The following is a 72,089-nucleotide window of genomic DNA, read 5'->3' on the forward strand; positions in this document are numbered from 1 at the left end:
TGATATCCCCGGATAATTTTTTTAATTTTTTTCGATAAATACCTTTGATGACGTCATATCCGGCTTTTTGTAAAAGTTGAGGCGGCACTGTCACACCCTCATTTTTCAATCAAATTGATTGAAATTTTGGCCAAGCAATCTTCGACGAAGGCCGGACTTCGGTATGGCATTTCAGCTTGGTGGCTTAAAATTTAATTAATGACTTTGGTCATTAAAAATCTGAAAATTGTAAATAAAATAATTTGTTTTTAAAACGATCCAAATTTACGTTTATCTTATTTTTCATCATTTTCTGATTCCAAAAACATATAAATATGTTATATTCGGATTAAAAACAAGCTCTGAAAATTAAAAATATAAAAATTATTATTAAAATAAAATTTCCAAAATCGATTTAAAAACAATTTCATCTTATTTCTTGTGGGTTCCTGATTCCAAAAACATATAGATGTCATATATTTGGACTAAAAACACGCTCAGAAAGTTAAAAAGAATAGAGATAAAGAAAAGCGTGCTATCCTTCTCAGCGCAACTACTACCCCGCTCTTCTTGTCAATTTCACTGCCTTTGCATCGAGTGGTGGACTGACGATGCTACGAGTATACGCTCATGCTGTAAAAATGCAGTGAGTTCAGTTTCATTCTGTGAGTTCGACAGCTTGACTAAATGTTGTAATTTCGCCTTACGTTACTTGTTAATTTTTAGTGTGCAGTTAAACCGAGAGATTTGTACAAGTTATGATCAAAACAAAATGATCAAAACGCTATCATAAATGTTTCAGGTAACTGATCATCAAAAGTAATATATCATTTGAAAGGCCAAACATTTAACTGGTTTTCCTCTCAGATATGACGCCATTAGGTTGCTACGTCATAAATGACGAGGCATCAACATCCGTCACTTTGGGGTTATGCTTCAAAACGGAATCTTTTGTCAAGCACCATGAACAACTCCTCTTCTGTGAAAGAGTGTAGCTAGGTAATGACACAAAGGAAATTTCTACAAAGGTTAAGACAGTTACGACATGAATCAAAGCTGCTTCATAATTTACAATCTGACAAAAGAAAAGGGAAATCAAAACTTGGGGAAAAAAGGGAACAACTCTGAATCGCAAACAAGACGTCCGAACAGCTCTGCAAACGAGACCAATGTAGCTGCTGTATCAAAACTTAACAACTAAGATTTAAAAGTCTACATTCGAGTATATAGTGCAAGACTTAAACTTTCATATAGAACAGTCCATAGAATTCTACACAATGACCTTCAGCTTAAAAAGCTAGCCGCAAAATGGATGCCTCATAAGCTGACAGGGAAACAGAAGAAGAAACAGGTTCCTGTTGCACGCGATCTGCTCAACCGTTTTGAACCAAGTAGACCCAAACGTGTAATCTTCTTCTTCTTCTTCTTCGTTCGTGGGCTGAAACTCCCACGTACACTCGTGGTTTTTGCACGAGTAGAATTTTACGTGTATGACCGTTTTTTACCCCGCCATTTAGGCAGCCATACGCCGTTTTCGGAGGAAGCATGCTGGGTATTTTCGTGTTTCTATAACCCACCGAACTCTGACATGGATTACAGGATCTTTTTCGTGCGCACTTGGTCTAGTGTGCTTGCGTGTACACACGGGGGTGTTCGGACACCGAGGAGAGTCTGCACACAAAGTTGAATCTGAGAAATAAATCTCTCGCCGAACGTGGGGACGAACTCACGCTGACAGCGGCCAACTGGATACAAATCCAGCGCGCTACCGACTGAGCTACGTCCCCGCCCCAAACGTGTGATGAATGTAGTCACTGATAATAAGACTTTGATATCGTTCTATATTATTGTCAGAAAACACAAAACAAAGCGCGTTTTGGACCACGATAACAAGACGCACTACATTTGTAAGCAAGGGTTTTCAAAGCAGAAACAGTGCTATTCGTCCGTCGCGATATAACCTTCGTGGTTGAAAACGACGTTAAACACCAAATAAAGAAAGAAAGTGCTATTCGCTGTATTTTGCGACCACAAAGATCCCGTTGCTGTCTATATTCTTTCTGCTAACAGAACTCTTACTGTCACATACTATGCAGAAACCTTATTATCCAAACGTAACCACGAGTTAAGCAGTCAACGACCAAACTGCGAAACCCAGACCTCCCATCTTCTCCATGTAATGATAATGCCAGCCTCCACAAAATAAAGACCGTGACTCCATTCCTTAAAGTCTAAATGATCCCATTTTTGCCTCGCACATTCTTCGAACCTGATTTTACTTCTTGCGATATCTGGTTATTCCCTCTATGAAAACTAAAATAACTGAAGGAAAAAAAAGAAGAAAATAACGAAAGATCCCGACCGCCGAAAAAACAATAGTGTAGAGCGAAGTGGAGTGCACAGAAAAGTACATCTGCAAATGTTCGCAGTGCTGAAAGAAAATGTCATTTACACAAGAAAAAGCTGCTTCAGCACTACTAACTCCATCGTTCGGTTCATCGCAATCTTTTGGCTACATAAGCGATGAAGAAAATGAGTCCTTTCCTTTAGGTTCGCGGAGAAAGATGTGAACAATGTTTGAGTTTGGTTATGTTATGTTATATGAAGTCTTATATCGCGCGCGTATCTCCAGACTCGGACTCAAGGCGCAGGGATCTATTTATGCCGTGTGAGATGGAATTTTTTACACAATACATCACGCATTCACATCGACCAGCAGATGGTTATATGTACATATTTACAATTAACGTGTTATTCCGCCCTGTACTTCTCGACTTACACCAACAAAAATAAAGTGGAATAGTGTGGTTCACATTTAGGATCTTGTCAAATGTACATACTCATTTGTTTGACGCGAGTGTATAACAGTAGTTATATATATAAAACTGCCAGGAGGGAAAACAGCGGAGAACGTCAAAATAATGACAGCTCGAAACAAAATCGTGTGAATGACGTTTTCGAGCCAGAATCAGGAGCCATTTATCTTTCTGAGGGTGTGTACTTGATTTCCCACCACGTTTGAATGCAATATTTTTCGAAAAATCAAGGCGTTGTTTGAATTGTACAAGAAGAAAAAAGTGACCTTTACCGGTGACCTTGAGTAGTGACCTTGACCCGGAATGCTTTAAATAAGAGGTGTATATGTGTATCAATACATGTACAAAGTGTGCAATTGAAAGAATTATTTTACAAGTTATTTAGATAGGCAATGGTGTCGAAGGACCAACGGGCGGACCGACGGGCGGACCAACGGACAGACGGAGAGAGGGACAAAGAGCCGTATAGTGGTCCAACAATAGCTGAGAAGATCAATAATCAGTTTAAAATCGGCCGTGTTAAAATATGTTAACAACAAAAAAGTATTACTATTGAACATTGAATTCACACGTGCCACGTCAGTGGCGCTAGTCGGAAGGATACATTTGATATTTGCAATTTCTTTCATATTTCAGAAAGTACGATATGTCTTGACTGTGATCTAACAAAATCACATGATTTAGTTGGCTAAACTCATAGAATTTTATAATTTCGCTTTGTGAGTGAAATGCAGGTGAGCATTGTTGCCACGTCAGTGACATTTTTTCAAACTCAAGTTAAGTACCCTTAGCTTTTTTTACCTCAACATTTTTAACCTTGGGTAGGAAGGTTGTCATGTTTGGGGAAATCTCTGCACAAATTTGAGTTAATAAAAGCATCATGACTATTATTTTTATGGCGAATGCCACGTTAGTGACGCTGGAATTGCCCTCTTTGCTTTCTGTGGAGAGCGAGAATCATTGACGTTACTGACACTATTGGGAATCTGAAAATAACTTTACCAAAACAAATTCCACTCTGTATGGGATTAAGCCCGGTTGTTAATTTTTGGTATGTTTCCCAGTGGAGGGATCCTCGTATCCAGTGTAAAAGCCTGAACGGATCTCTGGGGCTGTACATAATCGTTTACATGGGAAAGAAGTTACCTTTAAATGACTTTAAGTGTCAGTGCTTTAAATGGGGAAACTCAACTTTTAAAACTCAATGAGCCATTCCAAAAGTCTGCGAGGGCGCTACCAGGCTATCAATTAAAGTTGACTGTGACCGAGACAGCAGACGAGTCTGGAACAAATTAGCGCCAAGTACGATGCGTTGAAAGTTGGGGAAATTGATGAGGTAACTTTATCAAAGGTAGCCTGTGACCCCATTCCAGGGGAAAAAAAGAAGGAACAGTTCCACTGTTAGAAAATGAGAAGCAGGTTGGGGTGAAAGTATGACGGCACTATTGTGCTAAAACTCATCGCTGCAAAGAAAACGACGTTGGTCGCTGTTGTGATAACAGACGAAAGTGTCATTTACCTAGTTACCTATTGAAATTATCACTTACCTGGTTATATTGGGTTGGTTAAATGAAGTTAAGACTTTGGGTGGATCTTAGAACCAGAGGTGGCATGCAACTGCAATGGCCACGGTGCTTTTCAAGGGGATTTCTTCGTTCACTTATAATGATAGTAAACCCTTTTGAATTGCCGATAGCACTATCTTTAAATTCTGCTTCTACTGTAGCTTTGTCTTAGCTGTCATATATATATATAGCCATGTTTGTGTGATAACAGCTTTGGCTGTGACAGAAACTAGTCCGTTCTTTGCGTCAAATTTAGAGTGATAAAAGTGAAAACAAAAATATTTTTAAAAAACCTAACCTAAATAAAGAGAATTATTATTATTATTATTTTGTGGTTTGTGTTTCTGCAACTGTTTTGACACTGATGTGCAAGTTATCCAGAGAGTGTAAATACAGCGACTGAAATTGCTTTGAGCGCTCTAGCACCGTTAGTTTGTCAGAAGAGGAGGTGGTCCATATTAGGAGCCGGTCAATATTAGGCAACCTTCCCCAAAGTCAAAACTGTGAACGGCAAGATTTCGGTAATTAGCATTTCGCAAGCAGTATCCGAAATCATGTATTAATAATTAGTACTGTAAAGCAAGCTTATTTCTTTGGGTGACATTTGGAACACACTGGCACACACATCTTTCACTGCTGTTACGTAGGTAAAATATCACTGTCGGTGCATTACGCCACCATACTTTTGTTACGCTACATCGCTGCAGGAGGTATGTTTACGTCAGCCACAAATAACCTCGGGCATGGCAGAAAATTATGTGAGAGGTTTTGTTTTATTTCCTCTTTTTTCCTTCCCGAGGTTGAAGAGTTATTAAAGCGAGGAGGGTGTTTTCTGTCAAATGGGCTTGCGCGCTGTGGCGCCTGAAGGGCAACAGTTTAATTAAACAAAGAAGCAGAGAGAGAATGAAAAACAATTAAGATCGTTCAAAATACAAAAGTAAATGAAAGCGTCTTGATGAGTTACCCACACGGGGAAAAAACTAACAAGAAAAAAGTAAGCCATATTATATGTAAGAAGTGCAGCTTGTTATTCACGGGGGGAGGGGGGTATCATAGGGGTGGTAGAAGCAATAATAGAGTGCCGTCTGTTTCGTAACGTGTGTCGTCAACAAAGTCAGAACATAACATGTGGGCTCATTAACATCTGCTTTACGTCATTGATGACGATATTACCGTAATGTTTGTGCAGAAATAGGCCTGCTGCTTGGCCAGTAAAGATTCAGTTCTCAGTGACGTCACTGTAGTCACATGTAAATGACTTCTACCTTCTGTCGAATATTAAATTGCGTATGACGGCAAACGAGTGTCTCAATTCTTTCTGAAACGTCTTTTAGTCTTGCTTCACTCAAGTGGACATCTGTTTTAGTCCCCGGCTCAAAAATCCACGTTTCTCAATAACCTTCTGCTAACATTTCTATAAGCTGCAGAGCGTTTAATAACATGCGATCACTTGTTTTGGGAAACGCCGGATATGTTACATCCTCATTGTTCAAGGTTCCAATTCCCTGCTTGAGCTTCTAAATCCAAGTTTCTTAATAACCGCCTGCTAACGTTTCTGTAAGCTGCAGAGCGTTGACAAGCATGCGATCACTTCAGTTTGGAAAACGCCGGATGTGTGACGTCATCATTTTGAAGGCTTGAGCTTCAAAATCCAAGTTTCTCAATAACCGCCAGCTAACGTTTTTGAAAGCTGCAAGGCGTTACAAATTTGATCACTTGTTTGGGAAACGCCGGGTGTGTGACGTCATTCTTCACTGAAAGTTTAAATTTTCTGCTTGAACTTCAAAATCCAAGTTTCTCAAGAACCGCCTACTAACGTTTCTGTATAGCTGCAGAGCGTTAAAAATGTGATCACTTGTTTGGGAAATGCCGTATATCGTGGAAGGGTTTAATGGGCAGGGGAAAATGCGCAGTGCAGCGTGTTGGTGAAGGATGTTTTCGGTAAAGCCCCAGTCGGCGTGTGTCGGCCCCCGTCTGGAGCCCAGTGTCTCCCCTCCTTCCTACAACAGGTGCGTCAGCTTGCAGTGTCTCTTCTTATCCCTGTCTCTCTCCTCCTCCCTACAACAGGTGCGTCAGCTTGCAGTGTCTCTTCTTATCCCTATGTCTCTCCTCCTCCCTACAACAGGTGCGTCAGCTTGCAGTGTCTCTTCTTATCCCTGTCTCTCTCCTCCCTACAACAGGTGCATCAGCCTGCAGTGTCTCTTCTTATCCCTGTGTCTCTCCTCCTCCCTACAACAGGTGCGTCAGCTTGCAGTGTCTCTTCTTATCCCTGTCTCTCTCCTCCTCCCTACAACAGGTGCGTCAGCTTGCAGTGTCTCTTCTTATCCCTGTCTCTCTCCTCCTCCCTACAACAGGTGCGTCAGCTTGCAGTGTCTCTTCTTATCCCTGTGTCTCTCCTCCTCCCTACAACAGGTGCGTCAGCTTGCAGTGTCTCTTCTTATCCCTGTCTCTCTCCTCCTCCCTACAACAGGTGCGTCAGCTTGCAGTGTCTCTTCTTATCCCTGTGTCTCTCCTCCTCCCTACAACAGGTGCGTCAGCTTGCAGTGTCTCTTCTTATCCCTGTCTCTCTCCTCCTCCCTACAACAGGTGCATCAGCTTGCAGTGTCTCTTCTTATCCCTGTCTCCCCTCCTCCCTACAACAGGTGCGTCAGCTTGCAGTGTCTCTTCTTATCCCTGTGTCTCTCCTCCTCCCTACAACAGGTGCGTCAGCTTGCAGTGTCTCTTCTTATCCCTGTGTCTCTCCTCCTCCCTACAACAGGTGCGTCAGCTTGCAGTGTCTCTTCTTATCCCTGTCTCTCTCCTCCTCCATACAACAGGTGCATCAGCTTGCAGTGTCTCTTCTTATCCCTGTGTCTCTCCTCCTCCCTACAACAGGTGCGTCAGCTTGCAGTGTCTCTTCTTATCCCTGTGTCTCTCCTCCTCCCTACAACAGGTGCGTCAGCTTGCAGTGTCTCTTCTTATCCCTGTCTCTCTTCTCCTCCCTACAACAGGTGCGTCAGCTTGCAGTGTCTCTTCTTATCCCTGTCTCCCCTCCTCCCTACAACAGGTGCGTCAGCTTGCAGTGTCTCTTCTTATCCCTGTCTCTCCTCCTCCCTACAACAGGTGCGTCAGCTTGCAGTGTCTCTTCTTATCCCTGTCTCTCTCCTCCTCCCTACAACAGGTGCGTCAGCTTGCAGTGTCTCTTCTTATCCCTGTCTCTCTCCTCCTCCCTACAACAGGTGCGTCAGCTTGCAGTGTCTCTTCTTATCCCTGTGTCTCTCCTCCTCCCTACAACAGGTGCGTCAGCTTGCAGTGTCTCTTCTTATCCCTGTCTCTCTCCTCTTCCCTACAACAGGTGCATCAGCTTGCAGTGTCTCTTCTTATCCCTGTCTCTCTCCTCCTCCCTACAACAGGTGCGTCAGCTTGCAGTGTCTCTTCTTATCCCTGTCTCTCTCCTCCTCCCTACAACAGGTGCGTCAGCTTGCAGTGTCTCTTCTTATCCCTGTCTCTCTCCTCCTCCCTACAACAGGTGCGTCAGCTTGCAGTGTCTCTTCTTATCCCTGTGTCTCTCCTCCTCCCTACAACAGGTGCGTCAGCTTGCAGTGTCTCTTCTTATCCCTGTGTCTCTCCTCCTCCCTACAACAGGTGCGTCAGCTTGCAGTGTCTCTTCTTATCCCTGTGTCTCTCCTCCTCCCTACAACAGGTGCGTCAGCCTGCAGTGTCTCTTCTTATCCCTGTCTCTCTCCTCCCTACAACAGGTGCGTCAGCTTGCAGTGTCTCTTCTTATCCCTGTCTCTCTCCTCCCTACAACAGGTGCGTCAGCTTGCAGTGTCTCTTCTTATCCCTGTGTCTCTCCTCCTCCCTACAACAGGTGCGTCAGCTTGCAGTGTCTCTTCTTATCCCTGTCTCTCTCCTCCTCCCTACAACAGGTGCGTCAGCTTGCAGTGTCTCTTCTTATCCCTGTCTCTCTCCTCCCTACAACAGGTGCGTCAGCGTGCAGTGTCTCTTCTTATCCCTGTGTCTCTCCTCCTCCCTACAACAGGTGCGTCAGCTTGCAGTGTCTCTTCTTATCCCTGTCTCTCTCCTCCTCCCTACAACAGGTGCGTCAGCTTGCAGTGTCTCTTCTTATCCCTGTCTCTCTCCTCCTCCCTACAACAGGTGCGTCAGCTTGCAGTGTCTCTTCTTATCCCTGTCTCTCTCCTCCTCCCTACAAGAGGTGCATAGAAGGAAACATGTTCACGATTAGCTTGCAGTGTCTCTACTTAGGCCGTGGCCATGGAAGTAAATAAATAAACAATTCTTACTTTCTGAAAATTGACATGTAAGCTTTCTATGGCAAACATTGTGTATCTGCATACGTACAGGCCACTGTTACCGGTAACAGTACCAGGGGTGGTGTTTGGCGGCGTCTGTCGTCAAGACATCAAAACTCGTTCTTTCAAATCAGCTGAAATGAAATTCACCGTTATTTTGGCAGAATTGCCGAACTTGTTTTACTCTTGGCAACAGATGACGCCCAGGACTGTGGAGAACCCGGGAAACTGCCCACACTCTTATAAGGGCCATTTGCCGAATAGGTTAGATCCTAGCACTGAACTCATCCCTATTACATCTTGTAAATTAACTTGACAGGAAATAATTGTTGAAAGGTCGTTCGGATCCATGGTAATATGTATACTGTGGAATTGGTAACCGGATGAATATCATAACGCCTGAGAAGCAACACATTTCTTGAGAGAAAAATTGAAAGCCATCTGACCCGCTCTCAGATCCCGTCAGAGTATCCTTGACTGGCTCAACACAGGCTGGTGCTGCCATCCATCACATCGTTCTCTGGGAGTAAGGCGATGTGGTTTAGCACCGAGACTGAGAGAAAAAGAAGTGAACTAAGAATACAGTTATACTTCTAAACCCAGCGCTCCTTGGGGAAAAAAAGCTAAACATAAGGCAAGGTTTTAATATGCCTAGCTATCTGCATAAAGCCCGCTATTTTTTGTTTTCTCAGCGACACCGTTAAGGAGTATGAAGTGGAATACCACGGCAATCTGGCCATTGGGAAGAAAAGACTGGGTCCTTGCCATAAAACCACGGGGTCTGATACCTGCTTTGCTCTCCGCAAGACTCTGGCACGGCTCTCCTGGCACCGCTGCCCTCGTTTTCGCCTTCCATCTATACCTTGCTCCCACCCCCCTCCCCCCCCCGATCCCCCCTCCCCATTTAGAGGTTTTAAACAGACGCTGGCTTATCTCATTCTGTTCTAAATCGAGAAGATTGAAAAGCTTGTGCGGGTAAAATGACATTATTTTTCACCGATGTTTTGTAAACACGCACTGTTGAAATATGCGCGCGGCGCGTGTAGGTTCTTTTTTTCTGAGGTCCGATGAGAATGGGCGGTTCTGGGCCCGTATACATGAACTAGAAGTAAGAAACACTGGGAGTAGAGGCCTCTTTCTGAAGTGATTTTTCCCTCTGATCAGAAGATATTCCCCACTTGTTTCTCTGAGCAGAAGATTTTGTAGCTTCATTCTTTCCTCTTTTCTGTTGACCTGCACGCCTTTTTGCAAGTGAAATCTCCAGCTTTTGCTTGTGAGGAGAAGATTGGTTTTTTCGTAATGATCTCTTCGACGAGCTTGTGGTTGTGCGTTGCAGGACATCAGCAGCAGGTAAGCTTACATTTGCTGCTGACACCAAGCAATCATAATGACCAGAATCTCCATGTACAGTGTAAAAAACAACGATGGGGGTGACGTTGGCAAATTTATTTCAGCTTCAAGAATGCTATTGATTAGTTCTTGTTCAATCTCTGGTGTTAATGTAGAAGGTCTTCCTGTGAACTTTACTTCTTCTTTTGCAAATTTGTTTGTTTCCTTCTAAATGACTTTTAAGAGTTGTGACAGTAACGCCATATGCTCTTGTGCGCAACGCAAACCCATATCTCCTTTTTTCACTGCCGACAAAGCGCAGCCCATTTCTTCTGGTAACCACCGCCGTTCGGGTCTCATAATACTGTCAAACAAATCAATCAATCATTCAATAAAACTTATAGAAAGGAAAAACACAACAAAACCGAAAAGAGAATTGAATACGTGAATAAAACAGCAGTGTTCTGTTTATTGTTTGATGAGGGTAAGATGGAACAGAATGCGGCAAAGCTGGAACACTGTTCCATGTTTGCCTATCTTATGTGTTCCATCATTGCCGCATGGCACCTGCATGGATTTCGCGTTTTTCTCTTGGATACACGTGACGTTTCAAATCTTTTTTTCCGTTCAAGTTATTGCAAATCTATGGAGGTTTATCACAGCAATCAACATTTTACGTGAACGTATATAGATAAAGAGTAATAATACGAATTGTAGACGGTAGAAATAAGAAGAAGAAGGAAGAAAAGTTTAAAAAAACGTACCATTTTTTTTGTTTTGCCGCGGTAGTCTTTTTTTTTTGCTGGAATAATATCAAGGAATGTCACTAGACATTTCTGCAAAACAATTGTTCATGAATTGTTCCCCGTTGATCGCATATTGAGGTGTTCCAAGTTGGCCGACTGTTCCGGGATTGGCGACTTTCCCTTACACACACAAAAAAGGAGACATGATGACGGAAGGAACAATAAGAAAGTGAATGAGCCAAGTAAACATTTATATCAATAACTGAGAGAGAGAGAGAAAGAAATGAAGAAATAGCATGGAAAAAGTGTGTGTGTGTGAGTGTATAGGCCGGATGCGATGTTGTTAGGCCCTATTTTGTACCCAGAGGGCAAAAGCGGCGGTGTGAATGTATGCTGGCTAAAATTGTATTATATAAAAGAATCAGAAGCGTACTAAAAACAGATTAGTTTAGTTATGGTTGTGAATGTTTTCTGCACTTAGCAGTCGCAGTTTTTGTTTGAATTTTAGGCGTTTTGTTTAAGTACAATCACTCAAGAAAACTTGATTTCAACGAAAATGTGACTACGTTGGAGAGAAAAAATGGTAAAAACACTAAAGATACGCAGTCCATTGGTATGCTATCCACAAAAACTGATTTTTTAGACTCTCTTTAACTTTAGGGAAAACGTGCATAATGATTAGATGTATCGCAAAGAAGTACGAGAACAAAATAAAAGGGTACCCTTGTACTCAGTGTTTACGCGCCCCAGACTTATCCATTTCTGACAGTCACGGGCCCCAGTCTTCCCTTGTTATGTGCCCCAGGCATTGAAACTTTTCTCTAACCTCCATTTTCATGTATTTTTTACTTAGTTTTACGTGACAGTAGTTGGAGGTTTTTGCATTTCAGTCAAGTAACGCAGGCTTGTTCTTTCTTCAAGTTGTTACAGTTAAACACATAAATTTCAGATGCACACTACGGTCACTCTGATCATGAGCTCTTTGACGATGTTATTAACCACGCTGTTAATGCCCATAGTGACAACGAACTTACAATACGGGTTCTCACACTAACTTCACAGACTGGGAAAAGATCGTACGTACAGAAAGATTTTAAAGTGTTCCCATCAATTCTTCAAAAGCATGTTAAAACTTTGATTGCGAAAGAAACCACACACAAAATTTGAAATCGTGTATGATGCTGCAAACAACATAAAATTTCCAGCAATTTCAACAACAACAACAAAACACAAGAGAAAAATATTTTTTTTAAATATATATATAAGGTGTAGTAAAAAGAAGTTAAGTTCAGTGACTTTCATATTAATTGGGAAAATGTGTGTCCGAAATTTTACAAAAGATAAATTGTTGTACTTGGGTATTTGTAAATTATGTTTGTCCTCGTTAATTGTGAACAGGATGTATGTTTATATAAAGTTGAAAGTCAAGATTGGATTTGTTTAGCCTACGCGCGTGTGTGCATGTGTGTTAGACATAGCATAGACATAGAACACTGTATTCTCTCAATTATGACAAACTCGGGTGTGGTGAATCATAATAAACAACATAAAACGTAAGAACATAAATAAATTATCGAGGCACAAATACTCAGCTCATATTAGTGTGTGGTAGGGGGGATGGGGGTGCACACACACACACACACACACACACACACACACACACACACACACACATGTGCGCGCGTGCACGCAATTAAACGAATGAATAAACAGACGCACAACTACACACGCACGCACGCACGCACGCACGCACACACACACGCACACACACACACACACACACACTCTCTCTCTCACACACACACACATACATACACACTCACACACACACACACGCACACACACACACACACACACACACACACATACACACGCACACTCTCACACGCACACTCTCACACTCACACATGCACACAACGACGCCCATTTACATAGAAACACCCCCTCGTATAAGCGGGGATGAAAGAGTGGTGGCCAGTGACCCAGAACGAACAAAAGTCAAAGCTGGCTGGTTTGTATTCAGGGAAATTTGCACGAAATGCACGCACGAGATACGACTTTTCCTTCTATTTTCTCCTTTTGGGACTTTCATTTGCGTTAGCTCGGTTTGATATGAAAACCCGAAGAAAAGCCCTGCCATTTTGCACTGAGAAACTTTGGAAGTAGCGTTTGTACTACTGGGTCTCGCTGTAGTACAATTACCCTCACTTACTTCCTAGTTTGCTTCCAAAGTAAGCTCTTTTTTCGTCCCATGCATGCGAAAGTGAGGATGTACTTCCGATGTCGCTCAAAACTTTGGAAGTAGTCGCAAACTACCCTCAGTTACTTCCTCGCTTTGCTTCGAAGTAAGCCCTTCTTCCGGCCCATGCATACGAAAGTGAGCCAAGTACTTCCGATGTCACTCAAAACTTCGGGAGTTGTCGCGTACTTCCCCCATAAGCATACGGGTCCCGGTGAGGTTATGCCCCCTCTTTCTTTCGGCTGGTAACTGGTGCCACCTCGCGGCAAGATCACACGAGAAAGGAAAAAAAACTTGCATTGGTCCCAAATAGCGTATCGGTTTGGTAACAGTTCGTGTGTAAGTCGTGCATTTTATACGGTAAACAGACAATGGTCGGTTCTGGTGAGGTTATGCCCCTTCTTTCTTTCGGCTGGTAACTGGCGCCACCTCAGTCGCGGCAAGATCAGAGGAATGTTCTCGCGTTATCACCCCAGAAGCGCTCATTTTTGGCAAAGGTCGATGTTCTCTTTTTGGGGGCTTTATATTTATTTATTTTAACGTCTCCGTTTTCGAAAAATGTGGAGTCCTGCCTTGTTCTCTTGCTTTCGTCTTTATAAAACCGTGTTTTAACAGTTAAAATTCTTACACTAGCCTTTCTACATATTTCTCTACATTCTTGCAGATGTGGTATTTGTGGAACGGGTGTGGGAATGAGAGTGGAGGCAGGGAGGAAAGACGGAACATGAATGTAAATAAGGGCTACTAGTGGTTAGAAATGGAAAGAAAATGTGGACTGAATATTTGTTGAAATAATCCAAAGACAAAGAGACTGCCAACGTTCCAAAATTCAGAATCAAAAACAAAACGTTCCAACAGCCTACCTTTCTTGTTTTTTGATTCTGAATATTTGTTGGTTTTTCTAGCTGGATGCTCATTCCGTCTTTCCGAAATACACATTTCATCCTCTTCAATCTTTTAAAGAAGGAGTTTGCATTTTTCTTAGTGTTGGTCTGCTTAAACAAGGGGAAGAGTTTCCCCGTCTCAACTGTATCTGCACATGGGTTAAAGAGTGGCATACCTTTTGCATTTCATTCCACCGTTGACATAAATTCGCCACTCGGCTGTTGTCAATTGAGTTTCTGGCGTGCAGGTCTGATTCCTTGATGTTCATTCCTTTCCTCACTTCCACACACAAGCAGAGGTCCTTGTCTACGTTTTTATACCGAAATCGCCATTTGACCATTAAAATGCAGAGTCTATTATCTACAATTATCAACAATACACCCCCTTTCGATCAGGAAAGACGAAGCCAGTGTAGCCGTTTGAAAATTCATTGTAGTATTCCAGCGTAGTACTCATAGTAGGATATCCTTATTTGGAAAATGCCAAGCGCAAAACTTCTCTCAAATCCCGTGCATTTCGTGCGTTTAAAAAAAAGCGTGGACAGCGCTCCAGTGTCAAACTGTTGCTGCACTTGTTTGGGCGTGGCTATAAGCATAGTGACTTGAATTTGATTGGTCAGTATTTTTAGTCAAAGCACATGTTCTCAGCAAACAGAAAACAAAATATTGGAAGCGTGAGTCACGCCACCCAAAAATAAAATCTTTTTTTACATATATTTTTTTTTCTATAACTTTTTTCCCCATGGTTCATTCATCATCTGACATAACTTTTTAGCGAAATCTAACCATACGATTATTGAAAAAAAAGCAAAAATGTTGACGACCACCTTTAAACAAACAGATTGACAAGCTTGCAGGAAACAGAAATTAACACGAAAAGCAATCGCCAGTTGGCAGCACTTCTATTTTTGTAATAGAAGGTGATGTATAGTACCTCCAGGTACAAAAGTCTCACTCTCTTTCTCTCACTCTCTCTTAATCTCTCTCTCTCTCTCTCTCTCTCTCTCTCTCTCTCTCTCTCTCTCTCTCTCTCTCTCTCTCTCTCTCTCTCTCTCTCTCTCTTTCAATCTATCTCTGTGTGTCTAGTTCTGTTTGTTTGTCTTGTTTCATTTTGTTGTCTCAGTCTCCCAGTGTTAACCTCTTGCTCAAAACCACAACGAAATTGGGCTGATTTGGTGTGATACAAGACAAACCGTATTCCTGTAACATTCATTTATACATTTTAATTATAGATTTAATAATCGATAAAATAAGGGGAACAGTACAATCTGCATCCCCATGAAAAGACAAAAAACTGAATCTTTTTTTTACGAGAATGATAACCATTAGAAGCTGCACATTAGTTAGCTTTTGCCTTGCTTGCCAATGCTTCCGAGGTGCCAGCGAGAAAGTTTTACTCGGTCAGTGCTGGGACGGCGGGCTGAAATGCGGGAAGGTCTGGCATCACTTTTAGGCCGAAGTGAACCCTCTTTTCGTAGGGATACACTCTTTGGTCCTACTAACCCAGTTATATTACCTCCCTTACTTTCTTTGATCTCTCCACTTGGGATGTTCCCCTTTACTTTTACTCTCCCACCATCTTCTTCTTCTCTAACTCGGATGACTTTTGGACCCATCCGTTTCCTACTGAGCTTTAACTTGTTTCATCTTCATCTCCATCATGTCGTTTGCTTTTTAAGCCCTTTTTCCTAGTATCTGAGAATTATCCTTTGAAGACTTTTTCCCTCCCCCGTTTTCTCTTCACGTCTTTTTTCCGTGTTTGTCTGAGAGTAATCTTCTCACAAGTTCGCAAGCGAGTTTTCGTTCCTCTCTGTTGTTTCCTGTCATGGCTCTTCAGGGGCGGACGAGGGGGGGTTTCTGGGGTTTCCGGACCCCCCCCCCCCCCCCCAGCCAAAAAATAAAAATATTATTGTGTGTTTTTTTGGGTTGAGTTTCAATTTTTGGGGTATTAATCAGTGACAAAATCTGCTGCCTGAAACTGGTAATGATCCTCCTCAGAATGCACCAGATTGCACCATTTTGCATCCTTTTTTTCAAAATTTTCCGGGGGGGCATGCCCCCGGACCCCCCTAGCAAACTAGGCGCTTCGCGCCGTCGGCTCGGCGCTTCGCGCTTTCACACCCATATCTTCACAATATACTTTTGGAAACCCCCCCTCCCCATAAAACGAACTGATCCGCCCCTGCTCTTGTATAATGCCGGCCATGCAAATGGGCCAAGCTTCTTTGTGACATCGTAGGTCAAACTAGTTGTCTAACAACGGACGAAAGAAGAACAGAAGAAGAACAAGATGCCATATAGCATAACAGCCATCGGGATTTATCACACCGCATTTATGCTGAGGTAGCGGTTACACTGAACAAGACACATTTACAAATACAGAATTATTGTCTCTGCGTCTCACAAGCCTTCGAGCTTCTTAACATTGTGTTTGCCAAACTTGTGTGCTAAGATCCTTGACATTGTGAGCCGAATGTGTTGTACAACAGCAATCTAAACTAGACTACATTCTGATGCAGCGGTTGCTAACTTTGTCTGACAAATTGTCAAATTCCTAAAGCACGGAGAGCATAGACTACTGTGGTTCGCGCTATATAAGCTATCAATTATTATCATTATTAACAGAGACATAGTTCAATGTATGTCTCTGTTATTAATAAATACAGCATTCCCTTCACTGCAATCTTATCTCCTCAGAGAGCCTTGTGTATAGACAGATACAGAGGCAGGGCATCTTGTTTTGACATGGCTGAAATGTGCATCCCAGACCTCTAGAAACTGAAGAAGTGAGCGCGTTGATAAGGCCTAAAAAAAAAATAGGTGTGGTTACGGTAATCCGATCTACCCTATTTTTAGGGGCCGACGCTATAACTTTTTATTACATTTGTCAACAAAAAAACCCCACAAGAAAACGAGTGCAGAAAACGCAATGAAAGCGAAAGCGCCCGAGTCGCACACTTATTTCTCTGTCAAGTAGGTTTAATTTGTACACATTAGAAAAAAAAGTAAAAACAAAAAAAAAGTGATTGCCTACCTTCCTACCCTATTTTTTTGGCTATGTTACCGTAACCACACCTATTATTTTTTTTGGCCTAAGAGCAAATTGCGCTGGTATACTAGGTACGCAATCTCAAGACTTTGCAGCTGGCTCATTAGATAAGGGGCTTTGAGGTACGATTTCTGCCCCAGTGCCGATTAGTGATGAATTGGAGATAATGTGTTGCTTCGGGTGAAGGAGGCAGGGGATACTTATCTAGTCAGCCCAGAAAACAACCTAAGAATTATTGCAAGATTTGATTTTTTTATGTCTACTTGTAGAGAAAATTTAGCCCTTTAACATAAAAATGATCTAGGAAAATCTACGGTTTATTTACTGAGATAAAATTAAATAAAGCATAATTAATCCCACGTTCTCATTCATTCAGGCAACATTGTACAGCCATAGCGGGAAGGTGTGCGGCGTATCACTCAACACCTTATCAGCGGCATGGTTCAGATTGCCTGGGCTGCATCCGCTACCATCGTTAGTGAGCCTGTTACAAAGGATGCTACGACCCGTTGGAATGCGTTTGCTTAATCGCGTCGTTTCCGCGTTTTTTTGGGCGTCAGTGGTTGAACTTTCACTTCGTGGATGTCGACACTCCAAATCCATGAAGGTCAGTGACTTTTTATCATTCAAATGTACATTTTTGTTCAATCATTTGATGAGTACGTTAGAAAGGTTTACTTGTATTTGAAAGAGGTCTGCTTCCATTCTTTTGTATGGTTCCCCGTTTGCACAGTGTTGCTGTTTTGATCCAATTCCTCAATTGTTTTCGATAATTCGGTGTTTTTGTGTGTGCAGCTTCTGATATGGATGAAACAGAAGGGCTTTGCTGTATATGTAAATCTGTATGCAACATCACCAAAAAGCCCCTAGACAGTGCAACATTGAGAGTAGAAGGCGCCAGAGGTAAATATTGTTTCACGATAATGAATCAAACAATTGGTGCTTGGTTAAGATTATTAGTGAGGGCAGAATAGTCCGTTTCAATCAATGAAGATTAATACATAAATATTCATGCAGTTTTTGGACATCTCTCTCTCTCTCTCAGTCTCAATCTCTCTCTCTCTCTCTCTCTGTCTCTGTCTCTCTCTCTCTCTCTCTCTCTTCCCGAGCTCTCTTTCTTTGCAAAACACACACACAACCACACACACACACACCCACACACACCCACACCGGCCCACACACACACACACACACACGGCACACACACACACACAATGATGTGATTTGCCAAAAAAATAAAGCGCGTACCTGTGCATTCATTCGATAAAAAAAGGAAATTGGAAATCTGATTATAATGAACCGTAACATAAACGTTATTTTTATTTTAGACCGAAATATGACAAATGACATTTTACACAGATCTCGACGGTCATAATTGCCAGCGTTATCCCGGAGAACAATGAATGGCTCGTTCTAAGTAAAACATCATTTTCGGGTTTAAAATGCAAATTACGTATAATTAATGAATCGGGTATATATATGAGCAACGGTTTGTGTTTGTCAGTTCATATGTCATGTCTTGTCAACAGGAATCAACAGTGCAAGCAAGAAAAGAGGTGATAGTGTGCAAGCGACCGCGGGAAAACGAGTTCACAAAGAATGTCGTAAACTTTACACCAACACACACGTCATTGAAAGAGACCTGAGAGCACAGAAGAGATTGCATGATGAAGTTGATCAGGCAGGTCCAAGTCTTCGATCACAACAAAATGCCTTTGACTTTGCTACTTGTTGTTTATACTGTGGAACCATGGCGAATCTTGCAGCCAAAAACGCGCCTGACAAAGCCTTCCAGGTTCGTACGTTTTCGTTCCAGGACTCAGTATTTGCCTCGTGCGACAACTATCCTTGGCATTCGATGTCATTAATCCAACAAAATAAGGGCACAAATTTGTGGCCCACAAACTGCAAATGTGCCTCACAAATTTTTGGGCTTATTTTTATGGGACACATTTTGGTTTTGTGGGCCACAAACCGTATTTGTGGAGCATAAAATAAGGGGCACAAATTAAGCTTCATAAAAAATAAGGACAAATATTTGTGGGGCTTAAACAGTGTTTTTGCCCAAAAAAATGTTTTGGGCTCTTTTTTTCCCTCCTTATTTTGGACGTTGAGCGTGGTTTTCAGACCTACTGCGTTTCGGTTTTTAGTTAATGGCGGATCGAAGGCGCTTGCTACAGATCTCTGGACAGAATCTCCAATGGCAATGATGTTTGCTAATTAATGCGAGAGAATTGGGACGGGCGAACCTTTGCATATTAACCAGAGGTAAGTTTCCATGTTTCGTTTCATAACTGAGAGTGGGTTTATGGTAGTATGTGTTGCAACATGTGTCATTTCGACTCACTCGAGTCACTGACACTGTCAGTCACTCAGTCGAGTCAGTGCACAGCCGGAAGGTATCGTTCACTGGACCACTACTTCCATAGAAAGACTACTGTGATAGTAGTAGTCCAGTGAACGATACCTTCCGCCTGTGTTCAGTCCTTTTCGCCGTATCTGAGCAGCTCTCGCGAGACACGCTCTTTGTTATGCTTTGAACATCGCGAGAACTTCGAACTTTGGCTTGTGCAGCTCGCACGAGATCGCTGTACCGCATGCTTTGCTATGCTCTGAAGTTTGCGAGAGATCACGAGAGCTTGGAATACTGATAGGGTCTATTGTCCACTTGACTACTACTATCACAGAAAGACTACTGTGATAGTAGTAGTCTAGTGGACGATACATTCCGCCTGTGGTCAGTCCACAGGCGCAAGGTATCGTTCACTGAACCAACACGTAAATAGCTGCCCTGTACAGGGATTTTGTCATTAATTTGAAGAAGAAGATTACCACTACCACGTTTTTGCAACATCTTTTCAATGTGCATTATCATAATATTTTATACATTCCTTTTGTTTTTAAAGATTGAGTCTAACTTGAAATACTCAAATAGGTAATCTTCTGATCGGTTCCCAATTATTTTATTGCAGGTTGGCATCAATCAGAAGAGAACTAGAGCTACATGTTCAACTTCAAGGTCTCCTCTCAGCTGAAAAAGCCAACCGATTGCTGCATGATCTTGAGGCTGTCACTGACAGAAGTAAAATATTTGATGCCACTGCCGCAAATCAGGTAAGAGTAAGGCGAAGAGGTTTTATTATGTACAACTGTCAGTGTTATGATGTACAGTGTGTTTTTTCCTTCCCCTCCCTCACGAGTCACATTCTCAAGTTCTGGTCAGAATAACTCATATGGAGGTGTGTGTGCATGTGTGACTGTGAGCAAGACTGAGAGAGTGTTTTCATTTTATTTTTATAATTCATGTTCAGGGATAATAATAAAATAATGAACACCTACTGACTTAGAGTCATTAAACCACAGAACTGCTCGAACCTCTTAGCTTTATTTCACCAGTATGATGATCATGCAGTTCCTCCAGTATTAGAATCATTACTAATACTAGAAGCGCATGACTTTCAGTGTGTCCCTTTAAGTTTAATAAAGTACAATGTATTGCTGTAAACAGTCACTCACTCACTCACTGTCAGGATATCTCATTCTCAGTGAAACTGTGTGTCAAGTTCTATTATTTTTTTCCTTTGTGCTCTACACACATGCATACATGTTATACATACATATAATATACATATGTTATGCACACATCAACTTGTCTATATGTCTGTCACTCTATCAGTCTATGTGAACACATTCAGTTCACTGATTTTGTCAAAACTTCACTAAATGTAAAAGGACTTATAAAATTTTATATTCTAGAAAGATATCAATGCCACTGTCCCACAGTATCATAAGAATCAAGCGTTAATGTTGGTTTGGTCATCTGTTGTCATTTTTTGTTGTTGTTGTTGTTTTATGGGGGAGGGTGCAGTGTGTAAATTCATCTGGTTCTGTGGACAGTGTGTTTGTTGTTCCTCCACATAGGTAAATATCATACTGCATGTAGCTACTAATACTACTTGTCCTGTCAACTAACTGTTTTAAATTTGGTGCTCAGAGGAATGTTACCTCAGCCAATATTATATATTACAGGTTGGCATCGATCCGGCACAGTGGAAGAAGCAGATTGATTCCTTCATGATCCGGAGGCTGTCAAGACTCAAATGGGAAATATTTCATGCTAATGGCAATTCAGGTAAGAGTTTTGCTACATGATCATATTGTGTTTTATCCTCCCTCTCAGTCTCAAGTTCTGGTTACATTCTGACTGTTGGTGTGTGTTTGTGTATGAGAACCGAAGTGTGTGTGTCAGTGTGTGTTTGATTTTCCCTGGCCAGTCAGGAGAGCTGCCAGACATTAATAGTAATAATACCTGCAGATTTTTCTAGTCCTGCAGATTGATGTTACACACCTTTGCTTTGCTTTTTGAATTTGATAGCAAGCGCTGACTGGGAATGTGTCTTCTATATTTCATATATTTTAAATTGAAGTAGGCATTAGAACTTGTCTACCAGGGAATTAGAATGTTTACGCTCTTGGCATTGATGTGGGTTTAGTGTGTGTGTGTGTGTCAGTTACAAACACAATTTACTCCTTACTCATACTTAAAACTTGTTCTTGTCATTGTGTTTGGATTTAAGATCAGTTCCTTTGTCATTCATTTGTCAGTAGGGACAGAAGATGACGAAGACCTGGCCAGTGAATGTGGATGAAAAGCAGTGCTATCCAAGTCCAGCTGTGATTGATGGGGAAACTACAGCAACAGCGGCAGTAAATGTCCACTCAGTATTGGTTGTACTGAGCATTATAACTTGTTGCTATTGTAAATTTGTGTCAATGTTTTAAAGGCCCACTACGCCTCATTTAAAAAGTTGTCCTCACCTTTAACATGGGATAAGACCATCCTTCCACTTGGTCACAGACCAAAAATCAACACTTTGACTGCTTTCTATAGTGAGGTAGATGTTTTGGTGGTTTCGGTGAATTTTTTTTTCTTTAGAAGAAGCTGTACCTGAATTTATTCTTTAAAAAGATACCACTCTGCATAGAGAGCCTTGAGGGAGTTCATTTTTGGTATGCAACTATTTGTGCCCGTATGGTCTTATTTCATGTAAAAGCCTCGGGGATGTCGTCAGGCGTCGGGGATTGAAAGGCTCAAATGTCTGATTCACATAGCCGCATGGCGGTCAGATGTCCTATCGTTTTGAACTGAGCGCTGTCATTGTCCGATAAGAACTCCATTCCTTCGGACAGCGCACTATTCTATATTTTTCTCTCAAGATACACATTTTCAAAAAGCAACCGAGCACTCTCGCGTACATGTGCACTGAAGTTGTGCAGTGCAGATCTTGTGTTTTCGGGAATTCCAAACCGTTTGTGAGATGGGCTGTTTGGGTACACCTGTCTGCACATTAAAGTTAGGAGTACGGGAGACAACTCCAACTGACCATAAGTCTTGCATCTGCTTTTGGTTTCAGTTCGAGACATTTTGACGAAGCGCATTGAATTATGCCACCGAAATAAAACTAAGGCCTGTCCACTTACAAAAACTGCTCGGTCAAAGTAAAATCTTACATTTTGTTAAGGAAATGTGCGGCAGTAAAATTGAATTTGGAGAATACATGGAATAACCTGGTTTTCTGGGAAGTGACATAACAATAAATAGAACAATTGTGAATACTTCTTCTTCTTCTGTGTTCGTGGGCTGAAACTCCCACGTACACTCATGTTTTTGCACGAGTGGATTTTTACGTGTACCCCCCGCGGGTTAGGGGGAGTCCCATATTATTTGGGACGAGAAAGAATTTACCCGATGCTACCCAGCATGTCGTAAGAGGCGACTAACGGTTCTGTTTCTCCTTTTACCCTTGTTAAGTGTTTCTTGTATAGAATATAGTCAATGTTTGTAAAGATTTTAGTCAAGCAGTATGTAAGAAATGTTAAGTCCTTTGTACTGGAAACTTGCATTCTCCCAGTAAGGTCATATATTGTACTACGTTGCAAGCCCCTGGAGCAATTTTTTGATTGGTGCTTTTGTGAACAAGAAACAATTAACAAGTGGCTCTATCCCATCTCCCCCCTTTCCCATCTCCCCCCTTTCCCCGTCGCGATATAACCTTGAATGGTTGAAAACGACGTTAAACACCAAATAAAGAAAGAAAGAATTTTTACGGAATTATGACCGTTTTTACCCTGCCATTTAGGCAGCCATACGCCGCTTTTGGAGGATTGTGAATACTGATCGACATAGAGTGCCGTTGTTATGGAAACAGTCGTTACATTGGATTTCTAGGAAACAGTTTAACAGCGACATCATACATCAGAAATTCCTAATATTTGGCACAAAGATGGACATGTATCAATCTACAATCATATAGAACGATTTATTTACAACAGACTACAGTTGAATTTTGATATCTTTTGTCATAAGAATGAACGAATTTCTCACAGCATATTCATTACAATAATTAATTTAAATTCAACTGTAGTTGTTTAAAAAAAACCAAACACGTTCTATATGATTGTAGATATAGTACATGTGCCAAATATTATAACTTTCTGATGTATGATGTTGCTGTAAAGCCGTTTTCTAGAAATCCCATATGACGCTGTAAATGCCAGCAACAGCAGTCAATATTCATCCACAATGTTTTCATTCATTTTAATAAGTCACTTCAATAACTGCCCAGAAAAAAGTTATTCCTTGACTGTATTCTTCAAGTTTAAGTTTGGTAATTTTACTGCCGCACATTGCCTTAAGTCATAAATAAAGGGTTCCAGTAACATACCATTCTTCTTTATTGATTATGAACTTTGGAAGGTTAGATGTTGGATCTGTTTTTAAAAAATATTTCCTTGATGTGTTGTACTAAGATCAACCGTCTGCTTGGACATACACTATAGATCCACTACCTGGCTGCTGTCTGCGGAAAATCGATTAATTCATAGAAAAATATGCCTTACAGGGAAGCAGCTAGCCGGTTGACTGTACAGGTGTTTGTGTAGAGGTTTTTCTTATTGCATGTTCAAACCAGGACAAATGGTGACCTGAAACATTTACATATGTATGCAGGACTGCTACTTTTAAGCTTAGGTGCAAGTGTGATGATATATTTGTTTGACTGATTATGGGCATTAAAATAAAACTGCAAAAAGAATACTTATACTTGAGATCTGATTTTGTGTGTGTCTGTGTGTGTGTGCGCATGAGGGTGTGTGTGGGCCGTTTGACATACTTGCAGAAGAAACAAACAGAGGTAACTGATAAACTGCATTTATTAACACAAAGATGTAAACAAAGTGAGTTCACACATTTCACAAAAGTAAAACAAGGCAGTCACATGCATTCACAATATTTAGTACTCGCATGAATGGCCAAAGATTATAGGCTGAGAATGCAAGTTCTAAATTGGCACATTTGTACATGTAGCTGCATCCGCTAGACATATATATTATCCATCTTACAATAAAAAAAAACTAGTGGTTAGGACATCGGCCTAAACATCTCTAGGTCCTACGTTCGAATCTCTGCAGAGGCATTTAATTTTTCCCCTTGGTTGAAATAAAAATGCTCAATCCAGAGAGAGCAACCGTAAAGTTACCAGGGTAAAAGTAAAGCGTTGAATGCAGCTATGAAGGTCATGCCAGCAGTGTGGGTCAAGATTCAGGCCCCCTTCTATGCACAGAATTTGGTGTAGGATTCTCAGCTCTATCTTTACAAACACATAATCCCCAATAGTCATACAGTGGAACCCCCCTTTTAAGACCCCCTCCATTTTAAGACCTTGTTTTCTCAGACTTTCTGTTCATAACCTCTGTAAATTTTAAATTTTACCTCCATTTTAAGACCCCCTCCTTTTTAAGACCTGATTTTCTCAGATTTTTGGAGGTCTTAAAAGGGGGGTTCCACTGTAGCTGTAAGACATAATTTTGTTTAAAACTCTTATGCCTTTTGAGGGAAATAAATTAATAAGAAAAGACATCACCACACCAAGAAGTCAGGGCGCTGACTTTTGCTATGTGACCAAGTGGAAGGATTTTCTTATCCCATGCAAAAAGCCTGATGAAGGTCTGACACAGTGAGGTGAAGTGTTTTAATGAGGCAGAGCAGGCCTTTAAAAAATAAGTTCACCACATCCAAGTGAAAGACACAATCTTGGCAAACTGTATTACAAAAGCAACATTTCAGCACAACATAAGAATGAATTGAACCATCCAGGATGCACCAGAACGACCCAAAAACAGAATCAATGAAAATCTTGAACAAGATAAAGTACTGACTAGGATTCAAAGGAAGAAAAATTCATGGGTTAACACATTTCATGTGCATAATGCAGTTAAAAGATCTAAATTCTAATATTGCAAACAAAGTCTATACATGAACACGCATTGACCGAAACATACACACACATCTCCCAAAGCTAAGCCTGTGTGTAAAATACTGCCTGTGAACAGCTTAACTTAAAGCACTCAAACAACATAAAAGTCTAAGATAATACCACTTTATGTAGTAAAAACAAACAAACCGCTGTTTGCTGTGAGAAAATATCTGCATACCAAACACTACCTGTATTTAGTTGAATTGACAACTTACATTTATAAGTCAAAATGTACCCTTTGATCCACATCGCACCACACATTATTTGTGTAGAATGTTATTGTTAATGTGTTACATCATGTTCATTTCACCACTAAGGCAACAGAAAACCTCTGTAAGTGTCAGCATATTCAGATGGACTATATTAAAGCAGTTCTGGTAGCTCCGTCAGCACAGAATGGACTAAATCTGATCATCATCCTCAGCAAAGCCAGGCACTACTCTGCAAGCTGCCTGCACATCATATCTCGGCACCTCACTTCCTGGAAAATAAAGAAAATGTATCACTGAGCACATCCAGACTTTGCTGTGCACTGATGGGGATATGTTTTGGGTATCGAGAAGAGGGTGTGGGGTGCGGGAAGGTAGGTAGGAGGTATTTGTTATGGAGTGGTATAGCCCTTATTGCGCCAGATGTTATGGTCCTTTATTGGCCGGTTTCTAGACAATCATAAATGCCTCTACACCACTCTATAAATTTAGTATTTGTTTACAGGCTTGAATGTAATCTGAATAGTTGTCCGCTACAGTAGCTTACAAGGCACAAGCGCACACGCACTCACACACGCAAAAACCTGGTGTTAAATGGATCTTGACACTGCCAAGACTAATTATTATTAGTTTACAAAGCTTTTTACATCACAAAATCATTTCCGGGCTTCGACCAGTACCCTAGGCCGACAACACCGCAAGAAACTCTACAGTCCAAGACGCAGACACCTTTTGGCTCAAACAAAGCAGCTTAACAGGTAAGACGAATAGGTATTCTACTGTACGTTACCCTACTGCCATCTTTCGGCTTTCAAGATGTTGGTATGGCTGTAAGTCCTTCAGACGACTGACAAGGGTGCACCAGTCCTCACGACACCGCAACCATTGCTTGACGTAGTCCTTGATCCTTCCAGTTCGTCTCGGCGGCTAACTGTAGAACCCTGCCAGCTCTCCATGCCATGGTCATGTCCACAAGCCGCAGTTGACTGGTTCAGTTCAGCCTCCGGCGATGAAAACCCCCCAGTTGGAACACTGTAAAGTTTATAGTCCATAAATCAACTTGTCTTTAGTTTCTTTCACTCGCACAATAAAAATACTCACTCGTCCAACATATTAAGCTGCATGAGCCAATATAATTATTTACACGTTAATTCCTGTTTTCTAAAGCCAAGAAAACGTTACGTAAAACCCTCACATGTTTAAGCAGTGTAGCACAATAGCTTAGGCCTACACAATAACATTAAACACAGAAACAGTCACTCTTCTCACATACGACAGCATGACATGAAAATATAACCGGTTTCAAACATACCTCAAAAGAGTGTAAAGCCAACATTTAGTACAGTCGCCGGCCTGGCATGAATATGAAAATGGAAGATATCACGTAGACTGATAGGGAAAGTTCGTCAGTCTTCATCCTTCTTCAGTCAGATACCTAAAACAGGAGCCCGTCTGCTAACGTGTTACGAAAAACATGAGTCGAGCTTGGCTCCTTGACGGCGACTGATTTTACAAAGTCGTTTTTGCTATGACATTGCCAGTGAGCTGTCGCCTGCATTACTTGCACGTGAAAAACCTTGTCAGTTACACAAGGTTCAACTGCGGTCAACGCGACGGTATGCAGCCTATAGCCCTTTCCAATGTCTGACCATCGCTATAGTCTATTCTATTTACAACAATACACATTACCCCAGATACGAGTAAACCGCTTCGTAACAGTAATACTTGTTCTTCACAAGATCAGTGGGATGGAGAATGGTGGGGGTGATACTGACAGTGACAACTATGAACTAAACTGTAAACCTTATTCTGTAATATTACAGGTGCCATCATTTCTTCCTGTGAAAACCATTTATTTCATGGGTATAATAGATATATACTTTCATCATTAAAATTAAAAAGATAATCTTTCATCATTAAAATTAAAAAGACTTCCTCACAAGAACCTTTCTAACGACATGATATCTTGTTATGCTGCTGATGTGAGCGGCTTTTCTGGAATGTGATGGAAAGTTACTATTTTTTTAAATTCAGCATGAGCCTTCATCCCACACACATTCCCTATTTAGCGTTGACACCTTACAGTTTTGTTGAGAAATGTGATGTGAATTCATTCAGAAAATTCTAACTCTGCGCAGGGGCAGTCAGGGTGTTGGATGTAGAAGTAGGTATCCAAGTACACAGGCGGTATTACAATTTACATTGTAACTCTTATTCCATGTAAAAAAAAAACTATAAAAAAACAACTTGCCAGATCTGTGATTGTGAACCAAGGAAAGGACTGACTGTATTTAAAATAATTCCAGTTATGAGTAAATCTTTCATTCTAGCTATTTCATGTTTTACTTTCTTGCATCACAATAGTTCAATGTTCATACAAACAGTATAATGCACTTTATGAGTATAGGGTTGCAACAAACTTTAAGATGGGAAGGAGAGAGAAAATAAAGATATTTGTACCATTATGTATATAAAGTACATCATACCAATTACCATGCACAGTATTACTATGCATCTTCAAATACATACATGTATGAATAATTTCATCTACAAAGTACTTGTTATTCAATTTACAAAGAACAAAAGATTGCTGAATGATCTACATCAGTACATGTTTATAGCTTCAGACTACCATCACCAATACCCAATGTTACATATATTTTACCATACAGATTTGACAAGCAAAAGCTGTAAGTGGTAAAGAAATGTGTAACTTACTCTTCAGGGGTAGTCTGTAATGTAAAGCACCACGCCAAGTCATCCTGATACCTCTCCAGTACATGCATCCATGTTTAAAGGTAAACTGTTGGAACTGGAAGACAGGAGCTGTATGAATGATGCACATCATCTCTGGTTTCTCGGGAGGCCTGAAAACAACCATAACAATATTATCATGAAATAAGTACTATATTTCAACTTCACTATCAGACGATTCAGAGCAAAATCACTCACTAATTCAGTAATTGTTTTGTTTATTCTTTTACAACCATACTTCATACACTGATACAGCAGCATTTGATTATGTGCATACAGATTAAAGATCAAGCATTTTCTAAACTTGAGTAAAAAAAAAGAACAGAACAAGCACACACTCTGTGACTCACACTCACAGTCACAGTCACATCCAGTTACTCATTAACACACACATACACAACAGATGAATCTTGCTCAGTTCTACAAAGGCCACGTTTGCTATGGTCATGTCTTGGATTTTAAAAACAATAACTTACCTGCTTGTTGATCCAAACCGATGATTGAAAATCAGTGAGAGTAGTGTAGAACAGTGCGATTCATCGCCAACCTCCCCATTCAAGGCAGACCGTGTCCAAAATCAGCTGTATCATTCACATCCCGATTGAATTCTTTCAGAAGGGCAGTCGGTGTTTCAACTTCTTTGTCGGTATATTTCTCTGGTGGACGTGTTGAACTGCCAAATATTAGATTGTTTTCAATAATATCAGTCACGACGGCCGCCATGTTTTTTGTCATCAATACTATTCATGTACTCCACTAAGGAAGAGCGTTTTATTGTGTCTTAAAACCGACTTCTCGGAAAAGTGATCAATCGAATTTTATGGTCCACAAAAACTTGCTTCATATTTTATTTAAGGGCTACTTTTATTTGCCTTTATTTTTATGGGGCACATTTTGTGCCCCACATTTTGTTTTGGCCTTCATTTTGTGGTCCACAAACTGGAAATGTGTCCCACAAATTTGTGGGCTTATTTTTGTGGTCCACAAACTGGAAATGTGCCCCACAAATTTGTGGGCTTATTTGTTGGATTAATGACATCGAATGCCAAGGATAGACAACAGACAGGATGAGTGGTCAGACACAGTGCGGGGGCGACTGGAATATGCGAGAGACTTGCATGCAGCTGATTCTATTTATCACAAAACCTGTGATGTCAACTTCAGGACAGGAAAGCAGATCCCACAGCGGTTTCAAGTCACTTCGTCAACATCATCATCTAAAAGGCCTTGTCAAAGAGGACGACCAAAAAATACAGACAAGAGAAATGCGTACGAACAAACAGTTCAGTACCTATGTGAAAATGATGACGAGCAAATCACCATCGGTGAACTCGTCGAAAAAATGAACGAGTTCTCAGAAGGAAAAACGTACACCCACCAACACATGAAAGACAAACTGTTGGAAACGTTTGCAGACAGAATCATTGTCACGGAAGTAAATGGAGAAGCCAATGTTGTAACATTCCGAACAACAGCTAGAACTCTTCTCCATGACTTTTTTAGCGCTCCCAAAGCAACAAATGACGAAGAAGAAAAGCTTAGGGTAGTGAAGGCTGCGGCTGAGATGATCAGAAACGACGTTAAAGCAGCTGCAACAGCAAGCAGCCACTATCCAACATCCGATGACATAGCGTCCGTGACCAAGAATCTAGATTTTGTTCCTCAGTCTCTTCAGGTTCTGCTTCGCACGATATTTAGTGAGAAGGATGCGGACGTCAATATTGCTTCAATCGGCCAGGCGATTGTGCAAGCTGCTCGTCCGAGAGTTGTTATTGCCCCATTGCAAGTTGGACTCGGTATCCAAATGCATCACCACTTCGGTTCAAGGTTTCTGATTGATGTTCTCAATACCATGGGATTCACTTCATCCTACACAGAGGTACAAAAGTTCGAAGCAAATGCAGCAGTTTCTCAGAGTACAGTCATACCTGGATATCAAAGTTCTTTTCTCCAATACGTCGCTGACAATGTCGACCATAATTCCAGCACCCTTGATGGTCACAACACATTCCATGGGATGGGAATAGTAGTTTCCAAGATTAGCAAACAAGTCCCAGCTTGCTGACGAAATATGGAAAATTGCCAACGTTGACATGCCAGAGCTACCAAAGTGTGATGTTGAAGTCCAATACATCCTGGACGGAGGGGCTCTTCAGCAGCTGATACCTTGGCCTCGAGGTGCAACATTTGCTGCAATAATACGATCTTACGTCCAGTTTGTTCAGCACAGGTTCCAGAATGCAACCGTGGTTTTCGATGGATACAACTCTGGTCCATCTACCAAGGATGTCACTCACATCCGTCGAGCCAAGGGAAAGTGTTCACCTGAAGTCGTCTTCAAGCCGGAAATGTCATTGCAGGCAAGAAAGGATGTGTTTCTCTCCAACAAGAAGAACAAGCAGCGGTTCATTAACCTCCTCTCTGAAGCCCTGGCTGCAAACTTGTGTCCGACGGTGTGTGCTGACGGAGATGTAGACTGCATGATAGTTGCTCAGGCTCTAGAGAGTTCAAAGACACAGGTTACTATTGTTGTAGGAGACGACACTGATTTGCTGGTTCTCCTTTGTCACCATGCCTCGGACAACCATCGTGACATCTTTTTGGAACCAAGCCACAGGACAAGTACCAAGACAGTCAAGCTATGGAATATCAGGCATACCAGGTGTCTTGGCAGTCTATGCCAAGTCATACCAGTCATCCATGCTGTCAGTGGTTGCGACACAACGTCAAGGCCATTTGGAGTAGGCAAGCGAAGTGCATTTCGCAAATTTCAGAGATCTAAAGAACTCAAGAGTCTGGCTTCCATGTTTCTTACAGACTGTACACCGAGCAACAGCACTGAAGCTGGGGAGAAAATACTTGTCTCACTTTATGATGGAACATCTCCCGACTGCCTGGATGACTTGAGGTACAACATGTTCTGCACGAAAGCTGCAGGGGGAACTTCGTTTTTACAAATGCATTGTCTTCCTCCAACGTCTGCTGCAGCAAAATACCACAGTCTTCGTGTGTATCTACAAGTACAAGAGTGGGCAGGAACTGTCTTGGAACCTCAAGATTGGGGCTGGAAGACAGCTGGAGACAACCTGGTACCCTGTACCACTGATCTCCCTCCAGCACCTTCCAAGCTGCTGTCAGTCATCAGATGCAACTGCAAATCTGACTGTGATACCAAGCGCTGCAGTTGTAGAAAACACGGTCTGGATTGCTCCTCTGTTTGTGGTGAATGCCATGGGCTTGAATGTTCCAACGCTTATGTCATGTGCGCAGACGAGAATGACACAGACGACTAAAAGAGATACAGGGTCCAGGGCACGTGATATGTTCGTGCATATAAGAAATAAGTTGTTTTGTCTTGTGTACAAAGATGCTAATTCAGCAGCAAATAGACATCAATCATACAATGTGTGCAGTTCATTGCCTTTTTCGCACAAAACTGGCATTGTGCTTCAAAAGGAAACTTGCAAGTCTTAAGGTGACATTATTTGTGCAGAGACTGAGTGGACTGCTTCAGAACAAGGTCATACAAATCTGACTCGGCCTTTTTTCAGCCTCTTCAATTCTATTTCAAAGTGAAACTGTATCAATCAAAAGACTCGATGAGCAGCCTACATCAAGACATAAATAACTAAAGACAGTCACAAGCTGTGACTGAGTAGGATAAGTTTTTCTTAGTTATTACTAAAACATTAACACAAAGTCGTGTTTTTTAATTTGTTTGAACGATACCAAAAAATATTATCATTATCATCATCGTGTAAAAGCATTCCTGATGCCAAACCTGAAAACATTAACCAAAAATATGGATTACTTGGTCTACAAAGAGCGCACACGGCTTGATATTCGGGAAAAAAGGTAAGCTTGACCTTGACCTGACCTACTTTTGAAATGGTAAGTTATATTTTCCTAGATCTTTTGTATGTTGTTGCGGTAACATAAAACTATCAAAAAAACTTCACAGAGCAAATCTTGCAATAATTCTGAGGTTCCTATGGTTGAATTCATAGAATGACTGGATAATACGCGGTTTGGTGCGGTTTAGCGGCATGATTAGCGAAGAACTGAAAGAGATATAGTCACGTGATCTTTGGCTTGAGGATACATCTTCAAAGATTTCGAAGAATAGGAAACTGTCATTAATTTTGTGCGTTTCTGGAATTTTTGGGTTTTTTCTTTGCATTTTACTGTTTATAGTGTGTTTAGTCGCCAGTCTCCCTTTCTGTGGGTGTTGTTGATGCTTCTGTTTAAATCTTTCATAGAAAGAAGTATGACTTACACAAATAATGCACTTTAATTGCTATTTCTTGAACTGTATGTGGGTAACCACCGCATCAAACATTACGAAAACAAGAAAGAATAGGAGAATGTTGGTGCATGTTCACTCAAACCTTCATCAGTGGCTTCCGTATTTGTTCGCATAACCATACCGCCGTATTTGTCAGCATAATCACATCTCTCCAAAACACCTCACAGGAGAACTTTAGAAATTATATGTCAGTGTTAATCAGAAGGTGCGTCTCTCATAACGTGTGCTGACACCAAGAAACCCACGGAGAAACGACCCACCTCTGCTACAGCACGGCTTTACCAGTCGTATCGTCCTCTGCCGGTTCCCATTCTTCAAGGGTCAATGGGGCGTCAAGAGCTGTGCACCACTGATCTCCAATGAGAGAACCCAGCGGTCAAGAAATTCCGACAGTCGGAGCCGGGATGCTAGCCGGCGTTGCCCTTGGGGTATTCGTTTTGCTCCTGTAACTGCTTGACCGAGTTGAGGGCAGAATTCCTGTCTAGAGATCCTTTGAACTGTGCCATGGGTGAAGACTGAAATTGTTTATGAAGCGTTAGAAATTCCCTCGAAGGGCCGAGACTGGAAACGTGATTTTAAAACAAAATTCTAAAAGCCCACAAGTCATTTAAAGATTCCATTGTGAGGTCAAGACAGTGAAGACAAAGGCAGTAGGTGGGCGATCCACATATATAATTATAGGCAAGCTTTACCTACTCAGTACTCATGATCCCAGGAATATTTAGAAGTGTGCAGAGATCAGTCAGAGTGGTCGTTTATCTCGCTCCAAGTGCTGGTCCTGTTCCTCACGATCACGACGGTGGAGGGTGTGTTGCTTCCCACGATTTATTAAGCAATAAGCAGACTGAGGGGAGGTTAGGGCGCTCACTTTGTGTGTCGATAAACAGCGTGTTTAGTGGCTGTAAACTAACTTTACTGGTGGCGTGTATACTTGTTGTGTTGTGCTGAGAGAGGTTTTGGTCTTTAGGTTTGGTCTGTCTGTCTGTCTGTCTGTCTGTCTGTCGTCCGTCCGTCCGTCCGTCCGTCCGTTCGTCCGTCCGTCCGTCCGTCTGTATGCCTGTCTATCTCTCCGAGTCCGTCTGTCTGAGTGTCTTTTCCTGTCTGTCTATCTACCTGCCTGTCTCTCCGTCTGTTCGACTGTCTGTCCGCATGTCTGTCTGCATTTCTTCAGTTTAGCAACATTCATCATAATATCCCTGAAAACTGAAGATGCACTATGAAGAAAGTCGAAATTGAATAAAGTTCTGTTTAAACCAAGAAAGTCGAAATGGACTTTTTTTCACAGACAAAAATGGTTTGTACCTAAGGCATATCCAACTTGGAAGCCTGTCTTTTTATCTGCCTGTCTTTGTCTCTGTCTTTCTGTCTTCCTTCCTGCCCACCTGCCCCCCCCCCCCCCCCCCACTTCTCTTTGTCTTTCTCTCAATCTCCCTCACTCTCTGTCTGTCTGTCTGTCTCAGTGTCTGTCTGTCTGTCTCTCTCTCTCTGTCTCTCTCTCTTTCTCTCTTTCTCTCTCTCTCTCTCTCTCTCTCTCTCTCTCTCTCAGTCTCTCTTACGCCCGGCAAAGATATGCTGTGCATTGTATATTCTGAACATATTTTTGTTGTACTATTGCTACATGTACCAGCTTGTACTTATAATTACTTGCATAGTATGCATTTGATTTTATGAATAACCACATATGTATGCTCTTCATGCCTCATCATCATCATCATCATCATCATCATCATCATCATCATCATCATCGTCATCTTTATCATCACGTGCTGAAGTTTTCTGACCTTCTTTTGTTGGTAAACTTTTTAACTTTTTAATTTTTAATTTTTCAAATTTATCATTGTGTGTCTGTACGTCCCAAGGACAGATTGTAAGAAAAGGCGTAGCCTTAAATCTTAATCCTTGTTAAATAAAGTTCAATTCAATTCAATTCCTCTCTCTCTCTCTCTCTCTCTCTCTCTCTCTCTCTCTCTCTCTCTCTCTCTCTCTCTCTCGTCCGGTCTGCCTGCTTGCCCACCCCCTCCACCGTCTCCCTCCCCCCACCCCTACCCCCTCCCTCCTTAGCCTGTTTCTTGGAAAAAGGTGCAGCATAAAATAGGTCGACACTAACTTTCTTGTGCCGGTAAAAACAACATGTTACAAACTACGGACGTTATCCTTCCTGACGCACCCTCATTAAGACCCCCTCACAGCGGCGTGTTTACTGCACAGGTGAAAGTGGCGCACGCACTGCTCGTCAAACCGCCATAAAGTACGGGGAGGCTAAACAGGCAGCTGCAAAGACACTTTCTGTCTTCGACGATTGACTTGACCGCTCTGGGAAAGCCAAATCCGGGTTATGAGGAAGGTCTTCGGGTTTCAACAGCGTAGTTGTCCACAGAACTTATATTAGACTGTCTGTGTAGTTGTCTTGGGTAAGGATGGTGGGGTTTTTTTTCTGAGAATGTGTGGTCGCTTGAAGCAGGAAGGGGGTAGGGATGGGAAACGTATATAAGTTTTGGGTGGTTGGTTAGTTTCCCTTGGACGAAAGCTTCTGGGCAAAAGAAGATGTCTGAACTGAGAGTGAGTGAACACACACATACACGCGAGCCCGCGTACACACACACATACACACACGCACGCTTTGTGACACACACAAACACTCACACGCGCACGAACACACACACACACACACACACACACACACACGAACACACACACACACACACACACACACACACGAACCAGCACACACACACACACACACACGAACCAGCACACACACACACACACAGATAAACACTTTCACACCACAGCCTACTCAGCACAGCACACACTGAACAATGCCCTTACTGATTTGTGTTGGCACGTGTTGAGACCACTAGACGCAAAGTAACACATTCGGCCCAAGAAAAATTACTTCATATCATCATCATCATCATCATCATCATCATCATCATCATCATCATCGTTCTCGTCGTCGTTGTGGTCGTCGTCTTCAGTCATCGTTGTCGTCGTCGTAATCGTTGTCGTCATCGTCAGTCGTCATCATTAACATCGTCATCTTCGCCTCCGTCTGCTGTTGCGCTTTTTGTTATATTTAGTCAAGTTTTGACTAAATATTTTAACATCGAGGGGGAATCGAAACGAGGGTCGTGGTGTATGTGCGTGTGTCTGTGTGTCTGTGTCTGTGTGTGTGTGTGTGTGTGTGTGTGTGTGTGTGTGTAGAGCGATTCAGACTAAACTACTGGACCGATCTTTATGAAATTTGACATGAGAGTTCCTGGGTATGAAATCCCCGAACGTTTTTTTCATTTTTTTGATAAATGTCTTTGATGACGTCATATCCGGCTTTTCGTGAAAGTTGAGGCGGCACTGTCACGCCCTCATTTTTCAACCAAATTGGTTGAAATTTTGGTCAAGTAATCTTCGACGAAGCCCGGACTTCGGTATTGCATTTCAGCCTGGTGGCTTAAAAATTAATTAATGACTTTGGTCATTAAAAATCTGAAAATTGTAAAAAAAAATAAAAATTTATAAAACGATCCAAATTTACATTTATCTTATTCTCCATCATTTGCTGATTCCAAAAACATATAAATATGTTATATTCGGATTAAAAACAAGCTCTGAAAATTAAATATATAAAAATTATTGTAGCCGTGTGGAGATTTCACGGCCACTGTCTTTGCTTTTCTCTGCCAATCCCTGTCCCGTTTATTCCCCGTGAGGCGACCATGTGTGTATCACTGTATGTCTTTGTTGTACTTGTGCTCTTAGGATGCATGTGTCGTGGTTGGTTGAATGTTTACATGCTGATTGGTTAATTCGTATTGTGCGCGCGCATTCGGCCCCCGATAGCGTGAGGCGGTCAGTCTGACCCGTGACGCGAAGGTGACAAGACCCTGGGCGGTCTGTGTGTGTGTTGAGTGATTTGAGACCGGCGATTTGTTGAACGGCCCCGCCATAACTTCGTTTGTTTAGTTCTGCATTGAAGAGTGAACTGTAAGTAGAGTTTGGTTCTTGTTTGTATTATTGTATTTGCTAGGTTTGATCAGGCCTATGATGTGTTATGAGTGTGTGATTGATGCATTGGTGTGCAAGTACTATGTGTTAGCCATTTTGATCGGCAGTATAGTGACGTCATAGCGTCTGTTTCGTTGTTTTGCCCCTAACGCTACTTACCCGCTAACAATGTTCACTGTCACGCTTCGATATCCGTGATCGTTTGTTTAGGGAATTAGGTTTGTCTCTCCTTTCTTCCCCTTCCTTTTTATTTCAGCTTAACAGCTGAGTATTTGTTATCGTTATGAACATTTCCTTTGCGCTTCATTGTGTCATGTTCTTATGTTGTTTTCCTTTCTTTTTCATGTGTCTGCAGACACTGCCTTCTGGTGTATTTTAATAAAGACATGTTAGATCAACCTCTGTCTCGGCGTCTCATGTGAATACTTCCTGGCCTTCCCCCCCTTCCACTCCACCTTATCACAAATGGCGCTGCGCAGCAGGGTTCAGGAAGTATAGACGCCATAATTAACATCAGAAGGCAGTGTAGGAGGTACTCGGCGTATCAAAGATGGCGGTCGACGTGGCTCCTAGACCCCAGTGGCAAATGTTTCCCCCTCCCAGGCTTCCCCTCTTCACTAGCGGCGAAGATGGCTGTTCACTGGACGACTTCGTTACGGAGGCTCGTCGCATCATTGCCCACTTCAACCTGGGGGCACTGGGCGGCGAAACTGCTGAATGGCTGATCCAGTCACTTGCTGGGCCAGCCAGGAGGGAGGTAAATCTGCATCCCCCACAGGAGACCGCCACTGCCAACTTTGTATTGAACATCTTGCAAGACACTTTTGGAGATCACACCTGCGTGGTTGCACAGATGTCAGCGTTCTATGAGCGCAACCAGAGTCAAGAGGAAAGCGTTCTTGACTATGCCCACGCATTGCAGGCTACCCAGATGAAGGTTAACGCTGTGGAACCTGATACCCTTAAGGATATTACCCTCCGAGGTCATTTTATCAATGGACTTTGTTTGCCTGAGTTGAGACGTGATCTGAGGGAGTTTGCTAGAAAGCGTGAGGGTGCATCTTTTGCTGTAGTGCGAGCGGAAGCTCTCAGATGGATGGGAGAGGACTTTGAGTTAGTGAAGCAAGCTGCTGCAGAGGAAAGTTCTGCTTTGAACGAAATGCATGTAGAAGTCAGTGCGCTGGCGGCGAAATCCACACAGCTGTCAGTCGAAATGAATCATCGTGTGCCTGCCGTTCCCAAAGTTGCCTCAGGGAAGTTACTACCATCTTCGAAACCACGCTGCTGGATTTGTGGCCGCAGCGGGCATCTCCAGAGCAGGTGCCCAGCGAAGCGTCCAGTGTGCAAGCAGCCGTTGTCATGGCGACAGCCTAGTGAGCCATACTGTGTAGGTCATAGGCTAGCAGTCATCCGACAAGTTCTACGAGAGCAGGCCAGCCAGACGGATCTTGTGTCTGCTGGAAGTCAAAGTCAGGAGACAGTTCCACCCCCTGTGAAGCTAGCAGACGCTGAGCAGCCTTGTGAGTCCGAGTGTAATCCTTTCCCCTGTTCCCCCGCTCCCGTTAGGCTACCCCCGCGTCCACTCCGGAGAACTTTCTTCCCTAAGCTGGTGATCTGACCATGACCTTTCTACACTTGTGTTAAGACAGAAAGAAACAGTTGGTGCGCCGAGAATTAAGGTTCTCTCCTACTGTTATATCTGAATCAAGACTGGAGTTTTATATTAGCATCTATAGTCATTGGCTCATGTGGTTTGGTTGATTTTGCTTAAATGGTTTGTGTGACTTGCATGTCAACTTTTATTGTTAAATGCTAATTTTGGTTACTCGTCGATGTTTTGTTCCTTCTACGTTTGTATTGCGTTGTAATGTCACGTTCAGCTCGTCCTGGGGCGTTGAATCTGCGAGGCCGCAGTTTGTTAAAGAGTTGGGGGGGATGTAGCCGTGTGGAGATTTCACGGCCACTGTTTTTGCTTTTCTCTGCCAATCCCTGTCCCGTTTATTCCCCGTGAGGCGACCATGTGTGTATCACTGTATGTCTTTGTTGTACTTGTGCTCTTAGGATGCATGTGTCGTGGTTGGTTGAATGTTTACATGCTGATTGGTTAATTCGTATTGTGCGCGCGCATTCGGCCCCCGATAGCGTGAGGCGGTCATCTGACCCGTGACGCGAAGGTGACAAGACCCTGGGCGGTCTGTGTGTGTGTTGAGTGATTTGAGACCGGCGATTTGTTGAACGGCCCCGCCATAACTTCGTTTGTTTAGTTCTGCATTGAAGAGTGAACTGTAAGTAGAGTTTGGTTCTTGTTTGTATTATTGCATTTGCTAGGTTTGATCAGGCCTATGATGTGTTATGAGTGTGTGATTGATGCATTGGTGTGCAAGTACTATGTGTTAGCCATTTTGATCGGCAGTATAGTGACGTCATAGCGTCTGTTTCGTTGTTTTGCCCCTAACGCTACTTACCCGCTAACAATGTTCACTGTCACGCTTCGATATCCGTGATCGTTTGTTTAGGGAATTAGGTTTGTCTCTCCTTTCTTCCCCTTCCTTTTTATTTCAGCTTAACAGCTGAGTATTTGTTATCGTTATGAACATTTCCTTTGCGCTTCATTGTGTCATGTTCTTATGTTGTTTTCCTTTCTTTTTCATGTGTCTGCAGACACTGCCTTCTGGTGTATTTTAATAAAGACATGTTAGATCAACCTCTGTCTCGGCGTCTCATGTGAATACTTCCTGGCCTTCCCCCCCTTCCACTCCACCTTATCACATTATTATCAAATTTTTTTTTCGAAATCAATTTAAAAACACTTTCATCTTATTCCTTGTTGGTTCCTGATTCCAAAAACATATAGATATAATATGTTTGGATTAAAAACACGCTCAGAAAGTTAAAACGAAGAGAGGTACAGAAAAGCGTGCTATCCTTCTCAGCGCAACGAATACCCCGCTCTTCTTGTCAATTTCACGGGCACTGCCTTTGCCACGGGCGGTGGAGTGACGATGCTACGAGTATACGGTCTTGCTGCGTTGCGTTGCGTTCAGTTTCATTCTGTGAGTTCGACAGCTACTTGACTAAATATTGTATTTTCGCTTTACGCGACTTGTTTGTGTTCTCTTTGTTACTGAGTAACTTTTTTCAGGTGTCGTCGTCATCGGCTGATCAGCAGTCAGCCTTCACCCGTCCTTTAAGCGAGTTTCTGTCATAATGAGCGCTTCTGGGGTGATAATGCGAGACAACTCCTATGATCTTGCCGCGAGGTTCCGCCTGTTACCATTGTCTTTTTACCGTATAAAATGCACGACTTACACACGAACTGTTACCAAAGCGACATGCTATTTGGGACCAATGCACGTTTTTTACATTTAGTCAAGTTTTGACTAAATGTTTTAACATAGAGGTGGAATCGAGACGAGGGTCGTGGTGTATGTGTGTGTGTGTGTGTGCGTGTGTGTGTGTAGAGCGATTGAGAGTAAACTACTGAACCGATCTTTATGAAATTTGACATGAGAGTTTCTAAGAATGATATCCCCGGACCTGTTTTTCATTTTTTTGATAAATGTCTTTGATGACGTCATATCCGGCTTTTTGTAAAAGTTGAGGCAGCACTGTCACACCCTCATTTTTCAATAAAATTTATTGAAATTTTGGCCAAGCAATCTTCGACGAAGGCCGGACTTCGGTATTGCATTTCAGCTTGGTGGCTTAAAAATTAATTCATGACTTTGGTCATTAAAAATCTAAAAATTGTAATTAAAATTATTTTTTTATAAAACGATCCAAATTTACATTCATCTTATTCTTCATCATTTTCTGATTCCAAAAACATATAAATATGTTATATTCGGATTAAAAACAAGGTCTGAAAATTAAAAATATAAAAATTATTATCAAAATCAAATTTCCGAAATCGATTTAAAAACAAATTCATCTTATTCCTTGTCGGTTCCTGATTCCAAAAACATATAGATATGATATGTTTGGATTAAAAACACGCTCAGAAAGTTAAAACGAAGAGAGGTACAGAAAAGCGTGCTATGCAGCACAGCGAAACCACTACCGCGCTGAACAGGCTCGTCAGTTTCACTCCGTTTTGCACAAGCGGCGGACTACGGTCATTGTTAAAAAATGCAGTGCGTTCAGTTTCATTCTGTGAGTTCCACAGCTTGACTAAATGTAGTAATTTCGCCTTACGCGACTTGTTTCTTTTTTCATGTGATCTTGCCGCGAGGTTCCGCCTGTTACCAGCCGAAAGAAAGAATGGGCATAACCTCACCAGAACCGCCCATTTGATGCGTCCAGGTCGTGTCATATGACGGCTTACTAGTGCCAAAACCTAAGGTTACTATTTTCACGTGAAAATTAGTAATGAACAGTGTTAATTACTAATTTTCATTTTTGCCTCGTTTTCGGTCACAGTAGTCCGCACTGAGAGGCTACAACGTCCGTCAAACATCACTCTCACACAATTTCTCAAATATCTTTTAATAGAAGGCCTTATCGAGCAAGTTATCCGACGTGAAGATGCATGTCACAGTTTTTTGCAATAGCGCTTTCCTTAAACGTTGTTTTGGGTATCTTAGAAAAGAATAATCGACCCCGAAAACTTTCGAATCGAAGCTGTTCGTAGCAGACGGACTTTTGATCGGCTGTGGTCTCACACTTTCACATATATCTTTCATAATTCCTTATTCGACAAGTTGTCGGGCAGACAGCTGTACCTCATATTTATTTCCACTACTACACTCATAGATCTGCTTTGTAGTGTATTAGTGAAGGACAATCGATCCGAAAATGTTCGAATCGAGAGAGGAAAAATGGCGTCTGGCCGGCCGTGTGCAGACGGCCACTAGCAGACGGCCACGGCTCTGTTCGCGGTCTAGACTCACACACTTACACAAATATCTTTCGATAGAATTCGTTATTCAACAAGTTGTCAGACAGACCGTTGTATGTCACGGTTATCTACACATGCGCTCAGCTCTTATTGTTAAATTGCATCGGATTAAAGAACTATGGACCGGAAAAGTATCGAATCGAAGGATGTTTCGCTCTGGCCGGTGTACCAGTCGCGCATGCGCATTGAACATCCACAGTCACGAGGCACATGAAAATTAGTAATTAACGCGTGAAAATTACTAACTTTTAGTTTTGGCACAAGTAAGCCGTCAGGAGGCGAGCCAAAACTAAAAATTAGACATTAAAACTTGAAAATTAGTAATTAACACGTGAAAATTAGTAATTAACACGTGAAAATTAGTAATTTTCACGTCATAATTGTAATTTTCTCGTAAAATTTAGTAACTTTCACGTGTTAATTACTAATTTTTAGTTTTGGCGCTAGTAAGCCGTCATAGTGTCAGTTGTTGCTGATGTTCCTGATGTCACATGACTTCGCTTCTTGTTGCCGCTGAAACTAGTCTTGCTGTTGGCTTAAAAATATGGCAATCCGAATGGTGCAAAAGTCCCTTTTAGCTCTTGATGTCTAAATAACACATTATTTAGCTAAATAACGCGTTATTTAGCTAAACAATGCTTTATTTAGCTATATCATGCATTATTTAGCTAAATAATGCATTGTTTAAATTAAACAATGCATTATTTACAGATACAGAAAAAAGAGAGCCCAGAGCACTAAATAATGCATTGTTTAGCATAAATAAGAGATTGTGTTTGTAAATAACTCATTATTTATAAATAATTACGCGTTTTCTCTAAACAATATATTATATGTAAATAAAGTGTTATTTAAATAAATAAAATATCATTTAGATAAATAAAATATTATTTATCTAAATAAAATATTATTTAGATAAATAAAATATTATATGTAAATAAAATATTATTTATCTAAATAAAATATTATTTATCTAAATAAAATATTATTTAGATAAATAATTTATTATTTAGATAAATAATTTATTATTTAGATAAATAATTTATTATTTAGATAAATAATTTATTATTTACTGTTTTTGCCTTGAAATAGTATTATTACACTAAATAATGCTTTATATAGCTATATAATAGGTTTCCGCTATATAATTCATGATTTGGTAAATAATACATTATATACCGTAAATAAAATATTATATACCGTAAACAATTCATTGTTTAGCGCATCGCGAAGCCGTTTTTTCTCTTGTTGTTTTTTTCCACGTGTTTCCGTGGATCCACGAGAGCTCTGTTGATTCTCAAACTGACCAATCAGACAACTAGCATCTGTACACTAATTAAAGTCCCATTGTTGAGTGTGACGAAAACTCGTGGTGACGATTTTAAAACATGTTGGGTCACGCATGGTCCAATCTTACATGGTCCAACCTTACATGGTCCAACCTTACATGGTCCAATCTTACATGGTCCAACCTTACATGGTCCAACCTTACATGGTCCAATCTTACATGGTCCAATCTTACATGGTCCAACCTTACATGGTTCAACCTTACATGGTCCAATCTTACATGGTCCAATCTTGCATGGTCCAATCTTACATGGTCCAATCTTACATGGTCCAACCTTACATGGTCCAACCTTACATTGTCCAACCTTACATGGTCCAATCTTACATGGTCCAACCTTACATGGTCCAACCTTACATGGTCCAATCTTACATGGTCCAATCTTGCATGGTCCAATCTTGCATGGTCCAACCTTACATGGTCCAATCTTACATGGTCCAACCTTACATGGTCCAACCTTACATGGTCCAACCTTACATGGTCCAATCTTACATGGTCCAACCTTACATGGTTCAACCTTACATGGTCCAATCTTACATGGTCCAATCTTGCATGGACCAATCTTGCATGGTCCAACCTTGCATGGTCCAACCTTACATGGTCCAACCTTACATGGTCCAACCTTACATGGTCCAATCTTGCATGGTCCAATCTTACATGGTCCAACCTTGCATGGTCCAACCTTGCATGGTCCAATCTTACATGGTCCAATCTTACATGGTCCAACCTTACATGGTCCAACCTTACATGGTCCAACCTTACATGGTCCAATCTTACATGGTCCAACCTTACATGGTCCAACCTTGCATGGTCCAATCTTACATGGTCCAACCTTACATGGTCCAACCTTACATGGTCCAACCTTACATGGTCCAACCTTACATGGTCCAATCTTACATGGTCCAATCTTGCATGGTCCAATCTTACATGGTCCAACCTTGCATGGTCCAACCTTGCATGGTCCAATCTTACATGGTCCAATCTTACATGGTCCAACCTTACATGGTCCAATCTTGCATGGTCCAATCTTACATGGTCCAACCTTGCATGGTCCAACCTTACATGGTCCAACCTTACATGGTCCAATCTTACATGGTCCAACCTTGCATGGTCCAACCTTACATGGTCCAACCTTACATGGTCCAACCTTACATGGTCCAATCTTACATGGTCCAACCTTACATGGTCCAATCTTACATGGTCCAACCTTACATGGTCCAACCTTACAAGGTTCAACCTTACATGGTCCAATCTTACATGGTCCAATCTTGCATGGTCCAATCTTACATGGTCCAACCTTGCATGGTCCAACCTTGCATGGTCCAACCTTGCATGGTCCAATCTTACATGGTCCAACCTTACATGGTCCAACCTTGCATGGTCCAATCTTACATGGTCCAACCTTACATGGTCCAATCTTGCATGGTCCAACCTTACATGGTCCAATCTTACATGGTCCAACCTTACATGGTCCAATCTTACATGGTCCATATATATTATTGGACCATGTAAGATTGGACCATGCAAGGTTGGACCATGTAAGGTTGGACCATGTAAGATTGGACCATGTAAGGTTGGACCATGTAAGGTTGGACCATGTAAGGTTGGACCATGTAAGATTGGACCATGCAAGGTTGGACCATGCAAGGTTGGACCATGCAAGGTTGGACCATGCAAGGTTGGACCATGTAAGATTGGACCATGCAAGATTGGACCATGTAAGATTGGACCATGTAAGGTTGAACCATGTAAGGTTGGACCATGTAAGATTGGACCATGTAAGATTGGACCATGTAAGATTGGACCATGTAAGGTTGGACCATGTAAGGTTGGACCATGTAAGATTGGACCATGTAAGATTGGACCATGCAAGATTGGACCATGTAAGATTGGACCATGTAAGGTTGAACCATGTAAGGTTGGACCATGTAAGATTGGACCATGTAAGGTTGGACCATGTAAGGTTGGACCATGTAAGATTGGACCATGTAAGGTTGGACCATGTAAGGTTGGACCATGTAAGGTTGGACCATGTAAGATTGGACCATGTAAGATTGGACCATGCGTGACCCAACATGTTTTAAAATCGTCACCACGAGTTTTCGTCACACTCAACAATGGGACTTTAAATAGTGTACAGATGCTAGTTGTCTGATTGGTCAGTTTGAGAATCAACAGAGCTCTCGTGGATCCACGGAAACACGTGGAAAAAAACAACAAGAGAAAAAACGGCTTCGCGATGCGCTAAACAATGAATTGTTTACGGTATATAATATTTTATTTACGGTATATAATGTATTATTTACCAAATCATGAATTATATAGCGGAAACCTATTATATAGCTATATAAAGCATTATTTAGTGTAATAATACTATTTCAAGGCAAAAACAGTAAATAATAAATTATTTATCTAAATAATAAATTATTTATCTAAATAATAAATTATTTATCTAAATAATAAATTATTTATCTAAATAATATTTTATTTAGATAAATAATATTTTATTTAGATAAATAATATTTTATTTACATATAATATTTTATTTATCTAAATAATATTTTATTTAGATAAATAATATTTTATTTATCTAAATAATATTTTATTTATTTAAATAACACTTTATTTACATATAATATATTGTTTAGAGAAAATGCGTAATTATTTATAAATAATGAGTTATTTACAAACACAATCTCTTATTTATGCTAAACAATGCATTATTTAGTGCTCTGGGCTCTCTTTTTTCTGTATCTGTAAATAATGCATTGTTTAATTTAAACAATGCATTATTTAGCTAAATAATGCATGATATAGCTAAATAAAGCATTGTTTAGCTAAATAACGCGTTATTTAGCTAAATAATGTGTTATTTAGACATCAAGAGCTAAAAGGGACTTTTGCACCATTCGGATTGCCATATAAAAATGTAGGCACTCAAATTGTCCGCTGTTCTCCATGCTCTGACGGCTTGAACGAACTTTGCACGCTTTTTCATGCACGTCAGTGCCTGTGAATCAAGTTCAGCTCGGTACCGACAAAAAGCATGGCTGGTCACGGTTACAAAAGGCCCCAGAGAGCGACCTCATCTGACAAATGGACGGAAATGCATGTGGCACGTGCTTCCCTTGTGCAGCGAGGAAAAAGTCCCGTACCTTCAGTATAGGCTCCCTAATGACTCCAGCTCATTTCACTGATTGCCAACGCGCACGGGGCTTTATTCACGCTGTCAGGTGTTCGTGATTCTTCCTGCCTTTACTCGGCCGCTGACGGTGCCAGGAGAAAAAGGATCGTCGGGGAGGAATGAGGCTATTTGGCAGCTTCTCCCGGGTAGTCCTGTAATAGGGGGAGTTCAGGATGATCGCGATGCAACTCAGAACAGCGCGGTGCTAACCACAAACTCTTTCTTTCTTTCTGTTTTTTTTTGTTTTTTGTTTTTTTGTCGAGGGAGGGGGGGGGAGGGGGGAGCGGGGTCTCGATGCTCGAATAAAAACTGCTATTCTAAAGTCAATCACGAAATTTCGAAGATTTAATAATAATAATAATAATAAATGAGCATTTATATAGCGCAACATCATAACTTTACAATTATGCTCTTTGCGCTTGACACATTTAAAATTAAAACACAGTTATACAAGCATTTACATCTACATTCATAGTCAGCAACGCTTAATAAAAGGCATACACCATCAAACATACATTACAAAAGATTCTTCCACTAACTAAGTAATAAAAACATGAATAAAATAGGTAGTGAAAACAAGGAAATACCAGCTGAATACCCTTAATAATCAAACAGAACATGTTATCAACAATACTGAAAACAGCCCTAGATGTTTATATACATTATCACGTGGCTTTTCGAATAACACCGGTCATGCTGAAGTGAATCAAGACAGCCCCATGCTGTTGAGCTCCTTGCGAGCTATCAGAATTGGTCAAGAAGGGAAACGTTTTATCGCCTCACCGCTATCAGCGGATGTGATATTTGTATGCCTCCTGTCGCTCTCCATGCCCGTGGTTCCAGGAGACCACAGAAACGTGTTAGGGACATAGAGGGGAATCTGTAGAGATATGTGGACGTGTCAGAGACACGGAGAAGGGTCTGTAGAGATATGTGGACGTGTCAGAGATCGTGTCGGGTGTTTTATTGCGTAGTTTGCTGGTCGAGTCGTAGATTGTCTTGCACAGTCCAAAAATCGGGGCTGCTTTGCATTTTCTGATAGCAGAGGGATTTTCGACTGATGGCCGTTTATAGTGCATTCGTGGCACTAGCGGTGTTTTCTCTAGCGGTTTCTTTTTTTTACAGTATTCTTGTTATTTTTTTTTTTTACAGTTCTTTGGTAGCGTTTACGCTTCTGCTATAGTTCGCGTGGAGTCTAATGACGTAATGCTATTTTGTATTCTTTGTTTCTATATCAGAGGATCAAGCCTGAGGGAGTGGTCTTTTTTTGTCTTTTCTTTCTTTGTTTCATGTTTTGTTTTGTTTTGTTTTGTGTGGTGTTTGGGTTTGATTGGGGTTTGGGGTTGGTTTTTTGTGGGTTTTTTTGGTTTTTTTTGTGTGTCTTTTGTGTGTCCACTTTATGAATGATTGTGTCAGTGTTCAAGCTGTCTCAGACTCCCTCTTGTCCATTCCCGAGGAGCCAGCATGCAGCAATAAGTGGTGTGGCCACAACACATTCTATTTTCAATCTTTATCCAAGTCATGACTCGCATTTATGCGAACAACGCATTCCACAGCAGAAGGGCGACTCTCGTGTATTACAGTGAAACTCTCCTTCCAATACGCCCTGATTTTACACGTCCTCCCTTTTAAGACCTTGCTTATTCGGATTTTCTGTTTAAAGCCTCTGTAAACGTACCTCAATTTTAAAACTCCCTCCTTTTTAAGACCTGATCTAGTTCAGACTTGGGGAGGTCTTAAAAGGGGAGTTCCACTGGACATAGAAAATCCGAGCCATACCACAGGAGCTTGTATCCAACCACCGGTCGATAATTATTTACTCCTGCGTGCTTATTATTTACTGCTGCATGCTTACCCTTACTACTACTATTCATTCAGTAGTAAATAGTAGTAGTAAGGAGACTGTGTTCATTCAGTAGTAAATAGTAGTAGTAAGGAGACTGTATGGAATAAGGAGTAAATATATGGAATAAGGAGTAAATAATGATCGACCGGCGATTGGATACAAGCTCCTGTGAGCCATACAGCCTTAGTGCACACATTCCAGTCAAGGAACGCTGAGGCAGAATATGCAGTGAGGGGCAATTAGTACTCAAATTACTGATGATTGATTAAGGCCACTGCTGTGCGGCGATGACCTTTTTATGGCAGATACACAAACAGACCCATATCAGAACTCAAGCGAGGCATGTGAATTATGTGGAAGAGTATAGGGACTGCGGTCTGGTGCTCTGAATCCATGTCTTCTGTGACTGGCATAACTGATGTCTTGATGTAAAACATGTATGTGTTGTCTGTGACTGTCTTTCTGCGTCTCTACCGGTCTGTCTCTCTGTCTGTGGTCCCCCCCCCCCCCTCTATCTCCTTCCCTCTCTCTCTCTCTCTCTCTCTCTCTCTTCTCTCTCTCTCTCTGTGCCGGTCTGCCTGTTTGCCCGCACCCCCTCCCCCCCCCCTCTCTCTCTCTCTCTCTCTCTCTCTCTCTCTCTTTCGGTCTGCCCGGTGTTTGCCCGCACCCCCTCCCCCCCCCCCCTCTCTCTCTCTCTCTCTCTCTCTCTCTCTCTCTCTCTCTATCTGCCGGTCTGCCTGTTTGCCCGCACCCCCTTCTCTCTCTCTCTCTCTCTCTCTCTCTCTCTCTCTCTCTCTCTCTCTCTCTCTCTTTCCAGTATGAAGTCTGCTTTAAAGGCTGCCATATTTTCGAAGAACATGGTGTCCCTCGGGGGAGACTCCCCTGACCGTCCTTCTTGCATGATACAATACAATACAATACAATACAAAACAATGCAATACATTACAATACAATACAATGCAATGCAATGCAATGCAATACAATACAATACAATGCAATGCAATGCAATGCAACGCAACGCCACGCCACACCACGCCACGCCACGCCACGCCACGCCACGCCACACCACGCCACACCACACCACACCACACAACACCACAACACAACACAACACAACATGATAGTACTTTATTATATCGGTAGATATTATTTAGGGGCATAATGTGTTGCACGAATTTTGTTTAATGTCGGCAGTTGCAGAAACATGCTTCAAATTGCTGAACTGTTTGGCGTCATTTCTACAGAACTGCCGAATTATGTCGTGATGCGCATAAGACAAAACAATTTCATGGTCATGTCGGCGAAAGTATATGCTGGCAACCAGGATACAGTGAAAACTCAGTGTTCATGTAGAACATAGACAAACAGAAATTGGCTGTAACACAGTCCTACGATGTAGGCCGGTGTAACACAAAATTTTTACTCCACGAAAAATGTACTCCGGAGTAAAAATTTGGTACGAAATTCTTACTCCGAGTAAATTTTTCCTACGAGAAAAGAACTCCCCAAGGCACGAAAAAATTACTCCCTCCACGAAATGTTTACTCCCCATTTTTTTTACTCCTAGTAAAATATCTCGTACGCGAAAATGGGATGCGGGCGAAGGGATAATGCCAAAATTGGCATCTCGCGCAAACGAATGTTGCGCTAGCCTCCCTCCACCCCTTCCACCACCAAGACTAACAGGGGACAAGGGAGTCAAAATTTCGTACACCTGGCATGGGAAGTTAAATTGCTCGTGTTAGGGTGAAGTAATTTATTCGTTTTTTATTCGTCAGGGGAGTAACATTTGTGTACGAAATGTTAACTCGGAACTCACCTGTCGTGGGGAGTAATTTTCTCGTGTAATGGGGGAGTGCTTTTTTCGTTAAAGGAGTAACATTTTCGTACGAAATTTTTACTCCGGAGTAAAAATCTCGTGGGAGTAATTTTCTCGTCTTACACCGGGAGATTATCTGGATTGACCCCCCAAAAAACACAAGCAAATGTTTTCAGAAATGAGGATATCAAAAGCTTTTTTTTTTTTTTTTTTTTTAAAGAAGACAACATTCCAGAAAATGAATCATTTCAAGAACTGATAGGCAAAGCTCCGCTTTCTCTGGAACCAGGGGAATGAAATCTTGAGAGATAACAGCTTAGAGATGTCTGATGTTTCGTCGTTAAACCATGAGCATAGTTAAAGGTCCACTCCGCCCCGGACCTGGCCAGGCTTTAACATAGGATGCAACCATCCCTCCACTTGGTCACATACCAGATATGAACAGTCTGGGTGCTGGTATTTTTTGTAGAGAGTTAATTTTGCAAAGGGCACTGGTGTCTTTTTCGGACATTTAAGGAACAAAAAATTCCATCTCACCACAGCAAGCATTAAGGGTGTCGATTTAGTATGTGACCAAGTGGAGGGATAGTTTTATCCCATGTAAAAGCCTGACCACGGGGCGGAGTGGGCCTTTACAGACGCCTCCCGCCCCTTGCAAAACATCTAGTGATTCAGTTAAATAACCGTGGAACCGTCTAGGATGACGCATTCCAAACATATACCTGCCGTCTGCTCTCGGTACAGAGTGAGGTTGATTTTATTTGCGGAAGTAGTTTTAAATACGAAAGGAATTTAGCAAACAAACAAAAAATTCCATTTCTGTATGAAAAACAGCAAGGCAATAGATGTTGTGTATATGTTTTCGAGCAAATTATGCTCCTATCCAAGGTAAACACAAACACATAAATAAGTTTAAAATATAAATGAATAAATATATTCATAAATAAACCGACGGGCGCAGTGGCGTGGTGGTAAGACGTCGGCCTCCTAATCGGGAGGTCGTGAGTTCGAATCCCGGTCGCTGCCGCCTGGTGGGTTAAAAGTGGAGATTTTTCCGATCTCCCAGGTCAACTTGTGTGCAGACCTTCTAGTGACTTAACCCCCTTCGTGTGTACACGCAAGCACAAGACCAAGTGCGCACGGAAAAGATCCTGTAATCCATGTCGGAGTTCGGTGGGTTATGGAAACACGAAAATACCCAGCATGCCTACTCAACGAAAGCGGAGTGAGCTGACTATGCTGTCAGAGTATAGTGTGGGGAACCCAAATGGGCAAACGAGCTCACACGTAACCATGCAGACAATTCTGGAACGCTGAAGAAGAAGAAGAAAATCAATAAATAAATCAACAAATAGATACATAAACAAATACATAAATACAAGTCTGGAGGGATGATGTGGTGGTCGGTTCACTCGAGAAAGACGGTACCTTTAATATTCGTAAAACTTATGTGTGTAATCATATTTGGACTGCATCCGAGAAGCTCAGGTCTCGTTCTTTGAGTTCTATTTATCAGGCTATTTGTTGTAATCTGTGATGCCGTTAAAAGCTAGAAGGGTCCTGTCAGCAAATGCTATGGTTTAGGGATTCGGGTCAAATTGTGTTTATTGTCTGTCTATGTGAGTTTATGTGTGTATGCCACTGATATTCGATGGTTCTGGTTAATATCAGTACATGCATAGTCTTGATATGTCAATCTAGGTGTCTGGCTCTCTGGTTTTGGGTTCCCATTCGTATCTTCCTCTCCGTCTTAGGTGTGAAGATAAACAAGAAAATGAATTGTCATGTCATTTGTACATTGTAAACAACGTTCAGAAGTTTCTCCTCACTGCCGTAATGCACAATTGCGGCAGTCCCGTGGTGGAAGGACAGGTTTTTGTTGACTGATTGGTTTGCAAAATGACTGATTGACTCATGGCTGAGTCAGTCAATGGACCTCTAGTGGACAAAACGCAAGCCAATCCCTGTGAAGCTTTACCAATGTGTCGCCCTCCATACAGGAACGTGAGTGATCCTTGTCTACATGTTCCAACGTCTTCCACAAAGCATGGGGTTGTTGGTTCAGTCTATCCTTTCAGCCTGTACAACATATACAGAGATTAGGACAAGTGTGTATTTCTCCGTGTTTACACCCCGGGGCTGCATGACGCACGGTACTCATACCTGCTAAATGCACACTCCTTCCTGTCGTGAAAACTATTCGGCTCACCGACTCAGATCTGGACAGTTTTTTTTTTTGTTTTTTTTTTTGGGGGGGGGGGGGGGAACGTTGCCTAGCACATCATTGTGGGGCGTTTAATCGATTATCGTGTATCCTTCCAAACACAATGCATTTTCACCCATCCTTCAACATTAGCTTCTCAGAGATAACTAGAATATTATGATTCATAAAATAGATAAAAGGCACCTACGGATGTATAGGTACTACCGCACAAACTTTATAAATATATATACGTATTCTAACATTTCTTTTTAAAGACGCATTTCTGATGTAGTTGGTACAATGGGCGGTTCTGGTGAGGTTATGCCCCCTCTTTCTTTCGGCTGGTAACTGGCGCCACCTCGCGGCAAGATCACACGAGAAAGGAAACAAAACTTGCATTGGTCCCAAATAGCAAAACAGACAATGGTCGGTTCTGGTGAGGTTATGCCCCTTCTTTCTTTCGGCTGGTAATTGGCGCCACCTTGCGGCAAGATCACAGGAGTTGTCTCGCGTTATCACCCCAAAAGCGCTCATTGTGGTCAATTTAAAAAAAAAAGTGTTGGAGTTTGGCCGTCTGGCAACACCAATCCCCACATCCCTGTCACGGCGTCTTCGTCTCAAGTGTTCTTCACATGCCAGACTTTCAACCAACTTTCCGCCAGGAATCACTGAGACAAATGGTTGTGTCATCAACGAAACTGAGACCAACTTGAGGCGGCAAAAGTCCTGCCATGTGAACGGTCCCGATGGTTTAGTCCCGATTTAAATCCTATTTAGCAGCGACTTGAAGCCTCAGTTGAGCGCTGCTCGACTCCGCAGTTACTTACAAGCAACTTTGAACAGACTTTTGATATTGGCTAGCCCTAGCTGGAAAACAAAGAATACGACCGGACAAGCCCAAATGTGCAAGTCGTCCGAGAATCGTTGCTTAAAACTAGTCGGAGATTTAGCGCTGTTAACATGTGCAGCGATTTTCAACCGACTTGGTTTCTGACAAAAATCCCCTGAAAGTTGTTGGAAAGTTGGTTGGAAGTCTGCCATGTGAACAGTACTTTGAATGTGAAATTGTCTGTTCTTTACGGCGCTAGCTTTCCGCGGTAAATGTCATACCACTGTAATAATTTCGGATGCTGCTGTTTTGGCTGTTGTTGATTTTATCGTCTTTTATCCGTGTAAGCAGATCTTGGCATGTCAGCTTTTGCCGCATGTTCCAAGTTCTTGTGTGCGGGCGTTCTCCCACTGGCCTCATGCTAAATTGGGTAGGTAACTGAGTTGATAACATGCTGCTTATCCGGGGTGAGATCATAGTGCAGAACGAACACGGAAAGGGAAAATGCTAGATCTAACTTTTAAAATCTAAATAATAAATTGACAGCTTGTTGCACAAACATTCTTAAATCATAAAAGAATTCTTTGTTCATCAAGACAAGATCAGCACAATACGAAGTTATGAAAGTTTGAAAAAAGAAAAGCCCGGGAACGTGTCACGCAAAACGTCTTTCTGCATAGCGCCAGTTCCTCTTTCTTTTCTTTATTTGGTGTTTAACGTCGTTTTCAACCGTTCAAGGTTATATCGCGACGGGGAAAGGGGGGGGGGGATGGGATAGAGCCACTTGTTAATTGTTTCTCAGTGTTCACAAAAGCACTAATCAAAAAATTTCTCCAGGGGCTTGCAACGTAGTACAATATATGACCTTACTGGGAGAATGCAAGTTTCCAGTACAAAGGACTTTACATTTCTTACATACTGCTTGACTAAAATCTTTACAAACATTGACTATATTCTATACAAGAAACACTTAACAAGGGTAAAAGGAGAAACAGAATCCGTTAGTCGCCTCTTACGACATGCTGGGGAGCATCGGGTAAATTCTTCCCCCTAACCCGCGGGGGGAGCCAGTTCCTCTGAACGGTGAACCACTACCTCTCTAGTTCGTGTGACTTGCAGCCGTTTGTTGCGTTTTAGATTCAGAGGTACACAATAACGTGTTGTTGCAGATAAGCTTACAGCGAGTCGCATTGAAATCACAAACTGACGGCTAAATTGTGCAAAACGGAAACTGGATCACACGGGTTCACGATGTCTCAGGGGTAAGATCCCAAACCATGCAAAAATACATTCTTCAAAAATTGCTCGCTCTTTACGGAGGGCACTTAGGATGTTCTCAAGCGGTGAGTGTTTAAATGAAAGGGTGTTTGTACTGTGTGTAAAAGCCTGACAGTGTCTGTGATGGTTTACGGGAGGCGTACTGTGCCTTTAAACAAAAGCAATATGATATATTTACAATATTTACAGGAGACTTACTTAACGGGGAGTGTGTCTGATGAGTGAATGAAAGAATGGAAGAATGGTTTTGTGTTCCACGAAGGGACATCGCACAGCGCCGGTCACATGATTTTGTTTGGAAAGAATGTTAGTGAAGATGTCTCTGTGTTGTATTCGTCAAAGAGAATTTTAACAAGTCGCGTAAGGCGAAGTTACTACATTTAGTCAAGCTGTGGAACTCACAGAATGAAACTGAACGCACTGCATTTTTTCACAATGACCGTAGTCCGCCGCTCGTGCAAAAGGCAGTGAAATTGACGAGCCTGTTTAGCGCGGTAGTGGTTTCGCTGTGCTGCATAGCACGCTTTTCTGTACCTCTCTTCGTTTTAACTTTCTGAGCGTGTTTTTAATCTAAACATATCATATCTATATGTTTTTGGAATCAGGAACCGACAAGGAATAAGATAAAATTGTCTCTAAATCGATTTCGGATATGTTATTTTAATCATAATTTTTATATGTTTACTTTTCAGAGCTTGTTTTTAATCCGAATATAACATATTTATATGTTTTTGGAATCAGAAAATGATGAAGAATAATATGAACGTAATTTTGGATCATTTTATAAAAAAATTAATTTTAATTACAATTTTCAGATTTTTAATGACCAAAGTCATTAATTAATTATTAAGCCTCCAAGCTGAAATGCAATACCAAAGTCCGGCCTTCTTCGAAGATTGCTTTACAAAAATGTCAATCAATTTTATTGAAAAATTAGGGTGTGACAGTGCCGCCTCAACTTTTTATACAAAAAACGGATATGACGTCATCAAAGACATTAATCCAAAAAATGAAAAAAACGTCTAGGAATATCATACCCAGGAACTCTCATGTAAAATTTCATAAAGATCGGTCCAGTAGTTTACTACACACACACACACACACATACACCACGACCCTCGTCTCGATTCCCCCTCTATGTTAAAACATTTAGTCAAAACTTGACTAAATGTAAAAATGAACAAAATCTAATAGATCCCTTGACTTTGGAGATGACAAGAAAATATCGAGCGCATTTACGTGATTTGTAAAAGATTTTACATTTTACAAATCGCGGGGCGCGTGATTTGTAAAATGTTTGACAGGTGCACCAGGTAGGGAAGTCTCCAAGACTTGAGGTGCTGCTTTCAGGCAGTTGGCAATCCTGGTTGTGTATATGTCTACCTGGTAGGGTTTCACGTAGCATTTGGCTGTACGCGAGTAGATGTGTGTATGTAGAAGGATGTTATTGGTGCCAAATCCCCTCCCACCAGGGAGAGAGTGTGTATGGGAGATTCAAACTCTCCCCCACCCAAGTCGTCGCTGCCAGGGGCAGTTGTACTGGGCAATCTGCCATCGACCACTGACATATACGGGGACTGTGTTATTTTCTTGGAGGGGGTAGGCTAGATATATTTCCTTAACTCATCGTCTCCCAGGTACGGATATATCCGTACCCACTCATTGTGGTTCTATCTGACCTGGTACGGATATATCCGTACATACAGTCACTTCAGTCGATTCCTGTAACGTTGATCTAACGCCTGCATTCCATCGTGATGATACACAGTTTCTACACAGTTACTACAATTCTGAGTGACCTGCTGCAGCACAGCTGGTCTCGGCTACAAAAAACTTGGTCAACATAGGTGGGGTAGAAAGTGTTAAGAAGCCGAAAGTCAAAGACTGGAGTGGTGTGAGGCTCAGTTCGCAGAGCACAGAATTTGTAGTCCTCGGGTCACAGGTTCAAATCCAGGCGGGGACGGACACGGGTCAATTTTATGTGCAGACTTAGAGACAGAACTAATGTACCACCCCTGTGTCGCCGCCGTGGCCCGTAATAGACCTCGGCCATTTTAGGCCCCGCTCAGGTCGCTTGCACTGCAATACTGCCAATTCAATTCGACGGTGTTCAGAAGTGGGATTCATACAAATGATCAGTGAACCACGAATTGGGATCCGTGTGTGTGCTGATAAATGTGACTGAATAACTATATAACATCGTACCGAAAGTTATTGCAAGCAAGTTTAACATATCTATAATGTTGCCTTCAACAAAGTTTCATAGTGTATCAAGCACTAAATACTTCAACAGTCCAAGCTGATTTGCGAGCCAGGTTATTTGGAGTGTGTCTCACGAGCAGAGCCTTTGAATGGATATAATGTGTATTTACACGTACATTATTTATTCGTCTCATTATCACTTACCCGCCTCTCTCTCTCTCTCTCTCTCTCTCTCTCTCTCTCTCTCTCTCTCTCTCTCTCTCTCTCTCTCTCTCTCTCTCTCTCTCTCTCTCTGTCTGCTTCGACATTCCAAACGTCAACCGTGCGTGCCGCCATTTTATCGACTCCAAAATCCTTTTGGTTAGAGACTGAAAACGAGGCTCCTAGGGAGGCAAAAACTAGGCCCAAACTGGGCCGTCTGATGTTGATCTCGGCCACAAAGTCCCATAAGTGGCGAGAAATTCAGTAGAGTCTCCGTCAGTTTAGAAATTGACTGCCCCGTATGGAGAAGCCTCCTTGGGGAAGTTGTTGCGTGGTAGAGACACATTACACGTGGTGACGGTTGGGGGGAAAGGTTCCACTGAGACTGATCTCGGTCGTGAACAGAGCAGCGCATGCATGGTTCAGCTACTTTCAGAAGACATACCACAATATTGCTATTTCATATGTTACGTGGATTTCCATTGGTCAATTGGGCAAAACTGAGCTCAGTGCAAAAGTGATATCGACGACATTTCCGTCGATATCAGTTTTGATATCGACGACCTCTTTATTGCTTCCTCACTTCAAAAACAAAAACACCTAAATTTAAAAACAAACAAATATATATGAAAATGTAATGATCCCAGAATTTAGTTGAGCAAGTGACTAAAGACTTTTTGAAAGAAAAGACATTTTGAAATACTGAAAAGTACAAGAAAAGAGTGAACAAAAAGAAATAATAATCAGAGGGAGGGATATGGAACAGTCAAAACTGAGACAAATACTTTTGTAATTTCTTTACAGTAAATACAAAATGTCCAGAGAATTAGCAATATATCTAACATTGACTGACTGTGTGATGATATCTTCTGCTATGGGTCTGTTTCGACAGTGATATCAAAATCTCGACCTCCGGTCTCGATTTTGATATCACTGTCTCAACAGACCATAGCAGAAGATATCATCACACAATCCGTCAATATTGGGTATTATTACTGAGGTCTTGCCGCACAGGGATGGGGGAACGAGCAGAGGAAGGAACTAGGTTTGCAGGTGACATGCGTTGTAAGAAGACCAAATGCGTTCTTGTCTGTGAGGTGTAGAACCTTTTTTGAAGCTGATAACTCTTTTAAATCTGTGGTTTGCAAAGTTGAGATTGTAAAGCCTGTCCTTAACTGGGCGAAGTATGCTTCGCGAAGCTGGCCGCAAGGAGCTTTAGCACTGAGTTTTCGGTAAAAAGACTTCGCGAAGTCTTCGCAAAGTCGACTTTAAGCTCAATAAAGGACCGCCTTAAGGGAAATACATTCAGCAAAAGAGGGAGCTGTTTTGAACATCGGCTATGGTTTATGACATTTCACAGGGGCCTGTCAAAGTGGGAACATCCCCAGAAAAAGTGCCTTTGTAGATAGGTTTAGAATCTTTCAAGAAAAGTATGATGTCTGATTTGAAGTGTAGCCCTGTTTGTATGGTTTGTGTCAGATTTTCAAATAAGTGTAGACACGTACGAGACAAAAATAGCAGACGAGAGATGCGTGCAGACAGCAAGAGGAACATTGCAGAGACTGGCGCCGACCGACGGTGGTTACTGCAAGCAGAACGTTGAACTTACCTGCTTCAGACGAGGTAGATATTTTGGAAAATGTGAAATGCAAATGGCGTCCAAAATTAATATTTTGCTGATATATACTTCCTCTAGCAGATAATCAAAACCAAACATACATACACGGGTACATAAGGATAGTAAGCAGAGCTGTTTTCAGAGAAAGGAGAGGACTGCGTACTGTTGACTTGCTGGTAGTCGGGTGGGGGGGGGGTAGAGCAGGTGGCGGGTGGGTGAGTGGGTATTGGGGTACCTCTGTAATGTCTGTAATACTCCTGGGTCCGTAAAATTCAACATTTCTGAATGGCCTACTTGTTGGACGCACACACGGGCGGGGATGTAGCTCAGTCGGTAGCGCGCTGGATTTGTATCCAGTTGGCCGCTGTCAGCGTGAGTTCGTCCCCACGTTCGGCGAGAGATTTATTTCTCAGAGTCAACTTTGTGTGCAGACTCTCCTCGGTGTTCGAACACCCCCGTGTGTACACGCAAGCACAAAACCAAGTGCGCACGAAAAAGATCCTGTAATCCATGTCAGAGTTCGGTGGGTTATAGAAACACGAAAATACCCAGCATGCTTCCTCCGAAAACGGCGTATGGCTGCCTAAAATGGCGGGGTAAAAAACGGTCATACACGTAAAATTCCACTCGTGCAAAAAACACGAGTGTACGTGCCGTGGGAGTTTCAGCCCACGAACGAAGAAGAAGAAGAAGAAGGACGCACACACAGGAGCACAGCTACAGAGAGAGGGAAGATGAGATTTGCTGAGCGATAACTTATGTTGCGCATAAAAAAATCAACTCAGTTCAACTGTTTCAGAAAAACAAAATCACAGAGTCTGCACTCAAAGTAAAAACCACAAGATTCGAGAGCAAATAAACGCACGTTTCGCAACAGACAATGTAAGTGCAGCAGAGAAAAGCCAAAAAGCCAATAAGACAGTTGCCCCTCCTCCGCCGTACACGAATCTTACCACCGACACCGCAACGATCACAAAGACAAGAATAGTGCACAGGTAAGACAAGATAGTTCCCTCCAGGTAGGGGGTTTCACCTGCCGCTAGCAAAACATCTTCAAGAGTCGGAGCTGCTTCCTCCAGGAAACGAAGGATCAATCTTCAGAGGGAACGAGCTCACGTGCAGTTTTCTTTCTACACACACAACACACCTGTGCTCTTTGCGGTTTCAGCCTTTTATTCCAACGTAGCGCTAAGGATTGAAAATCGCACTCGTGTTATTCTGTCTTTGTCTCTCTCCTCTTGAAACATGCATGTATTCTGTGATTTATTTCTTTGTGGCACTGAGCCTTTTCCCCGAATTGTCTGCGGAGTTGTCAGTGGTATTATCAGTGGAAACGTCAGTGGTATTATCAGTGTATTTGTCAGTTGAATTGGAAGTGGAATAGTTCGGTTCTGTAGTATGTTTCCCCCAACAAACAAGAATAAACGGCACTGCTGTTTCGTTTCTGTGTCTCTTTACCGCTTAACACTTTGACACATTTTAATATATTTTGTGATTCCCTTCATTGTGGCAGAGAGACTTTTGTCTGTATTACCACAGGAACTGTAAGTGATCGAAGGGGTACGTATTCCAGCCTTTCGGTCCGCCCAGCATCAAGGCTGGAAAAGCACACAGGGATGGGCCCCGAATATTGAACACTTTTTGTTTCATGCTGATAACCAGCTTGCTGTCTTGTGAAGAAGTTTCATTTTGTGCTTGATAGTTTTTTTGTTCTTTAGTTAACCGTTAGGCCGAATTAATAATAATAATAAATGAGCATTTATATAGCGCAACATCATAACTTTACAATTATGCTCTTTGCGCTTGACACATTTAAAATTAAAACACAGTTATACAAGCATTTACATCTACATTCATAGCGAATTAAAGCGAATTAGCTTCAATAGACATTCAGTGAAAATTAAATGCAGAAAAATTCACAACTGGTCCATATTAGGAGCCTGGGCGTTTAATATAGACCAGTGAAGAGGCCATCGCGAGTTATTGTTAAAAGCCACCATAGGCCCTACTTCAAAATAACCTAGTACAACTCAGTTTGAACGTCAGACTAATTCAAGCATGCGTCAGATTTATGTGCAGGTCTGTCTCTTTTCCTGACACTCGTATACTCAGAACTTCTGCGATTCTATTCTGTGTGGCACTGAGGCCTTTGCCCTGTTTTCAGAGAAATTATGAGGGTTTAAAACGTGGATTTTGTTTTCACCTTTTTCGTTCGTGCAACACAAAGGCTTAAAAACGGCACATGTGTGTCATGTCGTCTTTTTGTCTCCGGTGACATACACAACAATGATTATTATTATTATGAACATTTGTGCGCCTAATCTAAATATAGCCCTAGGCGCTTACAAAATATACAATACATAGTGAACATTATACGAAACACAAATCGACAAGGACCAAGACACTCGGACTCATACACTCGCAGACAGACGCACAGCGAGAACGCGACGCACTCACTCATACCAACTACAGGCACATGCATTCTGAAGACGGAAAAACAGTCATAAATAAATAAATAAATAAATTATTGGATACATAAAGTTAGTTGAGAGAAGAAGAATAGAGCTGGAAAGGGAAGAAGAAGGAGAGAGAAGGAGACAGATAAAGGACCAGCAGGAGAGGGGGATGGGTGGTCATTAACAGACTAGTGAGGGAAGAGGTGTGTTTTGAGTGAGATTTTGAATGATTGCATAGATGTGGAGGTTTTGAATGATTGCATAGATGTGGAGTGCCTGGCATTGAAGCTTTCCTCGTATTGTCTGTGGAGAAAGCGATGTTCGGAACTAACTCTGTCGGGTTTGTGTGGGTTGTAAAAGAGTGAATGAATATTGTTGATTTCATTGAAGCAACCTTTCCCGCGTGACACTATAGACCAGTCACTAGCGATGGGTGTGTCACGTCTGAAACACGTGGACAAGGAGCACGTGTGGAAAGTTTGCCTCAATAAAAGCAAGAGTATTCACTCTTCCACAACCCGTACAAACCCAACTGGGTTATTTCCGGGCTGTTCGTCTATTGAGCAATGTTGGAAGACACACACGTGGATGAGTTTAGTCCCCTTCTTTACGACGCAACAGCAGGGATTGTGTATCCGTCATCAATGGCATTGTCTGCGTGTTTGTTTGCCCACGCTTTTGCACGGGGTGGGCAGCACATGGGGTGGTGTGTATCTACCCTTATTTCTCTCTTCCTGCACCCCACGTGGAGCGGAAACCGCATGATATTGGATTAGATGCAGTTGTTACACACGCCAGGTGAGAGGTAGATTTCGTTGAACAGATGTCTTGTGGTGCCGAATGTAATTAATCAGTGTCGCGATCGCCTGAGTTTTAGAGAGTTTGTGTGTACTGAAAATACTAAAGCACACGTTGACCTGTGACGGAGATTGTCGGAAAATTAAGTTGAAAATGTCTTACTGTGTCAAAATTACTTAAAGAACAAAATGACCTGATCTCAAGGCAAATGTCTCTGTTGTAAAGACAGACAATTAAATGGTTTTTCTTATCTTCTTCTTTTTTCTTCATCAATGGATCCTGAACATATTGCACTTTACACAAACGTTCCGTATCTATAGTCTGTTTTAGTAGTTACTTTCTAACTACGAAGATCTAAGGATTCTTGTATTAAATGGATGGATGGATGAATCGATGTAGAACGGACGGCACAGGGGTGCAAAAGGGGGTGCACTGGGTGCCCGTGCACCCCCCTCATGCACAAAAAAACAAAAAAGAGATTTAACAAAAAATCGGACGTCTTTACTTGGGAATTTGGTGAGATGATTCCGTGGCAATTTCTAAGCTCAGAATGCGCCAACACCATTTTGCTTCTTCGGACAAAAAGTTGTTCTTGTGGCGGGCATGCCGCTGGGCCCCCCTATCAGTCTCGGGTGCGCTTCTTGCCTTCGATTTACGCTTAAATTCTAAGTGTATCCCCCCCTCAGAAATAGAATATATTCTGTGATCCCCCCCCCCCCCCCTCCCTTACAAACTGGCTTATCCGCCCCTGTGGCTTATTAGCTTGCCTAGTCTTTGTTTTGCCTCTTGTCGAGTATTTTTCATCGACTGTTTTGCAAGAGCTGACATGCATTCATGAACCAAGTGTGTTTCAGAAATTGTTTCTTCATCGTGTTTCGACATACCGACAGCGGAAGACGATCTGATGAGGAAATAAGATTTATGTGGAGAAGTCTTTGGCAATCTTTGTTCGAATGCTGGTAAAAATTACTTTTCGTCATTACACGGTTGGCGGGGTTTAACGAGTCAAGCCATTCGTGGCGGAACATTCTGCAGAGCGTATCGTTGTTTTTAACGTTAAGCTATTTAGCCGTGTTTACTTTCACACTCCTTTTTAATTGGTTCTTATTTTCATTTGTAAGTGTCAGCACAAAGAACCCCCCGCGGGTTAGGGGGAAGAATTTACCCGATGCTCCCCAGCATGTCGTAAGAGGCGACTAACGGATTCTGTTTCTCCTTTTACCCTTGTTAAGTGTTTCTTGTATAGAATATAGTCAATGTTTGTACAGATTTTAGTCAAGCAGTATGTAAGAAATATTAAGTCCTTTGTACTGGAAACTTGCATTCTCCCAGTAAGGTCATATAGTGTACTACGTTACAAGCCCCTGGAGCAATTTTTTTATTAGTGCTTTTGTGAACAAGAAACAATTAACAAGTGGCTCTATCCCATCCCCCCCCTTTCCCCGTCGCGATATAACACCTTGAACGGTTGAAAACGACGTTAAACACCAAATAAAGAAAAAAGAAAGAAAGCACAAAGAAGCGGTTCGGATGTCTTCCTTGGCATGTTGCGTTAACTGAGTTTTCCGCTGAGAGCAGGAGTGATTGTTTTGCCAACTGTTGTGGAAATGAGTTTGAGGTCGGTCTGCTGTTCTGGTGTTCCCTCGTGACAGAAACCTGCTGGTGAATAAAGTCTTGTGTGTGTATGTGTGTGTGTGTGTGTGTGTGTGTGTGTGTGTGTGTGCGTGCGCGCGCGTGTGTGTGTATGTGTATGTAAGAGAGAGAGAGAAAGAGAAAGAATGTTAATCTGATTTACTGAGCAACTGCTCAGCAGAAAAAGTGCCTTCTGTGATGAAGATCGGAGCAAGATAACGAGAAAGACAAAGAAACACTGAAAGAAAGGACCAGAAAGCCTTTAAGCCCTGAAGATGGTCGATTTTAGTACTGGTGTCACACTGGGAATGCCCTTCAATGTCTCTTCTCAGCGTCCTCTGCTCGTGTCTCTTTGCTTATGCATGAAATGAGCTTCTCTTTGGTAAGCTGATCTCACCAATGAAATATGCATTGCCCAAAAGGTTCATGACTTTTAGTGTGTGGAGAACATGAAACCACTCTATCTATCTAAGGTATAGATACTTTTTTCGACCTGTGTCGTTGACATGCTTGTAAAGGTTGTTGTTGTTGTTGCTGTTGTTGTTGTTGTTGTTGTTGTTGTTGTTGTTTGTGGTTGTGGTTGTGGTTGTTGTTGTCTCCCTGATATTGCCGTTGCCAAGAGTGTTGTTGTTGCTGCTGTAAGTCTCATTATTTATCATTTAGAATCTGAACACCCAAAACAGTCCAGGCTTTGAAAGAAGTAGAAACGTCATCACAGAGTTCGCGAAATACAGACAGTGACTCCACATAACTAAGTTAACAAAGAAGAAAGGAAAGCGATCCGCACGAAGGCTTCATGTCTCCATGGCTGTTTGTCGTGCGTTGATCCTGGGGGAAAAATGACAGGGGTTGGAACACTTCAAGATGCTGTCATTACATTTCACTTACATTAGGACTTTCTGAACCAATGTTTTTGGGTGGTTTTTTTTTGTTTTTTTTTATCTAGATGGCTAATTCCAAGGTGAGATAATTCGGCCTTTTGATTGGAATGATAGTATCCAACAAGTGCTTAGGACCTATTTCCTGTTGTTAAAGCAAATTAGTGAGGATTCGATACTTAAGACGTTATCTAGAGTGGTATGTTCAGTCCACTGTTAGTAATGGTTTGTTTAACTACCATGCTTACGGGCCATCTTTGAGTTACCCATATCATTTGTATTTTGATCATTTGTAATGATTACCGATTATTCTTTCTCGTATCCGTAAATATTTACCTTGTAATACACCAGTATCAATCTGCCTACCTAATTACTAGTCCAGAATGGGCGGTTCTGGTGAAGTTATGCCCCCTCTTTCTTTCGGCTGGTAACTGGTGCCACCTCGCGGCAAGATCACACGAGAAAGGGAAAAAAAACTTGCATTGGTCCCAAATAGCATATCGGTTTGGTAACAGTTCGTGTGTAAGTCGTGCATTTTACACGGTAAACAGACAATGGTCGGTTCTGGTGAGGTTATGCCCCTTCTTTCTTTCGGCTGGTAACTGGCGCCACCTCGCGGCAAGATCACAGGAGTTGTCTCGCGTTATCACCCCAGAAACGCTCAATACACCACGCACAGGAAGCAGCCAGTGTGTTTTCTTTGGTATGTGTCCAATTGGAAGGACACTCCTATCAAAAGTCTGGGCACATCTGTGGTGGTGTATCAGTCAGACCTTGTACTCCACAAGGACTCTCTTTTAACGATAGTACATGTAATAGCTATTGTATTTTCAGCGTAGCGGCGATAGGGTCTGATATTTTGACGTGAATAAGGACACACCGATTCGAAGATTATGGGGTAGGTATAGTCGAGGTATAGGGTAATACACTTGCAAAAAGTAAGATTTTTCTTTGGTGCGGCTGTTTTCTGACGAGAGCAGACGAACTTTCTTCGCACACGTTTACTGCGCTGTCCTCTCGCGGCCGAACAACACAGCGGATTTCGTACTCAACACAACGTCAAGTCTGAGGTTTTTCTGTGATTTTTTTTAAACTAACAACGAGGAAGAGCATAAATCTTCATCTTTTTGTGGATTTTGTCTCCATTTTTACTGAACGAAAGTCCTATCCCATGTGAATTAAACACGCACACGCGCTTGGCGTCCCTTGCTCTTGACATTTTTGTCAGTTTCGGAGATGTTGCTGTGTTCAAGGACATAAATTGTTTAACTTTGTCATATTGTGTCGGAAAATAAGCAGATTAGGGTAATGCATAATCATTTATAGAGTTGGAAGCATTGGTATTGGTGTGTGTGTGTGTGTGTGTGTGTGTGTGTGTGTGTGTGCGTGTATGTGTGTGTGTGTGTGTGCGTGTATGTGTGTGTGTATGTGTGTGTGTGTATGTGTGTGCGTGTATGTATGTGTGTGCGTGTATGTGTATGTGTATGTGCGTGTGTGTGTGTGTGTGTGTGTGTGTGTGTGTGTGTGTGTGTGTGCACGCTGTTGCTATTGTACATCGCCGTGAGCTCTGGTGAGAAGGTGCGATTAATAAGTGTCCATTATTATTAAGAAGAATTTCATGTCTTCGATTGTAGGATAGCGGTGGAGAGATCGTCTGTTCGAGTTGAACCGGAAACACGTGTATCTCTGTTGTTGTAAATGTTTTGGATCAGTGGTGTACGGGGTGTACGATTTCCGCAGAAATATGGACCGATAGCCAAAATAGGGCTGTGTGAGAATATCCAATCCCCGAAGTCTCACCACGTGTCTATCAGAATAGCAATATAAACTCATTTACATCTGACGAGACCCCTTGGCTTTAGCGTATCATCACATTCATGTCTCTAAGAGGCTAGTTACCTGTGAGGGCGTTAAAGCTGTGGTCTATTTATGACTTTCCGGGGCTACGAGGTTGAAAAATAGGGATACAATCATGTACAGAATTCTGTACAGCGCTACCCGAAACCCCACCTATACGGCGTGTATGACCTTGAGAGCTTCAGTCAACGCTTGAATTTTGCAGGGATAACATCCGGTTTGCTCTCTCAAGACTGATCATATTTTATCTTCAAGAGAGATCAAGGGGAAAAAATAAACGCCCCGGCGAAGATTCGAACTCTCGACCTCGAGACTTCGTGTCTTATGTCCTAACCACTAGGCTACTGCGCCAATTGAGAAAATGAAGGAAAAACATTGATATGAATTCATGTTATGTTATTCTTGAAGCAGCATGATTTATATCTCTATCCGCCCATTGTTCAGAAGTGAATACATGTATAACTATTTCTTAGATGTCTGGTTTCAACTGGCTTTGGAGAGATTCAATTACTGTTCTTGTCATTTTCTTGCATGTTGTAAATAGAGATATCGCAGCTATTTGCATGGCGCGAATGTCGTGTAGCATGACGGTGTAAACATGTACTGCGATTCTGTAAAACATGTTTGCAAATAAAGGCAAATTTTAATGTCAATTTTTACGTTTTTGCAACGCATAAATGATAATTCAAGCGTAGAATGATATAAAATTATCAATTTTTTATCTTTGACAATACTGGTGAAGTGGCCTAGCGGTTAAGACATCGGCCCCGACATTTCGAGGCCCCGATGCCTTGAGTTCGAATCCCTGCCAAGTCGTTTATTTTTTCTGCTTGATCCTTCTTGACAAGTATGCTCAGCTCTGCGAGAACAAACCGGATGTTACCACTGCAAAATTCAAGCGTTGACTGAAGCTCTCAAGGTCATACACGCCGTATAGGTGGGGTTTCGGGTAGTGTTTGCTGTACAGAAATCTGTACATGATTTTGTCCCTATTTTTCAACCTCGTAGCCCCGGAAAGTCATAAATAGACCACAGCTTTAAGTCCCCTTAGTACAGTACGCGACCCCTTGGCTTTAGCGTATCATCACATTCATGTCCCTAAGAGGCTAGTTACCTGTGAGGACGTTAAGTCCCCTTAGACTTAGTACAGTACGCGACCCCTTGGCTTTAGCGTATCATCACATTCATGTCCCTAAGAGGCTAGTTACCTGTGAGGACGTTAAGTCCCTTTAGTACAGTACGCGACCCCTTGGCTTTAGCGTATCATCACATTCAGATCCTGAGAGGCTAGATACCTGTGAGGGCGTGAAGTCCGCTTTGTACAGTACGCGACCCGTGAGAATAGAAGTTTTAAATCTCAAACACTGTCATCTGAGGACGAAGCCTGCAGGCAGCCTGTCCCTGGTTTGCTCTGGTTTACACAATGTTTTAATGCAACTCTGTGTTCGCACAAAAACATGAATGTATAAACTCTTTCGTTACCAGCACAGAGTTTGAATGAAAGATGTAAAGAAGAGGCTGTACATTTTTTTAAGCCAAAAATAATGTTGAACTTGGCAACTGGCAACAGTTTGAGGGAAAACTCTGGGTATAAAATTACCCCAGACACAAGCATAGTGACCTGAGCATCACTGGATGGGAGGGGGGGGGGGCTGAGTGAAGAGTTCACTGAACATAACACTAAGTGCCAACTGTTCATGTCATTTATAAAATTCTCCACAAATTGTCTTCTTGGTTGTTTTTTTCTTCTTTTCTTTTCTTCTTCTTCTTCTTCTTCTTCTTCTTCTTCTTCTTCTTCTTCTTCTTCTTCTTCTTCTTCTTTTTACATTTAGTCAAGTTTTGACTAAATGTTTTAACATAGAGGGGGGAACCGAGACGAGGGTCGTGGTGTATGTGTGTGTGTCTGTCTGTCTGTCTGTGTGTGTGTAGAGCGATTCAGACTAAACTACTGGACCGATCTTTATGAAATTTGACATGAGAGTTCCTGGGTATGATATCCTCAGATGTTTTTTTCATTTTTTGGATAAATGTCTTTGATGACGTCATATCCGGCTTTTCGTGAAAATTGAGGCGGCACTGTCACGCCCTCATTTTTCAACCAAATTGGTTGAAATTTTGGTTAAGTAATCTCCGACGAAGCCCGGACTTCGGTATTGCATTTCAGCTTGGTGGCTTAAAAATTAATTAATGACTTTGGTCATTAAAAATCTGAAAATTGTAAAAAAATTATTTTTTTTATAAAACGATCCAAATTTACGTTCATCTTATTTTCCATCATTTTCTGATTCCAAAAACATATAAATATGTTATATTTGGATTAAAAACAAGCTCTGAAAATTAAAAATATAAAAATTATTATCAAAATTAAATATTCGAAATCAATTTCAAAACACTTTCGTCTTATTCCTTGTCGGTTCCTGATTCCAAAAACATATAGATATGATATGTTTGGATTGAAAACACGCTCAGAAAGTTAAAACGAAGAGAGGTACAGAAAAGCGTGCTAACCTTCTCAGCGCAACTACTACCCCGCTCTTCTTGTCAATTTCACTGCCTTTGCCATGAGCGGTGGACTGACGATGCTACGAGTATACAGTCTTGCTGCGTTGCATTGCGTTCAGTTTCATTCTGTGAGTTCGACAGCTACTTGACTAAATGTTGTATTTTCGCCTTACGCGACTTGTTATTCCTCTCATGGGAGAAGAGTATAGAATCACCCTATAGCCAGGATATTGGCCGTCATGTTAAACATGACTGTCTACGACGGGGTTTTTAAGACGTTTTCCTTTGGTAAGGTACAATGTTCGTTAATTGAAATTCATCCGCACGCAATGATTGTTTGGAGACCACCCCCCCCCCCCCCCAAAAAAAAAATCCAAAAAAAAAGAAGCTCCGTAACTATGCTAAGTAATTTAATAAGTGGGAATAGGGTAGCTGATGTCAGTGTCGGAGTACCGGTTCAGTTCATCGTCAAAATTATTTGACTGCATGGGGAGGGGCTCCTCACTTGAGAAATCTGTTAGGGGCGTAATTTAATATAAAGATTAATCGTACCTCTCCAATATACACGAAACACTAATGACGTCAGAATGCCACTTGAAGGAAAACCAGCGTGTGTGATACTAGCATCCACAGACCGATAGCTTATTCTGCTGTCATCTGATTTTAAAAGTGTTTGAAGGGAAAACATTGCGAAAATTCTGCATAAAAAATTGATATATGCGACTGTTTTTCTTTGTTTATCTGTTTTTATATTTAGTCAAGTTTTGACTAAATATTTTAACATCGAGGGGGAATCGAAACGAGGGTCGTGGTGTATGTGCGTATGTGTGTGCGTGCGTGTGTGTGTGTGTGTGTGTAAAGCGATTCAGACTAAACTACTGGACCGATCTTTATGAAATTTGACATGAGAGTTCCTGGGTATGAAATCCCCGAACGTTTTTTTCATTTTTTTGATAAATGTCTTTGATGACGTCATATCCGGCTTTTCGTGAAAGTTGAGGCGGCACTGTCACGCCCTCATTTTTCAACCAAATTGGTTGAAATTTTGGTCAAGTACTCTTCTACGAAGCCCGGGGTTCGGTATTGCATTTCAGCTTGGTGGCTTAAAAATTAATTAATGACTTTGGTCATTAAAAATCTGAAAATTGTAAAAAAAAAAAAAATTTATAAAACGATCCAAATTTACGTTCATCTTATTCTCCATCATTTGCTGATTCCAAAAACATATAAATATGTTATATTCGGATTAAAAACAAGCTCTGAAAATTAAATATATAAAAATTATTATCAATTTTTTTTTTTTCGAAATCAATTTAAAAACACTTTCATCTTATTCCTTGTCGGTTCTTGATTCCAAAAACATATAGATATGATATGTTTGGATTAAAAACACGCTCAGAAAGTTAAAACGAAGAGAGGTACAGAAAAGCGTGCTATCCTTCTTAGCGCAACTACTACCGCGCTCTTCTTGTCAATTTCACTGCCTTTGCCATGAGCGGTGGACTGACGATGCTACGAGTATACGGTCTTGCTGAAAAATGGCATTGCGTTCAGTTTCATTCTGTGAGTTCGACAGCTACTTGACTAAATATTGTATTTTCGCCTTACGCGACTTGTTTTCTTTCTTCCTGTATTTCTTTTTTGTCTGTTTCTTTGCCGGATGTTACTTATGTTTGTTTGTTTGTTTGTTTGTTTGTTTGATTGTGTGTTTGTCTGTTTTGGAAATCTTATATTACTACCACAAGCGGTATCTCCTTCCTTCTGTACATTAACATGTCCCACCTCTCCTACACATTGACCTTGTAGCGGACTGGGCGTGACGCCAAGGTCATCTCGATCCAGCCTGCGTCACATTGCAGAATTCCACAAAATGTGCTATGCGGAATCGACCCGAACATAAACAGGTTTATTTAGATAGAGAACGCGAGATTTTGCACTGCAGTAAACTAAACTCGCTCTGTTCAAGTTTACGATCCACTTCTCAGAAAGCCCAGAGTTTTTTCCCTTGTAATCAGTAAGCTGCTGCTTCCTCCATAAAATCTAAACTCTTCCCGTTACCCCGACTTGCGTAACGCGTTAAAAGCCAGACGTGATGCGAGACCAGGGGTTTGAATCCAAGTTGATAATTGCCTTTGTTTAAATGCTGGGGTTTTATATTATATGAAGTCTTATATCGCGCGCGTATCTCCAGACTCGGACTCAAGGCGCAGGGATCTATTTATGCCGTGTGAGATGGAATTTTTTTACACAATACATCATGCATTCACATCGACCAGCAGATCGCAGCCATTTCGGCGCATATCCTATTTTTCACGGCCTATTATTCCAAGTCACACGGGTATTTTGGTGGACATTTTTTATCTATGCCAATACAATTTTGCCAGGAAAGACCCTTTTGTCAATCGTGGGATCTTTAACGTGCACACCCCAATGTAGTGTACACGAAGGGACCTCGGTTTTTCGTCTCATCCGAAAGACTAGCACTTGAACCCACCACCTAGGTTAGGAAAGGGGGGAGAAAATTGCTAACGCCCTGACCCAGGGTCGAACTCGCAACCTCTCGCTTCCGAGCGCAAGTGCGTTACCACTCGGCCACCCAGTCCCCTTTATGAGCCATAAGCGCAACGGTTGTGGCGCTGTTGTTGATATCTTGAAGGGAGTAACCCCCTGAAAAACTCATGCACCTTACCCTCCTCCGCCACCCCCGTCACCTCACTTCCTTTGCCTGTACTCACTTTCATGTCTGCATTCAGCTAATGTAGTGTTGTAATTAATTAATCGTTTGTGGCAGTTTCGTGAGGGAAATATCGATCTACTTTCCACCACCGGAACCGTAAAATTGATTGTCTTGCAATCTTCCTTATATTCAGAGGCTAGGTAAAGGGAGTAGGTGGTGGTGGGGGGGGGGGGTGATGGGTGCAGGGGTTCGTGTGGCCAAAGACCGGAGAGAGGGGAAATAAAAAAGGTCATAAATTCATCTTTGTGGAGAGTGCGGAAGTTGAAAACTCACTGTGAATTGTACAGTTTTATTCACAAACACCCCCACACCCTCACCCCATTTCGGACAATGCACCATAATCATTTCGGCTATAAGTAATAATCACAAAAATATTGCGCACTTATCTGGTACAACTTTCTCACGCAGACACTGAACTTAAAACAAATATACTTCCTTTTGACCGAGAAGGAGTACCGACTGTTGCACCACACTTTGAAGTAATCCCACACTTTGAAGTAAATTACTTCAAAGTGTGGGGATGTGCCCCACACTTTGAAGTAAACCCATTTTTTACTTCAAAGTGTGGGGGGATCTTCCCACACTTTGAAGTGGGGACATGTTCCAGGGAGCCCATGCTTGTAAAATCGTGCCGAATGAGCCCGAGTGTTCTCAGATAGTCTCCGCGTGATCCCACATGTTCTAAAATCGTCACCACGTGTTTTCGTCACACTCAACAATAGGTCATTGCTTTGGGTTGATAATAAACATCACTGTGTTTCTTGGCTCGCTCACTTTTTCTGTTCACTCATCCAAAAGACTTTGCCATTTTTTGGACAAAATCATCAGGCTCAAACAGGCGATGCAAAAGTCCCACGCTTTGAAGTAAGTTACTTCAAAGTGTGGGAAGATCCCCCCACACTTTGAAGTAAAAACTGAGTTTACTTCAAAGTGTGGGAAGATCCCCCCACACTTTGAAGTAAAAAATGGGTTTACTTCAAAGTGTGGGGCACATCCCCACACTTTGAAGTAATTTACTTCAAAGTGTGGGATTACTTCAAAGTGTGGTGCAACAACCGACGCCAAAAGTAAGCACTCATCTTTGTCAACTTGAAACCACTTCCTCGCAGAAGTAGCTATGCTGTAAGACCTAACACAAAGTCGGATAGATGATTATAAACGCCGTCTGTGGTTTTAATCCTGACTACGTTTTATGCTTTTTAGGTTTGCTTGTTCCATTTTGTTGTTTTATGTTTGGGAACCTAATGGGTTTTTTACGGCAAAAAATAACATGCAGGCATCAGCAGGAAAGCGTTCTACCTTCAAAGTCCCTTTCTGTAAGC

General features: G+C 41.8%; 2 long non-coding RNA genes across 2 annotated transcripts; one reads left to right on the forward strand and one right to left on the reverse strand.

Annotated features, from left to right (window-relative positions):
• The first annotated feature begins 18,820 nt into the window (after nt 1-18,820).
• On the forward strand, nt 18,821-23,979 carry LOC138982039 (uncharacterized). Its single transcript, XR_011460768.1, has 4 exons — nt 18,821-19,167; nt 19,872-20,013; nt 20,929-21,031; nt 21,505-23,979. It is a non-coding gene; the product is annotated as an uncharacterized lncRNA (long non-coding RNA).
• Nucleotides 23,980-24,122: 143 nt separating this feature from the next.
• LOC138982040 (uncharacterized) lies at nt 24,123-28,982 on the reverse strand. The gene is made up of 3 exons (XR_011460769.1): nt 28,654-28,982; nt 28,142-28,290; nt 24,123-25,695 (listed from the first exon to the last, which is right to left on the reverse strand). It is a non-coding gene; the product is annotated as an uncharacterized lncRNA (long non-coding RNA).
• Nucleotides 28,983-72,089: the final 43,107 nt, after the last annotated feature.

The sequence above is a fragment of the Littorina saxatilis genome, linkage group LG12, assembly GCF_037325665.1.
Source record: "Littorina saxatilis isolate snail1 linkage group LG12, US_GU_Lsax_2.0, whole genome shotgun sequence".
Classification (NCBI taxonomy): Eukaryota; Metazoa; Mollusca; class Gastropoda; order Littorinimorpha; family Littorinidae; genus Littorina; species Littorina saxatilis.